This window comes from Triticum aestivum, chromosome 5B, assembly GCF_018294505.1.
Source record: "Triticum aestivum cultivar Chinese Spring chromosome 5B, IWGSC CS RefSeq v2.1, whole genome shotgun sequence".
NCBI classification, from domain to species: Eukaryota; Viridiplantae; Streptophyta; class Magnoliopsida; order Poales; family Poaceae; genus Triticum; species Triticum aestivum.
Window position 1 is genome coordinate 442,151,621 of NC_057807.1, and position 72,089 is coordinate 442,223,709.

General features: G+C 46.1%; 2 protein-coding genes across 2 annotated transcripts; both read left to right on the forward strand.

Annotated features, from left to right (window-relative positions):
- Nucleotides 1-17,010: 17,010 nt before the first annotated feature.
- Nucleotides 17,011-19,778, forward strand: LOC123112334 (protein LTV1 homolog). Its single transcript, XM_044533294.1, has 4 exons — nucleotides 17,011-17,467; nucleotides 17,534-17,878; nucleotides 18,498-19,106; nucleotides 19,647-19,778. The coding sequence occupies exons 1-4, from the start codon at nucleotides 17,099-17,101 to the stop codon at nucleotides 19,776-19,778; spliced, it is 1,455 nt and encodes a 484-aa protein (XP_044389229.1). The 5' UTR covers nucleotides 17,011-17,098.
- Nucleotides 19,779-26,485: 6,707 nt separating this feature from the next.
- On the forward strand, nucleotides 26,486-30,135 carry LOC123112333 (mechanosensitive ion channel protein 5). The gene is made up of 4 exons (XM_044533293.1): nucleotides 26,486-28,747; nucleotides 28,850-29,267; nucleotides 29,357-29,559; nucleotides 29,656-30,135. Exons 1-4 carry the CDS (start codon nucleotides 26,886-26,888, stop codon nucleotides 29,939-29,941), a joined length of 2,769 nt encoding a protein of 922 aa, XP_044389228.1. The 5' UTR covers nucleotides 26,486-26,885; the 3' UTR covers nucleotides 29,942-30,135.
- The last annotated feature ends 41,954 nt before the right edge of the window (nucleotides 30,136-72,089 follow it).

Consider the following 72,089-nt stretch of genomic DNA (forward strand, 5'->3'; position numbering starts at 1 on the left):
CCGTACTATCTACGCAGGGGCAGAAGCCGGCGAGTGGCCAACTCTCAGATTTAACAAAACGGCCGCACAGGAGGTAAAATTTTAAAATAACAGACATTATATTACATAACGGATCTATTTCATAGTACAGGACAAGATAACATGAGTATATTCATGGGAATATTGTATCCTTAGAACATTGCTCCGCCACAAGGCGGGATCCCTCTAGGACACTATCAAAATACAGTTGGGGTGTGCGGTGCTCCTTGCCCGCGGGCGGTCCCTCGGTCATCAGCTTCGTGGCATCCATCTTCGCCTAGTGCATCTTGGCGCGGGCGAAGGCCAGTCGCGCGCCTTCGATGCAGGCCGACCGCTTGATGGCATCAAGCCAAGGGCACGCACTGACAAGCCGCTTCACGAGTCTGAAGTAGCTGCTGGGAATGGCTTCGGCAGGCCATAGCCGGATTATTAAATCCTTCATGCCTAGTTCGGCTGCCCTATGCAGCTCGACCAGCTGTTTCAGCTGATCGCTAAAGGGCACTGGATGTTCTGGCATAAGGTATTGCGACCAGAACAGCTTCTCCATAGAGCTCCCCTCTTCGGCTCGATAAAATTCCACAGCATCTGACACACTGCACGGCAGATCCGCAAATGCCCCTGGAGAACTCCAAATCTGGGTCAGTAAGAGGAACCTTTCCTTCACATATCTGCTCTGCATAATAAAAGCCTTACCCGCCGTGATCTTCTTGGCCGCCTGGATTTCCTGGAGGGCGCCCTGGGCTTCGGCTCGGGCATCGTGTGCGCTCTGGCGGGCCTTGGCAAGTTCAGACTCTTGCTCCTTAAAGTCACGCTCCAAGGACTCACACTTTTTGACGGCGTCCTGGAGCTCTTGTTGGACCTCACTGACCCGAGCCTCATGCTTTTCGCGTGCGGCTTGTTCATTGGCCGCTATGTCCTTGGCCTCGGCCAGTGCCTTCTTGAGGGCCTCTACTTCGGTCGTTGCCCCTAATAAATTTCATGGCACTTTAGTCAGAAGGAATCATTCATCCTTCCTAAATATATACAAAGGTTACTGCATACCTTGAGTGTCCTCCAGCTGCTTCTTCACGTGGCCGAGCTCTTCCTCGGCCCGCTGTAGACTTTGCTTCAGTACGAAGACTTCCGCAATGTGAGAGGTCGCAGCCAGCAGCGACGCCTGCTTATTCACATAGACATTTTAGATTAGACTCCTACAAAAATTATTTGATCCTCTGTTCGGCTTTTCTTTCTGAACACCGGACAGAGTATCATGGGCTACTATCTATACTGTGATATTCTTTTTATAGTCGCGATGCTTACCTCAAAGCCTGTTAGAAGGCTCATGCACGCTTCAGTCAGTCCGCTCTTCGGGGACTAGATCCTCTCAATCATCGTACCCATAAGGGTACGGTGTTCTTCAACAATGGAAGTGCCTTGCAGCGCTTCCGGCAAATTATCCAGTGCCTATGGATGGATAAAGGCCACCGGTTGAATAGGTGCACCGCCTTCTTTTGGAAGGGGTGGCTAGCCTGGCTCCGGAGCCACATATGTCTCCGGAATTGTATTCGGTTGGGGGCCAAGTTGGATATGGCCCCCATCGTCAGTATCCATCGGGGTTTGCTCCCCCATGTGTCCGGCAGCCGAGGCTTCACCCTCCGGCGCCTCCCTGACGGCCTCCAGATTCTCTCCCGGGTCGGGGATCCTTCAGGACGACGCCTCGGCTCCATCCAGCCCCCTGGGAGAGGAGGCCGATGGAAGGGTCCCACTGTCCATCGCCGCCGGGTCCAGCGAATCCTCTGAAGATAAGGACCGCTCAAGGTTGGACTGAGCCGGACTGCAAATGCATAATTTAGCACATTAAAACAATGAAGTAAAGAGGCCGGATATATGAACATGTCCGGACACTTACGATTTGGCTAGGGACTTTTCCCTGGGCTCCCACTCCCAGCTGCTGTCGGTGGCCGCTGCGGAACTGTCTGGAAGGGAAGCTTTCCCCTTTTTGGACGCCTCGGCCTCCAGATGTGTGGAGGCCGTCCTCTTCTTTCTCCCCCCTGCAAGGGGGAGCGCCTTTCTTATTCCTCCTCCTCTTCCTTGTTGTCTTCAGCGGCGGAGGAGTGCGCCTCGGCGTCTTCGGACCTCACGTCTGAATTGCCCTTGCGGCAGAGACCACCTCTGGTCCCCTTCGCCTTCTTCTTGGCCTTCTTCTTCGGCACCTGATAAGGCGCCGGAACCAGCATCTTTGTCAGAAGCGGGATTTCTGGGCCTTCGGGCAGCGGAGCCGGACAGTTAATCCGCTCCGCCATCTTTGTCCAGTCCTAAAAAAATTGATAGGGAGGCTTAGATGCCTTCCTCGAGTGTGCAAGTAAAGGGCATACCTTGAAAACATGAAAGAACTTACTGGATTAGCAGGGTGAGTTAAGTCATGCCCACGATCCTCGTTCGTGGGTGGTGGCGTCTCGTTGGCCTTGAAGAGCACCTTCCATATGTCTTCGTGTGTCGTGCTGAAGAGCTCTAGTGGCGTCTGGTGCTTGGCTGGATCGAACTCCCACAGATAGCAAGTCCGGCGTTGGCACAGAAGGATCTGACAAATGAGCATCACCTAGATCACATTGACGAGCTTGATTCTCTTGTTTATCATGCTCTGAACACGTGTTTGGAGCGCTGTCAGCTCGTCCGAAGAAGACCAGGTCAGGCCCTTCTCTTGCCATGAGGTGAGTCGCATCGGGACTCCGGACCAGAATGCGGGAGCCGCCGCCCAGTTGGTGCCACGCGGCTCAATGATGTAGAACCACCCCGACTGTCATCTTTTGACAGTCTCCACAAAGGAGCCTTCGGGCCAGGTGACATTGGGCATCTTGCCCACCATGGCGCCTCCGCATTCTGCTTGTTGGTCGCTCACCACCTTCGGCTTCACATTGAAGGTTTTCAGCCATAGCCCGAAGTGAGGTAGGATGCGGAGGAAGGCCTCACACACGACAATAAATGTCGATATGTTGAGGGTAGAGTTGGGGGCCAGATCGTGGAAGTCCAGCCCGTAATAGAACATTAGTTCATGGACGAACGGGTGGAGAGGGAATCCCAGCCCGCGGACGAAGTGTGAGAGGAACACCACCCTCTCCTGGGGCTCCGGGGTGGGGACGATCTGTCCCTTGGCCGGAAGTTGGTGAGCGATTTCCAGGGCCAAGTACCCGGCCTCCCGGAGCTTCATGATGTCCTTCTCCTTGACGGAGGAGGTCATCCACTTGCCTCCTGCTCTGGATCCGGACATGATTGGAGTTGTTTTGGGCGGAGAAGGTGAGAGCTTGGGCGCTGGAGCTCGAGAATGGATTGGCAGAGGAAGGAGAAGGCGTCGGTGAAAAAGGGTGATCCTTATCCTTTGTAAAGGCAGTAAAAGTCATGCGCCTCCCCACTCGCCTTAAAATTCACCTATTCCCCAAAGGTCGTGCAGATGTCACGGTTGGGTTACCCATGCCCGTATTGATGAGAATCCTGTGATAAGGGGACACGATCTCTGCTTTGACAAGACGTGCCAATAAAACCGCACCTCGAAATATGGAGCGGCAGGTTAAAAAATGGTTCGAATAATAACCAAGTGGTGACATGATGTCACGTTGTAAAAAGTTGTCAGCGGATTGGACTTGTGGAATATTATACTCTCTACGATGGTGTGTGGAATTTGTTTTGTAGAGCCGGACACGATTCTTGTGTTCGAAATCTACTTAGTATTCAGAGAAGGAACCCGCCTTGCAATGCCGAAGACAATCTGCACGCCAGACTCATCGTCATTGAAGCCTGGTTCAGGGGCTACTGAGGGACTCCTGGATTAAGGGGTCCTCGTACAGCCGGACTGTATACATGGGCCGAACTGTTGGGCTATGAAGATACAAGATAGAAGACTTCTTCCCGTGTCCGGATGGGACTCTCCTTTGCGTGGAAGGCAAGCTTGGCGATTCGGATATGTAGATTCCTTTATCTGTAACCGAATTTGTGTAACCCTAGCCCCCTCCGATGTCTATATAAACCAGAGGGTTTAGTCCGTAGAGGGAACAACAATCATAATCTCATAGGCTAGGGTTATAGGGTTTAGCCATTACGATCTCGTGGTAGATCAACTCTTGTAATACTCATATTCATCAAGATCAATCAAGCAGGAAGTAGGGTATTACCTCCATAGAGAGGGCCCGAACCTGGGTAAACATCGTGCCCCTGTCTCCTGTTACCATCAACCTTAGACACACAGTTCGGGACCCCCTACCCGAGATCCGCCGGTTTTGACACCGACACCCGCCGAATGGAGCGCGGGGGGGAGTGGATGTAGGGGATGTTGCGGCCGCTGAATGGAGCGCAGGAGTAGCACACGAAGCAGTAGATGGTGCTCCTCCATAAGTCTCTATCTCTACTCTTATCTCTATCTCTACTGCTCTTCTTTGTTTTTTATAACAAATCGAATAGTACTGCACCGTCCGCTGCATGCCCGGCTGAACACGCCTCCTCACCTCCATCATCACCAACTAAGTCTTTTATAGGAGTAGGAGTAGAGAAAAAACCGAGTTCGTGATGATGGTGTGTCGTGCAATGCACATGCATCTTGCTAATTTTTTTGCATATAATTCCAAACACCACGTAGACACGGTCTTTGACCATTTTACAACTATGTTAGTATCATTGTTAGTGGTCAGCCGGTGCAAGTTATAGCCCCGGGTGTTTTAACCTTTTTTTAGTAATGATATCTGTCGATTGTTCGGCACGAGCTCAATCCTCGCGAATCCCACGTAACCTTCAGATTTCCATCCGACGGTGGCCTGTTTTTAAGCCATAGTATTTGACAAAACCGCCACCCTTACACACGTACTGTAACTGCATCACGGGCGTTTGCAACTACCATGTCTCCCAGCGAACATTTGCTCGGGATTGGAGTTAGCACCAATGGCGGTTCGTAGTCGTTTCACGCTCGGGCATTGAAGTTTGTAACTATTTAAGATTAGAATATATTCCTCCTCCGGTGCTAGTAGTAGAGCACAGTCCTACTCCACTACTACTCTACTCAAGCAAGTTAGGGCATAGTGGTAGGTACTGTAGGGAGTACCAGTACTGTGATCACTCAAGCAAGTTGTCTGACTTTGATGTGACCCTACGCTGCTAGTATGTGTCTCGTAAGTCAAGCGACATGTTGTAGTCATCATCACATGTCCACTTCCCGCAACACATATTTGCTTCTCCATCTTTGTCCGCACATAATCTCGTCCAATCTTCCATCCCCGCTAAGGCGCCTCCCCCCTCATCCGAAACCCAAGCACTAATAATGGCAGAACCGAGCAGCGGCCACCGAAAGAGTGGCTAGAATTTGCTCCCCACAGAGGTAATCAAGCTCATTATTTCGCGTGTGGACAATCTCAGTACCATGCCACTCACTGCGTGCTCATTGGGGTTGTACCGTTTACTCAAAGCCCTCAGGCCGGGGCTTTTTAAGCCAGCTCCTTGCTTGATGATGCCGCCTGATCTTCAGAAACAGCATGTCACACAGCATAACGATCGTAAGGTGGCGAGCATCAACCTCCTTGACTGCGATCCAATCCCTGTCACCCTCAACTACATTAACGGTATGTACTGGGTCGGCATGAACACGTCTTGGATGGTGCTCGTCGACGGTCGCGACAGCTGGATGCTCGTGGAGGTCTACACCCGGTGATCGATCCCCCTTCCTTCGATTAACACTACACTGCTTTGGCACCGCGGCCCAGAATACTTGGAATCTTACAGTAGCCAACATGATACCAAGTTTGATTTGCTTAAGGTTGTTATCTGCCAAGTGCCCACAAGATCTGCGAATTATAAAGACTTTAGGCTAATTGCATTCTTCAACTGTGGTCTCGCCTATCTTACAGGTCACTGCGGTAAGTGGATAAATCTGCACGTCCATCGCAGGATCATACATCCTCCATGGTTCTCTGATGCCATTGAACACAAGGGCTTCATTTATGTCGTCGACTCCTTCTATGGCTGGACGTATTGCTGGCCTATTCCAGTCATCGCTACAAACGGCTGTTACAGCAGTATGTTACTTTCCTATGATATCATGATGGCTTGCTTATGTTACTGTTAACATTTACTGAAAAAATATTCATGCTCATAACATGCTGTTCTTAAGATTGACTACATTAAGAGCCCTTTTTTATTTGACTCCAACTTGATATGATGTTGTAGGCCGCCTGGTGTCCCTACCCTTCCTAATCCCAGAACCTTCCAAAGAAAAGCGGCATGGCGGTTGCAGGTGGTTCCTGGCTTGATCAGACGATTGATGATCGTTCGCACGTACTGGACGTGTTGTTTCGCAGAATACAATCACAGTCACTGCAAGGTCTTTGAGCAGGATCCCAGCTTCTCTAGGCCTTCAAGAATTTTTGACTGGAGGCTGGTAAGTAGCCTTGGTACACGCTCTTTGTTTGTTGGACTGAATTATCTGATTAACCAGGAGATAACCGACGGCAAGGATCATGATGGCAGCACGGTTTCGTTCATCAGGCAAAATTGTGTGTACATAGCGTACTATGCGTCTCTGCATGCACCATACCCTGATATGTGCCACCACGCTCTGCAGCCCAAAGTAGGAGAGAGGGTCGCAAGTATCAGACTTTGAACTGCTGGCTGGAGTTTCCCCCGTCAGGCACCCATCTGGTTCAAGCCGTCAGCCAATCTCCACAGCTTAACAAATAGTAACGTCTAACTGAGCCAGTTAGTTAGATGCGTACACTTGGTGTAGTAGGATCTTTATTTAGTTTGATGCATACACTTATTCTTTTTTGGTAGCCCTTTTGTAATGATGGCTGATGTTTGGTTTGGAAGAGAGAGTTGCGTCTTTACTCTTCTGGCCTGCTTACTGCTTTTGTTGCACCCCAGCCCTGGTTGCTGGTGCTGCTGTTTTCAATGTACAATCAGTAGTATATTTTGTCTGTTGGTTGAATAAATGTGTTGTTAGAACGACAAACACAATGTTTTGGAAGTCGTTGCATGGTTCGATCCTTTAGTGCCCCGTACTGTATGTAGTGCATACTATTTTTCGTATGGAACACATTTTCCACTTGTTGATAACATGCAGCCCACTGATGAAGGCCCAATAGAGGAGCCCATAATTAACTGGAAGGGAGGCTCTCACATGAATCCGGCCCAGGTACATACTCATGGTCCCCTAAACATAAATAAGTAAATAAATAAATAAAGCTAAATGCTCATGCACCAGTTCTTTAAATTCACAATTTAACATGAGGATATTATTTCCTATGATAGTGTCGTTACATTCAGTCGATATTATTCTTAGGCAAAGATAGCGACCAGTCTTCTTTCTCCCAGCATTTTCTTCTAGCAACCAGCGGACCCATGCAAATCGTAGTCACTTCTATTTTTCAATAAGAATGTCAACCCAGCCCAGCACATTGGCGACAACACTTTATCCTCCGCCTTGGTGCGCTCGCCGCGGCACCGCCGTCCGGCCCTGTCAACATAGTTTTTTTGAAACGGTCCCTGTCAACATAGTGAATCGGGAGAGGACTGTAGTTGTGAGTATGACAGTACGGACCCACCAGGTCCACTCCCGAACACAAGTAAGCGCCTCTTTTACTACTCAGATGCACCCCTCATTTTTTTACTCTAATCCACCCTGCTGATATCTAGGACCCACATCATTTTCAATGTATAGTCAATTAACGATAGAATTGCACAACTTTTTTTGAGTAGTAATTCGGAGGAGCAGGCTATAAACTGGGTTGTGCGATCTCTGTGGCCCGTCTAACAACATGACCAGCCCAGCAGTTTTTTCTTTGGGAAAATAGGTAGCCCAGTATTTCCCTTTGAAGAATACCCAAGCTAGGCCTATTTGTTTTCTTCGACTTACTGGGCTGCAGATCTTTCAAGACGAGGAGGGATGCATTCCGGCCTGGCCAAAGGGTATGGTCAGTGTCTGTTAAAAGTAATATCAAAGGGGTTGAAAATTCCAAAAAAAATTATAGCAAATGGGATATTAGTTTCTTTTTTTGTTTTTGTTCTTCACTAATATTTTATACTCCCTCCGTCCCAAAATTCTTGTCCTAGAATAGTTTAGATACGGATGTATCTAATACCAAAACATGACTTGATACATCCGTATTTAGACAAATCTAAGACAAGAATTTTGGGACCGAGGGAGTATTTCATTGGATTTAACATGACATAGTACTAATTTATTTTTAAATTTGTTTTAGTATGGCTACTAATTTTTGGATTAAGAATATTTTGTTCCCAACAAAAATTTGCGAATTTTCAAAATTTCGCACATATTTAGTTAATTTTTTTAACCCTAGTACTGACCAGAAAATGGGCAGCAATTCTAAAAATGGAAAATGGGCTGCAATAAATTCCATATGAATTAGAAAATGAGTAAAAATAATAAAAATAATAGCAAATGGGCTGTACATGCCACATATTTCGAGGTTGACTTGTTTACGCAAGGCTTTGTCAGTCAACACACGATTCTAGCAGCAGTGATTGTTGGATGTCCATCCAACGGCCGACGTGCTTCTTCAATCTCTAATCTTCCTGCTCCAGCCGCCTAAACTAGCGCCAGCGGGACTGCCTGCTCCCTCCTCTTGTGGCCCGCTGTGATGCCGCACAGGCTTCACCGGCCCACCCTACTCCCTCCGGTGGCCTGGCCGCACGCAATCAACTGCCTTCTTATTACGCGAAAAAATGATTCCTCCCACTGACATCTGGGGCGCACCAGTTGGGAGGCTGACCTGTGGGCCTACTAAGTTGACGCGTATGCAGGGCTTGTCAACTTAGTCAACAAACGATTCTAGCAGCAGTAACCGTTGTATTTGAATCGAACGGTCCTGCTACTTCTTCAATCGCTGCTCCTCTTGCACCAGCCGCACAAACCAGCGCCGGTGAGACCGCCTGCTCCTGCCTCCAGTGGCCGGTTGTGCTGCCGTTGAGGCCTCACCGCCCCCTACTACTCCCACCGCTAGCGAGGCCCTGCGGTGACGGCAGCCTCACACCGCAGTCGAACCAGTGAACACTCGTAATCCTCTTCGCGTGGGCATCCACTGTCGCGTCTTCCCTGGCTCCGCGTCTTCCCCAGCTCTGCGTCGTCCCCTTCCTAGGCCTCGCTGTCGTCCACCGCCCTTGTGCTCTCGACGCGGCGTGGTCAACATGGTCAAGGAACGACTTCCATCAAACATGGATTATACGTGGAGAGGCTGACAGCTGGATCCACGGCTGCACATAAGGAAATGCCTCTTTATTATGCACAAAATAATGATTCCTCCAGCTGACATCTGGGACCCATCGGAAGGGCCTCTGTATTTCGCAAAAAAAACGTTCCCCCCGCTGACAGGTCGGACCCACCAGCTATATCTTTGCACGCAAGGAAGTGCCTCCTTATTACGCACAAAAAAATGAATACTCCCACTGCTAGCTAGGACACAGCATAGTGGGATGCTGACTTGTGGGCCTACTAAGTTGACAGGGACGGAGGGCTTTGTCAACTTAGTCAATATGAACGATTCTAGCTCCAGTGACCATACGATGTCCATCCAACGGCCGTAGTGCTTCTTCAACCTCTAGTCTTCTTGCTCCAGCCGCCCAAAGCAGCGCCGGTCGTGCCGCCTGCTCCTGCTTCCCGTGGCCGGCTGTGCTGCCACGGAGGCCTCACCGCCCCTACTACTCCCACCGCTGGATAGGCCATCCCTCCACTCACCCACACCCCCTATTATTCTGCGGCGACGACAACCTCACACCAAAACCGAACTAGTGAACCCTCGTACTCCTCTCCGCGTGGGCATCTATTGCCGCGTCTTCCTTGGCTCCGTGTCGTCCCCTTCCTAGGCCTCGCCGTCGTCCACCTCCCTGGTGCTCTCGGCACGGCATGGTCAACATGGTCAAGGAACGACTTCCATCGGATGTGGACTGTACGTGGAGAGGCTGACAGCTAGGTCCACGGCCGCAGCAAGGAAGTGCCTCCTTATTACGCGGAAAATAATGATTCCTCCACCTGACAGTAGGGACCCACCGGAGGGGCCACCATATTTCGTGAAAAAACATTCCCCCTTGACTGTTGGGACCTACTAGCTACATCTTCGCATGCAAGGAAGTGCGTCCATATTACGGGAAAAAATGATTCGCCCCCTGACTGCTGGGACCCACCAGCTACATATTCACACGTAAGGAAGTGCCTGATAGTCGGGACCCACTTGGTCGAAGCATACATAGTGTTCTCATTCTGGTCGCGAACGTGTACGTACATACTAGTCGATGTAGAGGCGCGCACGTGTCGTAGTAGAGGCTCGCACGTAGCATGTGCACGTACGTACAACGGCCAGTGTGCAAGAAAGAAAATACGGCCACATACGTACATACGGGCGGGGTCTCGAATGCCTACTTGCGCATACGTACGGCCAGGGCTCATGTACATGGCTGGATCAGAACAGAGAAACAACACCGTCGTCGTGTTCATGGGGAGCCAACCGGCTGGGTCGGAACGGAATGTGTCATCGTCTTTATCGGGAGGGCTTGGATGGAACAGCCGAGGGAAACAAGGCATGGCGTACCGTAGAACGGAGGAAACGACCTTGTGTTCGACCGGCCACGGTCGAAACGGGATCCTGTTCATCGAGAGGGGTCTGGCGTACCGCAAAACGGAGGAAACGGACTTTTGTTGGACCTCCTAAGGTCAAAACAGGGTCCCGTTGATCGGGAGGGGTGTGACGTACCGCTAAACGGAGGAAACAAACTTGTGTTGAAGCGCTACGGTCAAAATGGTGGTCCTGTTCATTGGGAGGGGTGTGGCTACTGCAAAACGGGACTCCATGGGATATTGTTCATCTCCGCCATCGACCTCCTCCAGCCTCCACGGGCTACTGTTCATCCACCGTCGACCTCCTCCAGCCTCCACCTGTGACTGTTCATCCACAGGCCCCTATTCATCCAGCCTCCACCGCGCGCTACTCCACCGGCTACTGTTCAACCAGTCCTCTCCACGGGCTCCTGTTCAACCACCCCTCCACGGGCTACTGTTCATCTAGCCCTCCACCATCTACTGTTCAACCAGCCCTCCACGAGGTCGTCCTGTTCATCCAGCCCTCCATGGGGTCCTGTTCATCCAGCCCCAACCGGCTCGATCTATCGGGGTCCTGTTCATCCAGCGGCAACACCACGGGGAACTGTTCGTCCAAACCCCCCAGCAACACTCACTGTTCATCCAACCCCCCAGCAACGCTCACAGTTCATCCAGAGGCAGCATCGATCGGCTTCAGTTAGCAGCAGTAGCGAAGGAATCGCTCGATCGCTCGGGTTCAGTAACGCGTAGCCTGGAGTGCAATCGCCCGTGTTCAGTTAGGCGACGCCTCGCTCGGGTTTAGTTAGAGCCCAACGCTCCGCACACACGCGCGTACGTGTACGATAGAAACGCGCATCGCTCGGCCCCCGACCACCCACCGTAATCGGGAACTCCCCGATATTTTCCTCACCCTCGCTTCTACCACGGTTTTTTCCGTCATGGATGGGCCAAAGAATGTCATGCAGCTGCGTCTCCGGCCCGCCTAGGACGAAAAGCCCATTTTCTTTCATGATTTTTTGTCATAGAAGTAGGAGCCCACCACATCTATGATGATACCGGGTTTTGTCACAATTATCGTCATAGAAGTGTCATAAGTATGACAGAAAAAATTTCGTTCGGCCCAAAATGTCACGGATGTGTCTTTTTTTGTAGTGCTTTTGGTTATCTTTGCTCATGTTGTCCGCTCCAGCGATCTAGACCAGTGCTCCCTCGCTTCCTGACACCATCAATTATGCGATCTATGATGACGCCAGTCAATGGCAATGGTTAGCCGATGACAAGCGGATGAGGATGGCCCCGGTTGAGGTAGTCAACAAGGGTGGCGTGGTCAACAAATTGTACATGAGGTGAGGAAGAACATGAGGTGAATTGGTTGAGAAGAAAAGGGGATTGGGAAGAGCATGAGCAAGAGGAAGATATACGATCAAGTTTTTTAGAACACCCTCAAGCTTTATTGCATAATGTCACTAGGGATACAAGCTATAAGGGGGTGACGTAAGCCACAATTGCTACCCACACCCACAAGCTTTATTGCATTATGTTTCTTGGAAATTCATGTTGCATGTATAGCAAACAAAACATCATAGAAGTATAACATCTCATCTTTTCTATAATCATGTTACATATAGATGAGCTACCTACAATGTTAATAAAACTCTCTCATTGTGGTGAACAAAACGAGATGATAAATTTCTGGTCCAACTTATATATACCCCACATATCCCAGTAGCTCATCTCAAAGCAAATTCCACTCCTACCATTTGTTCTATAAGAGCACTCCACCTCATTGTGTTGATTTCAAAGGGCAATCCACTTGAACTATCCGTCAACCCTTCGAGATCCAGTCCCGTTTCTGCTTTCCACTCCAAACCTTCTCCGAATGCATAGCCAAATCTTAAGAGTTTAAATGTTGAGAAGATTATCATTTGAAGCGCAAGAGGAAGGGATTGATTGTCAAGCAGCCTCGTCTTGCTACTTTTGGAGCGTGTGCGCCTCCTACATCGGCTAGGTGTGCTTGGAAGTCTTCAAGTTTCTGAAGAAGCCAAGAAGTTTGTATGGGCTTGAAGGTCGCCTACTTCGTGAAACCTACCCGGTTGGTCCTTCGTGGACGTCAGTCATGGCGGAATAGGTTGGTTGCTCCTAAGTGGACCCTTTGTGGGTGAGTGCCCTTTGTGGACTGCTCCTTTGTGGAATATCACAACCGGAATCCTTTTTGATTCTAGATCCTTCATCGATTAAAGCCTCATCAAGGTGGATGAAAGATTGCCCCAACTATCTGAACCATGGGAAAAATCTTCACCAAGCCTATTTATGTTTGTGATCTTCTCAACTCTACTCCTTTATCTTTCCACTTGCATGTTTTACATTCCGCTGCCTATTACTATAGATATAAATGTGTCATGTGCTCTATTGATTGCTCAAAAACCTTAAAGTCTGCGAAGAAATTAAAATTTGGGAAAAGAGTCCATTCTTGAGCTCAGTAGTCCATTCACCCCTCCCCTATAGACATACTTATCGATCCTACATATATTTTCTAAGATTTTCCCATGGATGAGTTCATGTTCGTGCAAATACTTATGTTGTGTTAGCTTGTACTAGATGGTGACATGGTGGTACCAGAGCCGGGGAATACTTCTAGGCTTTTAGCACTAAATGTCAGCTTCCTTTTCTAGTTTCAGCTAATAGTAGATCATGCTATTGCTTCAACGTTACTTTGTTTCTTAATAGAAGTTTCAACATTTTTGACTAGCTACAATCTCTTTTTGGAGACAGACTTATCTAGGTCTCCCTAAATAGGCTTTTGGTTATATGTTGTTACACAACAATTAGTTCCTTGGTCAAATTATTCTGCTAGGCTTTAACACTACATCAGTTCGATCAACACATGCTTTTGGTTATATGATGTTACCCAAGAATTATTCTGCCAGGCTTTAACACTAACTGACAGGAGTACCTTCTTGTAATAAAGCCCCTACAATTAGTTCCCTGATCAAATTATGATGTCGTTATGTTTACCTCTAGGTAATCCGTAATCTGTACGCTACATTTGCTGATCAAACTAATGTAGTGGAAATGATTGTAGCATTGTCTCGGAGTTTTGAATCATTATGCAAGACATATGTTTGTTATACATTTTTGTATCAGTAGCATCCTTGTTTCTTTTTTCAGCTTTCAGAGAATACATAAATTTAACTACTATTGTTTGTCATCTCTTTATGCGTGATTGTAGCATCTTTGATTTTCTATTTAACTTCCTAAAAATGTATAAATTTACATCTCCTCTATTTGAAAGTACTCTTCTAGTGCAGTGTCATTGAAGTGCATTTTAGTTTTTTTATGTGCAATAACAAAATAGTTACTCTCACAACTAGATTAAATTATACTGATATACCATGCTTGCACTTTATGATCCACATTCGGCACCTTATGTGCAAAATAACAACTCATAAGGTGTCAAATCTAGATCAGGAAGTGCAAGCATACACACACCAGCATAATTTAATCTAGTTGCGAGAGTAACTAATATGTTATTCCACATAAAAGACCCCGAAGGGCACTTTAGTGGCACTATACTAGAAGATTACTACCGGATAGAAGAGTTGTAAAATGTATGCATTCATGAAGCTAAAATAGAAAAGCAAAGATACTACAGACAAATAAAGGGATAACAAACATCATTGGTTAAATTTATGTCATCCCTGAAAGCTGAATAGAAAGCAAAGATGCTACATATACAAAAAAGGGATAACAAAGCTATGTCTTGTTTGATTCAAAACTCTGAGACAACGCTACAACCATTTTCACTACATCAACTTTATCAACAAATGTAGTGTCTAGATTACAGATTACCCGCAAGTAAACATAACGACATCACAATTTGACGAGGGAACTAATTGTAGGGGCCTTGTTCCAAGATAGTACAGTTGGCAGTTAGTGCAAAAGCCTAACAGAATAACTGCATTGTAACATCATGTAACCAAAATCATTTGTTGATCAAACTAATATAGGGAACTAACTTGACCAGGGAACTAATTGCAATGTAATATATCATATGACTAGAGCACATTTAAGGAAACCCAGACAAGACTATCGCCAAAAACAAATTGTAGTTTGCCCAAAATGTTGAAACTTCCCGTTAAGAAACAAGATAATGTTGAAGCAACACCATGATCTACTGTTAGTTGAAACTAGAGAAGCATGCTGACAGTTAATGCTAAAGCCTAGAAGTATTGCCTTGCCCTAGTACCACCATGTCACCATCTAGCACAAGCTAACGCAAACAGGAGTATTTGCAGAAACATGAAGTCATCCATGGAAATTCTGATAAAATACCCCATGCGGATCACCATTATATAATATATAAAAGTGTGAACAGATGCGTGATCATAGTGTTCGCATTTAAAGTTCAAAATAACCACAGAGATCATCTTATTCACAAAGAATACTATCATGTTGAATAGCTAGCCTAAACAAAAATGGTAATCTCACCCTTACCTCCTTCCTGTAAAGTGTAATCTCGCGCAAAAATTATTCACAGAGGTGTGTACAGAATGAGAGAAGGGAGGTGTACCTGCGCATGGAGGAAGATGGCTTGGTGGCTAATCTCACGCACGACGGTGATGCAGGCTCCCTTCGAAGACGCCCAACACCAGAGGTGTGAAGAGAAGGGCGAACCGGGTTGCAGAGAAGGACGGGGCTGACGTGGTGCATCGCGGAGCAGAGGAGGATGGTCCATGGCAGGTGCAGAGGAGGACATGCGCCATGACGAGTGATCCCAAGGTGAGATCGAGGCAAGGAACCCATGGCTAGCAAGATCCAAGAGGAAGACGCCATGGAGTAGCCCCACATGATGCTCCCGTTGAGCTCGTGCTGCCGACGACGAATCGACGACTCGATGTGTTGATGCCCCCATACAGATCAGGGACATGCATGGTGATGGCTGGGCAGTGGGACGCTAGAGGAGGAGGCTAGAGGGGAGGTCGAGACGGTTGGATCCTGGAGGTGGAGGGGCAGCGAAGGCGACTTCTCGCCTCGATCTGGATCGGATCAAGGGAAAAGAGAGAGTCGGGTGTGAGATTTTTTGGGGATGGATCAGAGAGAGCTCGGTGGGTGGCGTTTGGTGTGAGAGAAAGAAATAGGTGGGTGGAGTTTTATTTGGTGGGGTGCGGTTTGGGTGGGGTCCATTCCCTGTACGCCTGCACAAACTAATGTGACAATTTTTCTGATTCTCTCCCTATTTCTCTCACATGCATCGATCATGAGACATCCAATGTGTGGTATAATATGTATATGCGATTTCTTTTCATCATTTTGGTTTGCATTGGTAAAAATAATCCTATTTTCAATTGGCTACCATCGGACTATTACACTATTTTCTAACACAAGGTCTTATTGAACTTTTCAATGCAATCCCAACCCATGTTTCTTCTCTATCCCGATATAAAGTGCATTTAATATTCATATATGCAGAGTATTTGCTAGAGAAAATGCTTGCTATACTCTTGCCATCCCTTGCATAAAAGGAAATGACATGTTATCAATTGAGGTGACCATAAAGTAGTTGGTGAATGGGGTTCAGACCACGTAGAAATTTTAAAAGAACTGATGGAGATGAAAACAAGCGAACACAAACTAAACTGGCAACTCAAAATCCCCTCCAAATTCATGCAGGGCTAGCTACTTGGCTCCTCGGGCCCTCCCCACTCGAGCAATTCTCACCATTCGATCTTATTTTGGATTCATCTGGCTGTGTCGCTGATGAACTTTTAATTACCTTTGCATATATTATTCCTAACTACCATTGAAGACCACCAATTGAAGGCCAACAATTCAGTGAGATGGATGTCCCTCAATCGTCGGATAAAACTCCATTATCTTGTCACAAGCATATCTACCCATTGAAAATATGTAAAAAATCACTTCTCAAAACACAATAGACTAGTGGGAGCAGAGACGAGCGATAGAGTTACAAACTGATCAAGGAAAGGTTTAAATTTGAAATTGTCCACTACAAAAAAAACCCGCAGCTTCACCTTCTTCTTCCTCTCATTCTCCCAATTCCATCTGTATAACCAATTAAAGAAAAGCGCTCACACGGGCTCTCTCAGGCGCGGTGGCACCCGCCGCGTCTTTCCCCGCTAATATAGGAAAGGAAGGCACCGCCGTCGGACCTGCCCATCCGCTCTCCCATATACACACAAAGGCTCGTTGATGCAATCGTAGCATGTTTGTCTCGATCTTGATAGTCCAATTTCATCAAATTCGTTCAACTTATACTTCGAGCCCACACAGTTTGGTTTTTTGTTTTGTTTTTTCACTTTACATTATAACTAAAAGTGATATGTCAAAATTTAGAGTGGCATAGAGAAAATGGGCAAAACCTAGAGGGGTGACAACAAAATTTCTCCCCCCAAATTTCCTATTCGTCCGTTTCACGCTCCCACGGTCTCACTCTCACCTCCAAACCCAAATCCCCAAACCCTAACCACAGCACCTACCTCCTCCGCCGCCGCCGCCATGGCAGGAGCAGGAGTCGGCGGCCGCAAGGCTCGCAACTTTGCGACCTTTCGCCTATTCCCCCGCGACGGTGCCGCCGACCCCAACGACCGCGTCTTCGTCCGCGTCGACAACAACGCCTACACCATCCCCGGCTTCGGCGACGACGAAGACCCTTCCCTCTCGCCCACCGCCGCCGCCGACCAATTCCCTTCCTCCACCTCTGGGCCCCTCCCCGACCACGTCCGCCAGCAGATCCTTGAGCTCGGCCTCCCCGACGATGGCTACAACTACCTTCTCCATCTCCGCGAGCTGCGGCCCTCCGCTGTGGCCTCCTCCTTCGTACCCAGCCATACCGCCCGCCCAGAGCAACTTCCCCTGGACGTGAAGGTTGGTTATTCTCAAAAGCCCATCCAAGTCTGCCATTTGAGTGTCTAATGTTGGTTCTGTGTGCAGGCCTATGATGCAAGCAAGGTGCGGGTTGCTTCTGGCAAGGTCGAGGAAGAGTTGGACGAGGGGAGGACCATGTGTAAGGTGGCCGCAAAGACGGCACCGGTGAGGCGAGTTGAGAAGGCCGTCGACCCTGACGTTGCAAGGTTGCTCGATGAGAGCGAGGATGAGGGTTTGGAGGAGGATTTCGTCATAATGGCAAACCAAGCCGAAGGGGATGATATGGAGGATGAAGGTGAGGAAGAGGGGGGTGGTGTGTTCAGTGATGTGGAAAATGATGAGGAGTTCGAGGATGAAGAGGGTGAGCCCAAGCCGAGGGTGCCACGGCTGCTGGATGAACAATTTGATCTGGTGAGCTTCTTTCATTTGATAATTCTGCCAGTTTGCTTTGCAATATGGTGTGGAAAAACTGTTATCTTGTTCTTTAAAGTTTATGATTGATTGATTGCTAGCTTGTTTCTGAAAAGAAGATCACTAAGTTTTAGTAAATTTAACTGATACTATAACTTGCTTACAGTCAATGATGACTCTGCAGCTTTAGTATGTTACTGTCAGCGTTGAATACTTCCCTTTTGTTGCAACTGTACCCCCCTGCTGTTATGGAGAATTAAGTACAATATGATATGGAAATATCCGTTTTATATGGTATAACAGTCTTTGCTTGCGAGTTTGTCATTTGTCTTTAACCATTCAGTAGATTCAAAGTGTTCTCCATATAGAAGATTTGGTAGGACTGTGTTAGGCACTGTCCTGTTGTAGAGTAGGACTATGTGAAAAGTTAAATCGTTGGCCGTGTAACTATTCAAGTGAACATATAGGATGGAGTATCTTGTATTGCATGTATCATTAGCCCCCTGCTGTTTCTGAAATTAAAGCTGGAAATATTGTTCTATGCTTTGAACCTTCACCTTTTTATTTTATTTATAAAAAGCTATACTTCAGATCTTGACTTTCCTCGACCAATTTGCAGCTTGCTTTGGAAGAATATGGAGCTAGTGATGATGATGATGGAGCTGTTAGAGATGGGGAACATGAACTCCCGTCTGAGGTTATAGATGAACTGAAGTTGTTCCACAATCAAAATGTATGCGTTGATGAAGAATATAGAACACCAGCAGATTTTGTTCGTGGAAAACTTGACTCAACCACCGCCGAGGAGGTGGATGAATCTGCTAATGTGATCCAGAAGTGTGCTGAATATGCTGAAAGGTATTTAAATGAAACTGCAGAAGATGAAGAGGTCTTGCTTGTTTCGGAAAGCAGTGATGAATCTGAAGTTTGGGACTGTGAGACCATTGTTTCCACATACTCTAACTTGGACAATCACCCTGGCAAAATTCAAACTCCAGGAAATCCTAGAAATCGTCTTCCCAAAGTTTTTCCTGGGGAAACAGCTACAACGAAAGATATCATCAAGCTTCATGGTAAAGAGAAACTTCCTGTAGATTACCTGCCACAGAGGAAAAGAAAAGTTGAAAAGGAGAAGAAAGCAAAGCCCACAGAAGCTTCAGATGCTGAATATTATTTTGAAAAGGTTGTAGTTCAGAAGGAAACAAAAGATGAAAAGAAAGCTAGAAAGGTAAACATATATTTGGTTTTAGGTTCCTTGAGATGATATGATCATGTGTTCATTTGTGATGCAAAAATGGGAGAACATGTTAGTATCGTTGACTTGATGCTTAAAAATTGACCAGCTACACGTGATAAACTTATGTCGGTTTAGGGGAGATTTAATTTGTTAGTCTCTGAAATTAAACCTGGACTGTTAATTGTTTTACGACATATTTGTTCTGTTCATAGCTTTACCAAATCATGGTAATTCCAAATACACATCCGATGTAATCTGTCATCACAAAACCTATACACTGATGGACTACTTGTTTGTCAAGCATTACCAAATTCCAATCTTAGTAGGGACTGTCATGTTTCTTGCTTGTAATTCTGAACTGCATTGCATACCGATCCATAATATGGGTCAGTTGGCGGTGCTTTCATGATTGGTTGTTAATGAATCTGTAAAACCATATGTATATATAAACCATTTATCTTCTGCAACTGATTGAGATAGCATTTGCTTATTAATTTTGACAACCTTATCCAATGTGCCTTGTTTTTCTAGTCCGCGGTAAAAGAAGAGAAGAGAGAAGCCCGGAAAGCAAAGAAAGAGCTCAAAGAACTGTATAAATTTGAAACACAGAAGGCTCAGAAAGTTGCTGCTGTTACAGGACCATCTTCCATACGGCTAATGTAAGTGGCCATACTGATTCTCATGTTACATTGTATGAATTGGATAAGTTTATTGGTAATTGTCACAATGCATTACATCGAGAAAAAAGGAGTACTCTTTGATCGACATGTATGTAGATATGGAATTAACTATCATTCCTGTCCACTTAAATGTAGATGTAAATAGGTATCTCTATCCATATGACTTAAGTGACATATCTGTTGATACCTTCATATTAACTGGGATATCCATGTTTTGAAAAAAAATGAGTACTCTTTGATCGACATGTTTTGAAAAAATTCGGGTAAGACGGATAACGATTCAAGATATAGATGTTTGATAAAATAGTAACCTGGATATCCATCTTCCTAACATTTAATCTCCAACCAGTTAATAAAATTCTTCCGAAACAAATGAGTTGAAACTCTGTGGAGCTTGCATAATCTTTTAGCATTTTAAGTTAAATTCTGAAGGTCTCAAGAAAGATAAAATCGAGAATATCCTAATATTATTACTATTATTTCCTCTAGTTATTTATTCTTCAGAAACTATCTGAACATAATTTGTAGTATTAACTCTGAAGCTTTGCATGGAAGTATTTGAACCAAGAAATATTTGTTGCGTGGCCCAAAATGATTAGTATGATTCAACCACGCCATGATTTGCACTTGATTTTCCTGGCACTAAGTTGATAAAATATTCTGTGCATGCTAAAATGTCTTTTCACCGTTGCAGATAATTGTCCTGTGTCATATGTAACGTGTTTCCTACATCTGCTGAACTGTTGAAGCCTTGAAGACAGTAGTCCAGAGCAAGATAGGCATGTCATATGTAACTGCTGGTACCTACATTTCATGCCTTGCTTAAGGTTGTCCCATTCTCTGGACTGGAGGCAGTGAATGATTCTGCTTGGCATTACCTTTTTACTGCTGAATGTATGAGTTTTGTGTTACCTTAATGAGCACACCAAGTGAATCAAATGGGCGAATAGTTTTGTATGCCTACGCAGAAATTCGCAGGATCCAAATACCTCCCGAAATCCTCTCTCCAAAACAGAGATTACAAAGATTTATCAATTCCAGGTGTTCGAACCAAAGCAAAGTGCTCTTTCCGGTTGATGATAGTGCTATTTCTTTCTAGGTTTTGCAGTAATATCAGTATACGAGATTGTTTATGAGAGCGGCAATATGACAATCGAGCAGACGTGGTCCTGGTATTTTGTCGTTCGGGATCTGTGACAGTGGTTAGTTGGGTAAAATACCGGGCTGCAGCAATAGTAGCATACAGTCATATCGTATGTCAGATTGCCATGTGGCCTCGTGACATTTCAAATCGTTAGAGCATCTCTACCCTCTACCAGATTCCTCGAAAGTAAAAGTTATATCCGAGGCAATATTTTGTTTGGTTTTAAGGGATTAAACCCCATCTACCTAATCCTCTATGCCTTTAGTTTCTTAAAATTATAGCTTTGTCTTTATACTGTTGTCCTTCCTCAGGTTGGGCGTTCAGGTTTACCAGAAAACTTGCGTTTTTTTTTAATTTTTGAACAGAGTAGGGTCTCGAAGGACCCAGACTTTCATTAGATACTCCAGTGGAAAGAACGAGGACCATGTCCAGATGGAGCCGTCGTCTCTTCGTTGAGCTTATCCTCTCGTTACCTAGTTTGCGACGTGACTTTCCACCTCCAATGGAAAGCTTTGGCCGCCTACCTCCGTAAATCATGACCCTCTGGATATTAGTGTTCATTGTGTTGAAATCTTTAAAGCAAGATCAATCTTGGACACATTTGAAAAAGTTTTGAAATTCACAATTCAGACTTATAATGGAACATCTCTGAAACTATAATGAAACTTCTATTAAAATAATTTATCATGTTTGTCTTGTTTCATGTTAATGTGCGCATGGTTAGTATAAAAGAGGTTTCTTAAAGTTTCATTTTGTCTTTCGTTGGCATCAGATATATTTAGAACTAGAGAATACCCCGCGCGTTGCTGCGGGAATCGATTGCAATATATCCCAGTGATTTGATTGTATGAAGCTTCCATCGTTGAATTAATTATATAGGGACTAAAGCTAAAGATAAATATTATATATTGTACTTGATTATTGTGTAGTCAGAAAATATTTTGAAAAGAAGTGGCATAACGTAATGGAAAACTTTTTTTCATGCATGTTGAGTGGACCTTTGATGAGGTGGCATGTGCGGTGAGGTGAAAGGTGTGCATGAGATTAACTAATAATGAAAACCTTTTTCTCATGCATATAGTGGTGGCCTTTAATGAGGTGGTATGTGTGCATGTTGAGATAAATAAGATAGTGAGGAAATTATTGTAAAAAATAGATATGTATTAGACAAATGAAATATAAATATTTTGAATATACTTGTTAACCAAATCATCTCTCAAGCTAAATAAATCCATTTCGTTAGATTGAAAAATGCACGGCTGTCTAGAAAAATACAAAAGATGGTTAGTAAAAGAAATCTAAAAAAATTGCACAAAGCCAAACTTAAGGTGTAGGAAGAATTTCAATAGCAATTGGAGAATAACAATCTGTAATGATAATTACAGGACGGCATGTTCTTACTGCTATAGATAAGGTAATTAGCATTTGTGAGCACGACCACCAAATTGTCATTGTAGATAACAAATACAAAATCATACAAAAAATATTGAATATAGAGGTTAGAAAAATAAATAATGAGTGGTCACTACTCATGCTTATCCATTGGAGTTACGACAACTTTCGAACAGGTTTTATCTTGTTTCACAATACAACTTTTAGGTCCATCCAAGACTAATAAGAATGGACGAAAAAAATTATGTTGACATTCCTTCAAATGTTCGGACCTATACTTGTCAACATTCTCTGTTTCACATATATGCTAAAGTAACTCACGACATTATCATATATGATTGGAAGACAACAACAAACTTTAGGAAAAAGTAACCTGCAAACATCAAGATATTTTGATTATTCAGAAATACATTCAGCACACACCGATATTTTCAAATAGTAGATGAACAGCAAAGAATATTATGGGCGTCATACCATCAAAAGATCTTTGCGTATTTTTGTAAGGTAATTTCTTCAGATGTCTTTTTTAGCGATGCACGATGATACAATCTCTGAAAAAATGATACAACCCTACTAACAAATCAGATTAGTAGCAAATCTCCAATGAATTTACAATTCAAAACAGAGCAAAGTTGATAATTGAACTTTTAAGGAAACACTAAATAATTAGTCTGGGGAATCAACCTGCACGGAAGGATATACACGCACGCAAAGATTTGACAATTCAATACCCAAACATTACATGAACGGCATAATGTACTCTTACTCATGGCTTCAGGAGCAGCCACTTAGGTACTCCCTCCGTTCGGAATTACTTGTCGCAGAAATGAGTGTATCTAGACGTATTTTAGTTCTAGATACATTCATTTCCAAGACAAGTAATTCCGAACGGAGTGAGTAGTCAATTACTTGTGGGGAGTTGCAGCGTGAGTGCATGAGTTTCTTCCACTGCTCGTGGCGCCAATGGATTGTATCAATCTAACCACACATGTATCAGGTCCAGCCGGCCGCAGATGGACTGGCCATGGGGAACAGAGAACGATGATGATGAGCGGACAGTTGTCGAACACAGTCAGGTAGGAAAAGGAAGGCGACACCGCATGGCGGTGGTTGCGTGACAGAGGCAGTCGTCTCCTATCGACGACCAACTGGTCCTAGAAGCCTCCACACTCCGCCTCCTCCTTGAGATTTACCAGCAGGCGACAAGCACGGATCGTCGGGACTCAAAATTCGTCGTCTCCGGCATGGTAAGGGCGAAACCTGATTACCTAAGATTGATGTGCTGTGGACGGAAGCTTAAAGGGAAGAATAAATCTATGAAGATGGAAACTTAAAGGATGGAATCGCTCCATTTGTTACGTACTCGTGCAATTACGCGGGGAAGATGAATAGGATCTTGGAAATGAATGGGCAGGGGAGTTAACTGGGAGATGGGTGGGGGAGTTAATTGGGGAGGATTGGGTCGTATCAGCTACTCCTCCTTGTCATGCTGGGGGCAGCGGCAGAAAACATGAGGTGGCACGGTGATGACGTGGATACCCTGCATGTTGAGATAAATCCTATAATGAGGATGAATCTCTTAGGTATACATGATGTGTTCCATCATGTTTCATAGAGTTTCACACATGTATAAAGTTCTATCATGTTTTGGCTGTATCTCTTTGAAATCTATTTAATACTAGCTGAAAACGCAATGGCACACACATGAACACCGGAGTGAAAACTAGTAAAGAATATTTTGGAAAATCATAAAACATAATTAAACCAAATCATATGTATGTTTAATTAAAAAAATATAGCTCAATGAAGATCCGAATGAAATGGTTGATTTTTTAAATGAAGTTACAAACTACAATGGTGAAAATGTAAGAAGTCACAATCAAAACTGCGAAAATATTTTTGAAACCAAGATTAAATGTGTGTAAGGTAACAAAACCGAGATTTGAATGAGAAAATATATATCTTTTGAGACTAACTGAAAGTTTAATAAAACTGAAATCAAATAATATGAGTAGTATTATGCAAAATCTAGACAAGGATGAAGTTGGTACCCTAAATAGAGTCACATGGGTGGGTCTAGAGCTAGAAACAATATGGGGAATATACACAACAATGTGTTAACAGGTGTCAATCCCTGGTTGGCTAAGAGAACTCCGGTGAAACCAGCGATGCAAGAAAAGCATTTTGCTCAACCATGATTTCAGTGCTCTTAGGGGACACAAATCTTTCCCCAACCCCAACCCAATGGCCATCATATTCCTCATGTGTTCGCTCTAAACCATTCCAATAGTTGCAACAAATCCAAAAAGATACAGGAAAGGCACCACACAAACTAAGTCTTGTGGCGAGACCGACTCCGCACCGTGGATTTAGTTTGGACAAAACCAATGGTTGGTGACCTTGATGCAAGGGCATAAACCGAAGTCCGGTGTGCACGAACCATGATGCAAGGGCATAAACTGAAGTCAGATATATCAACCATGATTTTAGTACTCGGACACAAGTCTTTCCCCAACCCCAATCCAATGGCCGTCATATTCCTCATGTGTTCGCTCTAAACCATTCCACCAGTTGCAACAAGTCCAAAATGATACATGAAAGGTACAACACAAATTAAGTCTTGTGGCACGACCGACTCCACACCGTGGATTCAGTTTGAACAAAAACAGTGGTTGATGACCTTGATGCCAGGGCATAAACCGAAGTCAGATGTGCATGAACCATGATGCAAGGGCATAAACTGAAGTCAGATATATCAACCATGATTTTAGTGCTCTAATGGGACACAAGTCTTTCCCCAACCCCAACCCAATGGCCATCATATTCCTCATGTGTTCGCTCTAAACCATTCCACTAGTTGCAACAAATCCAAAAGGATAAATGAAAGGTACCACACAAACTAAGTCTTGTGGCATGACCGACTCCGCACCGTGGATTCTGTTCGAACAAAACCAGTGGTTAGTGACCTTGATGCATGGGCATAAACTGAAGTCAAGTGTGTATGAACGCTGCTACGGAGTCACTATCTAATGTGTCATAGCTAGACCCAAAAGTTAATAACCGATAACAATTACCAAAAAAAATAGAAGTGAAAATTTGGGCAAAAGTGATACTATAACAAATACAAAATAATAAAACACATAAAAAGCTAATGAAAAAGCCCAAGAAAGTGAGTGAAAACAAAAACAATAAAGCTTAAAAGGGCAGGCCAACCAGTGCGTAATTTTTTGGGAAACATTCTAAATCTACCGAATTATCGCACGCACAATGTCAGTCGGGTCTGCAGGCGCGATGTGCCCCATCGAAGGCCTGTGATGTACGTTGTGCCGTATAAGACACATAAACAAATGGAAAAGTAACAAAGACTTCATGAAACCCCCTAAAATGTTTAACATGGCGAGGAAAAACAAAAGCAACCATCGATTGAACAATTTTTGTTGTTGCCGTAACTTGATTGAGCGTGGAGTTTCTTCTTCCTTATCGCGTCGAGCTGCCCACTAGCCTAGCCTAACCGATGGCCCACACGCACCAGCGTCATACGACGTTACCGCGTGCGTCTCACCGCCCTCGCCGATGTGTTGTCGTCGCCCCGACCATCCCTCAACCCCCATCCTTATCCCCACCACTCATCTTCCTCGGAGCCAGCAGACTACCTGTCGCCTCTACCGCTCGCTCTTGCCAATTTTCAGGTGACTTACAAATCACAAACACGAAAAGAAAGTAAAATCATGCTACTAGCCGAGCTCAACTTGATTTCTTTCTTTCTTTCTTTGCTTTTTTAAAAATGTTTTCTTTGGCCATCGCGCACTATCTTTCACCTCAACGGTTTGGTCTCCTCTCTATGCACCTTTGTCATGCATGCATGGATTTTATGTTGAAAAGGGAAATACTACAACGGTTTGATGTGCGGGACAGAGGTGCATGCCCAACATTTTTGCACCCACCACCACCATTACCATCACCATCGGGGACATGCATGGGAGAAGCGCCAAGAGACGAGGAAAGGAATCAGCGAGACCATATCTTACCACCCCCGAAATAGGCCTCCGTCCGTAGCTCACCACCACCACTGAGCAGCTAGCGGCCTCCACGGCGGTCTGACAGTCCCAACTTGATTTCCTCGCCGCTGGTCGCGGGGAGCGTTCCCTTCCACTCCCGCGCAGCAGTCACGTCTTCCGTTGTATCGCATGCATGCGCCTCCCCCGACCCGATATATGCCACCCCACTCCGCCCCCGACAGCTTCCACTTTTCACTCGCCGGCCGGAGCAGATCGATCGATCGTCAGGTCAGGTGACAGACACTCCCGCCCGCTTCCCTCCGCGCACTGCCCGTCGCATCGCCTGAGCTGCCATAGGCGCCTCCCCGCTCCATCCGCCCGGGCGGGCCGCGCCTAGCTACGTACGTGCCTGATCGGAGGCGGCCTGACGTGCGTCCGGCGTCCTCTCCGGCGCGCGCGACCGATATCGAGCCTCCCTCCCTCCCTCCCTCTATACGTCGCCGGTCATTAGCTCGCCCCTGCTTGCTATCTGGGACTGACCTCAGGCGGAGGCGCGATGGATCTTCCGCGGAAGGGCAGCATCAAGTCGTACGGCTCGTCGCGCTCGGCGTCCTTCGACTTTGACCAGGACAAGAACCGCGGCCGCCGGGAGGTCGTCGTCAAGATCAACGACGACGTCTCCATCGCCGGCGTGGGCGCCAGCTCCTTCTCCCTCAAAGCGCCCACCGGGCCGGACTACACCGCCGTCCCCGTGACCGGCTCGGGCGGGTCGAGCGCGCCGGCCTCGCCCACCGGTGTGGGGAGCCGCTTCGCCGAGTCATTCAGCTTCAAGAACCGCCCGCCGCAGTCCCCTCCGTCGCCGGCGAGGGCCGAGGGGGAGTGCAGCGAGGACCCGCCCGGCCGCCTCATCGACAACTTCCTGCGGAAGCAGGCCGCTGCCGGCGGTGACCTAGCGATCGACCCCGAGCTCGAGATGGAGGAGATGCGGCGGCTCCTTAACGTCCCCTCCCCTTCCCGCGTCGCCTTCCAGCAGGATCCGCGCAAGCGCTTCTGCCCGTCGGGCTCCTCTTCCTCCTCGTCCGACGGCGGCGGCGCCAACGCCCGGAAGAAGGCCGCCGCCAAAGCGGGAGCAGGAGCCGACCAAGCCGAGGTGCTACGCTGCTCGTCGTCGTCCACTGGCAACGGTCTGCTGCCGCGCTGCAAGACGCGGTCCCGGCTAATGGACCCCCCACCGCCGTCGAGCGGGTCGACCACCGAGGGGGAGCAGCGCGACCGCAAGTCGTTCGTGATGCAGGGCGGCGTGCCGCCCAAGTCCGGGCAGCTCCGGTCGGGCCTCCTCAACAGGTCGGGCTTCCTCGGCAAGGCCGGCGGGCACGACGTGGAAGAGGACGACGACCCGTTCGTGGACGAGGACCTCGCCGCCGACTCCAAGCCCGACACGGTGGACTGCCTCATCATCCTGGAGTGGGTGGGCCTGGTGATCATCCTGGTCCTGCTGGTGTGCAGCGTCACCATCCCGACCCTGGCCACGAAGAAGGTCTCGGGGCTCCACCTGTGGAAGTGGGAGGTGCTCATCTGCGTGCTCATCTGCGGCCGCCTCATGTCCGGCTGGATCATCCGCATGGCCGTCTTCTTCGTGGAGCGCAACTTCCTGCTCCGGAAGAAGGTGCTCTACTTCGTGTACGGCGTGCGGCGCGCCGTGCGCAACGTGCTCTGGCTGGGCGTGGCGCTGGTGGCGTGGCACCTGCTGTTCGACAAGGACGCGCAGCGGGAGCAGGACACGCACGCGCTGGTGCTGCTCTACGTCACCAAGGTGCTCTGCTGCCTGCTGGTGGCCACCGCCATCCGGCTGGTGAAGACGCTGCTGCTCAAGGTGCTCGCCTCCTCCTTCCACGTCTCCACCTTCTTCGACCGGATCCAGGACGCGCTCTTCAACCAGTACGTCATCGAGACGCTCTCCGGCCCGCCCTTGGTCGACGAGAGCCGCATGCTCGCGGAGGTGCAGCGCCTGCAGAGCGCCGGGGCCAACATGCCCAGCGATCTCCAGGCGGCGGCCATGCCCAGCAAGGCCGCCGCCGCCGCTCCGGCGCCGCCCAAGGGCGCGCGGCTCACGGCAGCGGCGTCCCGGAGAGGGGCCAGCAAGCAGCTGCAGAGGCAGAAGAGCGAGCGGCACCTGGAGGAGAACTCCATCTCCATCGACCAGCTCCACAGGCTGAGCCAGAAGAACATCTCCGCGTGGAGCATGAAGAGGTTGATGAAGATCGTCCGCTACGGCGCGCTGACGACCATGGACGAGCAGATCAAGCACGCCACGGGGCCGGACCAGGAGGACGAGCTGGCCACGCAGATACACAGCGAGTACGAGGCCAAGGTCGCCGCCAAGAGGATCTTCCAGAACGTCGCCAAGCCTGGATCCAAGTCAGTAGCATTCCATTCCGCCATTACCGATCCTTGCTTGCAACAACTCATGCCAAGATCGATCGACACTGATCCGGTTGCGAATGGTGCATCATGATGCAGGCACATATACCTGTCGGACCTGATGCGCTTCATGAGGCAGGAGGAGGCCCTGAAGGCCATGGACCTCTTCGAGGGGGCGCAGGAGCAGAACAGGGTGAGCAAGCGGTCGCTCAAGAACTGGGTGGTGAACGCGTTCCGGGAGCGCAAGGCCCTCGCCCTCACGCTCAACGACACCAAGACGGCCGTCAACAAGCTCCACCACATGGCCAACGTCGTGGTGGCGCTCATCGTGTTCGCGCTCTGGCTCCTCATCCTCGGCTTCGCCACCACCAAGACCTTCGTCTTCCTCAGCTCGCAGCTCCTCGTCGCCGCCTTCATCTTCGGCAACACCCTCAAGACCATCTTCGAGGCCATCATCTTCCTCTTCGTCATGCACCCTTTCGACGTCGGCGATCGATGCGAGGTCGACGGGATGCAGGTTAAAATCCTTCCTGTTGATTCTACCTGATCTGGCCGCGTCCAAGGGTTGCACTGATTGACGTGGCTCCAGACTGTTGGGAATTTCAGGTGGTCGTAGAGGAGATGAACATCATGACCACCATCTTCCTACGCTACGACAACCTCAAGGTCTACTACCCCAACAGCAAGCTCGCCACCCTGCCCATCATGAACTACTACAGGAGCCCGGACATGGGAGACGCCGTCGACTTCTCTGTCAACGTCGCCACGCCGCCGGAGAAACTGGCCCTCATGAAGGAGAGGCTGATGCAGTACGTGTCCTTGCTCCTTGCTCAACTGAAATTTGCTGCCAAATTAAGCTCACTTTGTCATGAGCAATATTAAGCCCATGTCACTTCGAATTTCAGCTACCTTGACAACAAGAAAGAGCACTGGTACCCCGGCTCCATGGTCGTGCTCCGCGACATCGATGACACCAACAGGCTCAAAATATCCATCTGGTGCCGGCACACCATCAACTTCCAAGACATGGGGATGAGGTTCGACAGGAGGGAGCTCATTCTCCAAGAGATGATGAAGATCTTGAGAGATCTTGACATCGAGTACCGGATGCTGCCGCTCGACATAAATGTTCGCAATGCGCCTCCCATCAATTCCACTAGGATGCCCACGACATGGGCGTTGAATTTTTGAAATTCTCTATGAACACTTTGATAGTTAGATTGTGGAGTAAAGTTGCTATGTACTAGTTATTTAGTAGATTGAACTTTGAGCTACATGTTTGTTGCACTGTGATAGTTTGAACTATATTTGTATTTTTATGAGATGTTAAACCAGATTTACACAGAATTAGAATCAGCTCTAATTCTCACTCTAATACAAAAAGATTGGACAGACACGTTAACCAACGGGCACCGAGTAAGGCGTACATCATCCAACATGTGAGCCTCTGCCCGGTTCCCTCTATTTCTCTAGCTCACTAAACATGAATATATTTTTCCCGAGAATGGGACTTTTATTAACTCAAAACGTCGCATCGAGACAAAACAACCGCGAGAGTTCACAACCAACCTTTGCATACATATAAAAAGATATACACATTCCAAAATATCATGCTTCACACATTCTAGAAGAAAATCGACATGATTCAGGGAAAGGAAGAAAACATAAGGTACTGGAGCACTGATCTAAAGAGTACTAAACCAACATCCATATATGAGGGTAAAAATATCCTTGGCTGCCCGCCCTAGCTGGGTACATGCCGCGATAAGAAGCTCATTGTGCTCGGGCTGCTGAAGCAAAGACCACTGAAAGTGCATGTAGTCCCCATGTGTGGGTTTGGTAATTAATGATAATCACTATGGACTAATGTTTCATTGAGATGTATTTGAAGGAAAATTCCATAGGAAATGCATGAAGAATATTGGATAGATTGATGAAACCCGTCAAGATAAAGATATGCATCGAGTGTTGGTAATGAATAGCAATTCCTATGGAACAACCGTTGCATTGAGATATATTCCATATGTGAGGCATGAAGAATATTGGATGGATTAGGAATGAATGTAATTAACACCAAGATATGCATCAAGATCATTGAGTTCTAGTGATGAATATATTATGATCAAGAAAAGCAAAGAAATGAACTCCGAGGCATCAAGATTAAGTTCTATGATTGAATCTACTAAAATCAGTATGAAGTCAATGTGATGTAGAAGATGTGATTAAGATTATGTTTCCATCTTGAGCCAAGTGTGAACGTCAACATCAAGCTCAAGTGGAATGCTCAAGGCAAAGGTATACAATTGCTAGCTAGGTTTCCCTAGTTTTACCGGTCTCAAGTTGCTTGGTGGGAGATCAGATTATAGGGTTGATAGTTGTACTATTAAGTGGTTGTTCACGTCATGCATAGAATTTGCATGTACCGGTCCTCCTTTTAGGCTGATCTTGGGTGCTTCTCTATGTGAGGACCTTGGGATTGCCAATAGATTCAAAACGATCCCAATATCATCAAGATCGGAGTTCGTATAAGAAAGTTATGAAAGTTTTCATGTTGTTGTCCTCTCTGTTTTGTGCAGACCGGAATTTATTCCGGCACTTCCAGAATTGTCTGTAGCTTCTCTTTTAGACCGGGATCCTATTTTTGATTCCGTGGTAGTCCGAAAATTGGTCTGGAACTTCATGGAGAGGTACATAGGCAGCCTGGAGGCCGCAACATGCAGATTTGGTTCACCCCTATTTAAGAGGCATTTTCCCCCAAGGGGGAGGTAGCTTTTAGATTTGAGATTTTCCCATTCTTTTGAGCCCTCTCCTCCTTACCCAAGTGTCAAAACTCCAATCCATTTTGGGGAAAACTATTTCATGGATCTAGGAGTCATTTGTTGACCTCCTCCATTGTTCCTCTCATCTCCCATCTCTCCATAGCATTAGTTGTTTTGGCTTAGATTTGAGAGAGAATGATTTGAGCACTCTTGTGTTCTTGCTTTGCATTTGTTGCATCAGTTTGAGTCTCTGCCTTGATTTGCTTGAGTGAGAGTATGTGATCTTATTACCCTTTGAGACCATCGCTTCCAAGAAGATTTCATGGTTGTTGCCTCGGTGACCTCATCGTGGATACAGTAACAAGTAATAAGTAGATAATGTATTGTACTTTTTTTGAAATAAATAAAAGATGAAACTAAAAGCGCAAGTAAGTGAGATTTTGGAGGATTTCTTAAGGAGGAAATGTGATAAAGTTCATAGGTTAACTAGTAGTATCTCTCATAAACTTGGTGAAACATAATAAAAAACACAGTGGCACTACCGGTAACTTACATATACTATTTGATATCAATAATTTTGTCACACCCCATGATCTTATTTACATACATGACCCTTTCACCAATGATGAGATTGAACAGGTTATAAAGGATATCCCATGTGACAAAGCACCTGGCCTAATGGTTTCAATGGCCTATTATTGAAGAAAAATGCGCACGTACTCAAGGAAGATTTTTTCAAAATGATTCATGATTTTTATTTTGGTAATACAACCTGATACGTCTCCGTCATATCTATAATTTTTTATCATTTCATCTCAATATTACACAACTTTCACATACTTTTGGCAACAATTTATATGATTTATTAGACTAACATATTGATCCAGTGGCCAGCGCCAGTTCCTGTTTGTTCCATGTTTTTTGCTTCGCAGAATATCCATATCAAACAAACTCGAAATGCGATAAAAATTTACGGTGAATTATTTTGGAATATATGTGATTTTTTGGAGGTGGAATACGCAAACGGAGGCCCGCGACCTCCACTACCCACCAGGGCGCGCCTGGTCCCCCCTAACACATGGTGGTGCCTTGTGGGCACCCTGTAAGTCAGTTGGGGATCTTCTTTGGGCGCAAGAAAGATAATTTATGGAAAAAATCGTGTAAAAAATTCAGCGCAATCAAGAGTTACGGATCTCCAGGAATTTAAGAAACTGTGAAGGGTCAGAAAATAGAAACGCGAAACAGAAGATTATATATATATATATATATATATATATATATATATATATATATATATATATATATATAGAGAGAGAGAGAGAGAGAGAGATCCAATCTCGGAGGGGCTCTCGCCTTCCACCGGCATGGAGGCCATGGACTAGAGGGGAAACCCTCCTCCCATCTAGGGGAGACCAAGGAAGAAGAAGAAGGAGGGGGGCTCTCTCCCCCTCTCCCGATGGCGCCGGAGCGCCGCCAGGGCAAGGATCGTGACGACGATCTACATCAACAACCTTGCTAACATCAACACCAACTTTCTCCCCTTCTATGCAGTGGTGTAACCTCTCTATTCCCGCTGCAATTCTCTACTTAAACATGGTGCTCAACACTACATATTATTATCCAATGATATGTTGTTATCCTATGATGGTTGAGTAGATCCGTTTTGTCCTATGGGTTGATTGATGATCCTGATTGGTTTGAGTTGTATATTTTATTTTGGTGTTGTCCTACAGTGCCCTCCGTGTCACGCAAACATGAGGGATCCCCGCTGTAGGGTGTTGCAATACGTTCATGATTTGCTTATGGTGGGTGGCTAGAATGAAAAAAGCTTATGCCCGAGTAAGGGGGTTGTTGCATATGGGATAAAGAGGACTTGATACTTAATGCTATGGTTTTACCTTAATGATCTTTGGTATTTGTGGATGCTTGCTAGAGTTCCAATCATAAGTGCATATGATCCAAGTATGAAAAATATGTTAGCTCATGCCTCTCCCTCTTATATAATTGCAATAATGGTTACCGGTTTAGTTACTGATCACCTAGGGACAAATAATTTATTGTGTGACAAATCTATCTACTAAACTACTAAACTTATCATTTTCGCAATGTACTTCTAGTTTTATTCTTGTTCTAGGTAAAGCAAACGTTAAGTGTGCGTAGAGTTGTATTGGTGGTCGAGAGAACTTGAGGGAACATTTGTTCTACCTTTAGCTCCTTGTTGGGTTCGACACTCTTATTTATCAAAAAAGGCTACAAACGACCCCTATACTTGTGGGTTATCAAGACCTTTTTCTCGCACTGTTGGGAGCAATAGCGTGGGGTGAATATTATCGTGTGTGCTTGTTTGCTTTATCACTAAGTAGTTATTATGTTGTGCTCTTGTTTTCTATGTTTAGTTATGGGTAGGACACATAAAATACCAAAAAAATAGTTGTAACAACTAAACCAATGGTTGAAGAACCGCCCAAAATCTATCATACTGCTGAAGCTTTCTGCTTGGATCATCTTTGATCCCTATGTGCTCGTGCTGAATCCCCAACTAGCTTAGTTGAGGGAAAATCATTAATGAGCATGCTTATTATGTGCGATACGACTCATCTCAAAAAGGGAAACTTTTATGGCATCAAATTAATACTATGCATTGCTATGCTTGGAATTTATGTGAAATACATGATTTTACTTGTTGTTCCGAAGACCCTAAGAAACACCTTCCCTACCAATGTGAGTTTAGTGATAATGGAATCGTATCTTCTTATGCTAAGGGTGTTTATAATTACTATGATGTTGAACAAATTCAAGAATTTGTTGCTTTTAAGGGTGCTTATGAAATTGCTTCTTTTATTGAAAAGCATGATGCTACTATTTACAAATCCTAAAATTTAGCTATGCTTGAATATTGCTATGAAAATTATGCCTCTAATGCTTATGTTAAATCATATATTGAGGACTCCTCCGCTGTCCAGGAAGAGATTAATATTTTGCAGGAAACTATGGAGGAAAAAATTGATGAAATTGGGATCTCATTAGATGAAAAAGATGAAGATGAGAGCGAAGAACAAAATGAGGAAGAGCGGATTAGCTACCTGTCATGGAATTGTCACGCCAGATGTCCTCGTGAAAGGACTTAGTGGTGGAGCCATCGCAACTAGGAAGCTTGAAGGGGTTAATCGGGACAAGGAACACGAGAGATTTATACTAGTTCGGCCCCTTATGATGAAGGTAAGGCCTACGTCTAGTTGGGTTGGTATTGATGTTTCGATGACCAGGGAGCGAGATACGCTATGCCCGGCTCTCGATCAATTGTTTCTTGCCCTAAGCCGCCAGCAGGTCGTCCCCTTATATACAGGGTTGACGCCCTCTGGCTTACAGAGTCCCGGCCGGCTTATAAACAGTGTCCGGCTCGGTGACTAATTAAATCTACCTTACGATACAAGTCATGCCATTGTGGCGGTTTGCTACAACGGGCCTTAAGTCGCCTGTGGGCCCTAAGCCCTTTATTGAACCGCCATCTTCATGCTTGACCTTGGGCTTCTTTCTGGTGATTCCTCTTTGCATAACCCGGCCCCTCCTGGGCGGCTTACACAAATAGTTATATCCCCAACATTAGGCCCCAGATTGACTTGAACCTGTTCATGTCAATCTTAAAATACTTTAAGAAATAAATCTTCAGTCTTCTGACTGAGCAAAGGCTTTCTTTAACCCGCCATGACGTCATCTTTTGGATCCGTGTTAACCCGCCATGACATCATCTTTACTTAAATTCTTTTTTTATTCCACCGTATCCTCCAACGGATCTTTGTCTTGGCTGACTGTTCCGAAAACCAAGGCGTCGGGGCCGCTGGATAATAACTCTTATCTCCTCGTTTCTCGTGCCGTCTCAGTTATCCCTCCCTTATAAATAAGCGTGACCTAGGTCTTACCATTCTCCTCCTTCCAGTCATCTTCTTCCTCTCGCTGCTTCTCTGTCGCCCGAGCTCCGCCGCCGCCGCCATCACAGATCTCCTCATCTTCACCAACTTAGGCCGCTGCATCAACCTGGTTGGACCAAAAAAAACGCGACGGCGAACCTCCGCAGCCAGTCTGCATCCATAAGTTCCTTTCCTTCCTATCTCAGATCTGCATTACAGTTTCTCGAGTTCATCGGTGTTCGTCGCCGCCCATTGCAAATCCTTGATAGGTTTCACCTCCGATACCCTTTTCTGATTATCAGATAACACCGAACATTTGCGGTGGTTGTTTCGCACCTGTTTCCAACTGTAGACAGATTCCTTTCATGTACAGCAGCCTTGATTCGCACTGATGAACTCATCTGCACTAGTTTTAGGTCACAAATTTTTTCTTTCTATACACCTGTTTGATCCAAAATAATACCTGTCAACTGCGAGACCTGTTTCTGTTAAGCCCTTTTAACTCTGGCAACTCTTCCTTCCGGCTTAAGATAAACAACATTAATTGATAGCCTTGTCAGCTCCTTGCTACTTTTACATGTCTTTTAACTGTTACTGATTCTCACAGCGGCTTTAGGCAACCAGATATAGTTATCCATATGTCATTAGGACCCTTCTTAAGCCACTTGTTTAAACTTAACATGCTTCCTTCCGGGTTAAATTTAAACCGGAACCTCTTATTTCGTCATAGGCTTCAATTTACGTAATGGCACCCAAAGCTCGTGTGACCTGCAACTGGGTTAAGTCCACTGTCACAGAGAGTATCTTGGCTGACTTCGTGAAATCCGGCCATCTGCCCAAGAAAGAAATCATGTCTTACCAGGCTCCTAACCCGTCAGAGGAGAAGCTCTACCCAAAAAAGGGGAGGTAATCGTGTTGACAAATCACATGACCCGGGGCTTTGCTCCGCCCGGTTCAAAATTCTTCAGGGATGTTTTGCATTTCTTTGATCTCAGACCCCAAGACTCCGGGCCCAATTCTGTGTCAAATATCTGCAACCTCCAAGTCTTCTGCGAGGTGTATCTTGAGAAGAACCCAATATACTATTATTCAAAGAACTGTTCTACTTAAACAGGCAGAATGAACATGCCAACGGGCCCAGTCTTGAACTCGGTGGCATCTCAATTCAGCTGAACTGCCGAGTCATCCAAAGGATTGGAACAAGACGTGGTTCTACTGCCAGGACACTTCTCCGGCTGAGGAGAACCCTTTGCCCGGCTTCCACGCGCCGCGCCTTGAGTCCAACCACCCGCTGCCGGATAAATTAACTGCTGTTGAACGTCTGCCACTTTCTCCCACCATTGGAAGAATCAAAGCTCTTCTGGGAAATGGCTTGGACGACATCGACTTAGTCCGAGTCTGGGTTACCTGGCGAATACTTAAGTTAAGCCGCCGACCCGGTTTAATGTGCACTTACTCCGGCGAGAAGGATGACCCAATGCGTCATAGCCCCGACGACTTACCGAAAGATGTGGTTGAGGCCACGACCCAATCATTGTTGAAAGAAGGCACGGTGATAAGTAATGCCTTTGGTTTACTTCCCTTCTGCAAGAAGAACCCGACCCCTGCTGTGAGTCACCAACCTCTGATTAATATTTTTTACTATATTATATATTGCCTTTACTCATAACCTCTTATCATTTTTCACAGGCTGATGATAACTTCTGGAAGGCCAAATATAACCTTGAAGCAGCCAAACAAGCCAGAGCGGCCAAAAGAGCTGAAAGAAAAGCCGCCAACGCAGGAACTTCAAGAAAGAAGAAACCAAGCGCTTCCGATTTACTCAAATTGGACGGCACTTCCGATGAAGAAGAGGTAATACTTTAACTCTCCTGACTCCTTTGTCATTACTTTATTGACACTCTATCTTTTCAAGAAGACACAGGGAACAGCCGAGCTACCGTGGAAGAGGTAACTATAATTTCCTTCAACTCCGAGCCTCTGCCGCGTCAGAAAATTCTAAGAGTAACCCGGAAAGTAAGATTTTCACATCCTTTGGCTTACCAAGATCCTCAATTTCTTTTGAAGCAACAGCAGTTTGAAAGCTGGAGGCAGACCCGAAACAGCAAGGATGTAGAGCTTTCCTCCGGTTTACCTGACATAACCAGGAAGCGTCGGACTGAGGTTATCTCCGATTTACGTTGTCATTTTCCTTTGGCGGGTTACTTTCGCAAACCTCTCAATTCCTTTGACTCCAATTATCAGGATACCTCTCCTTCTTCTGGCGAGTCTATGCAATCTAACATGTCGGCCTTCAAAACTGCCCCCGGGTAATGTGACTTTTGCTTTCCTTAGGCTTTACCTTACTCATACTTTTGTATTCATCCTTCTACCTTTGTTGGCAGTATGCAAGTGAAGCCCAGTAAGAGGGCAAAGAAGAATAAGCCGTCCCAAGAACCGGTCGTGGCTGAGCCGGAGCTTGGTACAGCTGCTCCTGACAGTTCTACCCATCAGCCGCCGCCTGAACCGGCTTCTGATATTCTAGTGCCAACCTCTGATCCGCCCGCCGAAGATATTCTCAACAGTTCTGATAACCCGGAAGCTCTTAGCCCGGTCAAGACAAATGACCCGGAAGTTGAGATTTTGAGGTCTCAGTTTGTTGAACCAGGGCGGCCTACTGTCCTTGCCAAATGCATTACCAAGGAAGAACTTGCCGAACGCCGAAAAGCCAAGCAGGACATTACTGATTATACTCACTTAAGCATTGGTGATATAGTCTTGGGCTATCTGAATCAAGTGCATAATAGCCGTGACCTGGAAATTGACATGGTAAAACAAATACAGCATAAATCTGAGGTATAACTTATGCTATTTTCCTGAATCTTACTTATTGTACTAGCCCCCAAGTCTACTGCTTATGAATAAATATGCTGTAGACTTAGAAAGCTGTTTTATTGTTAATTTGTCCGGTTTAAAGAAGATATATTAACCCGGCTATAACATAATAGTTTTGAATTTGCAATACACATTAGCCCCCAAGTGCCAAGTATCTTTACTTGTAAAATGCTTGGGACTTAATATGCATGATCCGGATTTATAGGCTTAAAAAATTCTTTAACATACATTAGCCCCCAAGTGTCAAGAAGCTTTGCTTGCAAAGTACTTGGGACTTTAATGTTACCTTACCATGATCCTTACCATAACCTGGTATAAATGCAGGCCACCATAAGTCAATTTGAGTCGGAGCTTGCTGTCCTGAAGAGCCGGCTGGAAACTCAAGAACTTGAAACTCAAAAGGCCAACTCCAAATTTGAATTCAGTGTCTCTGAACAAGAAAAATTGAAGAAGAATTTTGAGTCAGAGAAGAAAATCTGGGCTGATGAGAAGGCTTCACTAGTGACCCGGGCCGGACGGCAAAGCATCGCTTGCAGAAGCAACAACCGAGCTGTCCGACTTAAAACGCCAGATATCTCAAATGGTCTCAGCCATCTTCGGTAAGTTATTGTATATAACCTTAAACATTATAATCTTTTCCTTGATGATTATTGTAATTTTTATTTCTGGCTCACTTTATGTTTGTGAACATAGGCCCCAGGAGCACCAACCTCAAGCAGAACATGCTGATTAAGCTTAAGGCGGTTTATACTCTAACGGAGCAGCTGTACACCGTGTCACAACGTGCCTTGGCCGTTGTAGCCTTATCAAATACCACTCCCCACCTTCTGCAAGACGTGTTGAAGTGCCTCGTTGTACTGCCTCAGCGGATCCAAGATTTAAGGCGGGCGTCCTCAAGAGCCGGGGCCGTAGCCCATTGAGCCGGGCTAAAGTATGGCTCCCAGAACTAGACCCGACCGACCTTGCCCTTGGATACCCAAGTCTGAAGGAGGACGGTACTGTATTTGACGACCATGATTTCACCGCCTGTGTCAAAGCCATACGTCCTGTGGCGACCCTTATTGGAAACGACACTGACCTTACCAAGTATTCGCCGGGTTATGACAGTGAGAACCGAAGAATTCCAAACACTCCATATGATCAAATCAGCCTGATCCCTCCAATTCGTAAGCATACTTTTGCCCCTGAAGTGGACCCAGCCGGTTTAATAGATGATGAAGCTGAGTTTGAAGCTTTGAGCGGCATTGACTGGGCCTCGTCAACTTTCCAGGACAAAATAGCCGACGGAGAAGCGGAGAAGGATAACCCGGAGTCTTCAAGCCCGCCGAAGGAGTGAATCGCCAGGTGTTTTGCAAAAAACAATGCTTCATTTATTCAGACTCGGGGAGTCTTGTAATAGGGTAGAAAAAAACTTCCCAATGTTCGTCATGCCTTCGCGCATGTTCCTAGCGCTTAACACTTTCGTAAGCCGCTATTGCTATATATTTCTGGCTTTGTATTCCTTGGCGTTTTAAATTTGCTTGCCTTATTCTGCACATAAAACAAGCAAAATTCCCTTGGCATTTTATCGCGTCAGGGGTCACAGAAAGTATTGATAACCCAGAACACAAACCAAAAAAACATCATATACAGGCTGGTTTATGACTTTACTTGCTAAACATAAACATAATAGCATACCTGCGATCCTTTGATAATCTTTCCTGCTCATATGATGTTCACCCGGCACTTAACAACCTGGGGTGGTAAATATTAAACCGGAAGAATCAAAAACCATCTCATAACACCTTTCAAGATAGTCAAAGTAATTATACTTACGATGGATAATAAACAACATTCACAGGCTTCTGATTCGAATACGATCAGTAAACCGTCCCAAAGTGGTTAAGCTAAGATTCAGATACGATCATATAGCCCCCAGTTGCTCTGGCGATGCCGATCAAGTGGGTATCGACAACTATGTTCTCTTTGCTTCGAATACGACCTATGTTTGAACAGGAAGCCCCCAAGTGACCATAAGAGTTGTTTAATGATGCTGATTCGAATATGATCCACGTCAGACCCAAAGGGGTTAAGCTGTGATTCAAATATGATCAAGAAGCCCCTAAGTGGGTTTGGCAGTATGCGGATCAAGTGGGTATCGACAACTATGTTCTCTTTGGTTCGAATACGACCTATGTTTGAACAGGAAGCCCCCAAGTGATCATGGCTAGGTTCAGATATGACCATAAGCCGGACCAAAGGAAAAGCCGGATTCAGATATGATCTGCTCCCTGTTGGTTGTTTCCACCATCTGACAAAAAAGACATATAGAATCTTGAGGGTAAAGGAAAAAGGACAGAGGTCCTGCTTTATTACTTTATAATATATACATCGTCAAAATATATACATCTTGAGAGCCGGTGGCTTAAGTATAGTAAGGCCGAAGATGGGCTATGTTCCACGGCCGGCGAGTCTCCTCTTCCGACTTACGTGAGTCTTTGTGCTCTCGAATATCAATGAGGTAATACGACCCATTGTTCAGATTCTTGCTGACCACAAAGGGTCCTTCCCAAGGAGGGGATAGCTTGTGCATATCAGACTGATCCTGGATGAGCCGGAGCACTAAGTCGCCTTCCTGAAAGGTTTTGCTTTTGACCCGGCGGCTGTGACAACGATGAAGGTCTTGCTGGTAAATCGCTGAGCGGGCTATTGCCAAGTCTCATTCCTCATCCAACAAGTCCAGTGCCTCCTGACGAGCTTTCTCATTATTAGCCTCAACATAAGCCGCCACACGGGGCGAATCATGCCGGATATCACTTCGCAGAACTGCCTCTGCTCCATAAACCATGAAAAAAGGTGTATAACCCGTGGATCTGTTAGGCGTAGTGTTGATGCTCCACAGCACAGAGGGTAACTCTTCCACCCAACAACCCGGAGTCCGCTGTAAGGGGACCAAGAGCCTTGGTTTGATACCCCTCAAGATCTCCTGATTTGCTCTTTCTGCTTGACAATTGGATTGAGGATGAGCAACAGCCGAAACATCAAGCCCGATATGCTCTCGTTGACAGAACTCTTCCATGGCACCCTTGGAGAGATTAGTGCCATTATCAGTTATGATGCTATGTGGAAACCAAAACAAAAGATCACCTTTTTGATGAACTGAACCGCTGTGGCTACATCACACTGACTGACCGGCTCTGCCTCAATCCACTTTGTAAATTTATCCACTGCCACCAGGAGGTGTGTCTTTTTATCCTTAGACCTCTTGAAAGGTCCCACCATGTCAAGCCCCCAGACTGCGAACGGCCAAGTAATTGGAATCATCCTCAATTCTTGAGCCGGCACATGAGCTCGTCGTGAGAATTTTTGACATCCGTCACATTTGCTAATAAGATCCTCTGCATCAGCATGAGCCGTCAGCCAATAAAAACCATGACGGAAAGCCTTGGCCACAAGAGATTTTGAGCCGGCATGATGACCACAATCTCCTTCATGGATCTCGCGAAGTATCTCTTGACCCTCCACAGGCGACACACAATGCTGGAATGCCCCTGTGACACTGAGGTGATGTAACTCGCCATTAACAATAGTCATGGATTTGGACTGCCTGACAATTTGTCTCGCCAAGGTCTAATCCTCAGGCAGCTCTCCCCGGGTCATATAAGCTAAGCATGGCAATGTCCGATCTGGGATGACGTGAAGCGCAGCCACCAACTGTGCCTCCGGGTCTGGCACTGCTAGCTCTTCCTCTGTAGGTACCTTGACAGAAGGATTATGCAAAACGTCAAGAAAGGTGTTAGGCGGCACCGGCTTACGCTGAGATCCCAACCGGCTTAACGCATCAGCCGCCTCATTCTTCCTTCTATCAATGTGCTCCACATGATACCCTTTGAAGTGCCCAGCTACAACATCTACTTCACGGCGGTAAGCCGCCATAAGGGGATCCTTAGAATCCCACTTGCCTGAGACCTGTTGAGCCACGAGATCTGAGTCGCCCAAGCACCTTACCCGGCTCAAATTCATCTCCTTGGCCATCCGGAGACCATGGAGCAAGGCCTCGTATTCAGCTGCATTGTTAGTACAGGGAAACATGAGCTGGAGCACATAACAAAATTTGTCACCTCGAGGGGAAGTTAAAACAACTCCAGCCCCTGAGCCTTCTAACTGCCTGGACCCATCAAAGTGAATAGTCCAATATGTATTATCCGGCCTCTCCTCAGGTGCCTGCAACTCTGTCCAATCATTGATAAAGTCCACCAAGGCTTGAGATTTGATAGCAGTACGGGGCATATACTTCAAACCATAGGGCCCAAGCTCAATAGCCCACTTGGCGATTCGTCCTGTGGCCTCCCTGTTCTGAATGATGTCTCCCAGAGGGGCTGAACTCACCACCGTATAGGATGACTTTGGAAGTACTGCTTCAGCTTCCGGTTTGCCATGAACACACCATGAACAAGTTTCTGCCAATATGGATATCTTTGCTTAGACTCAATGAGCACCTCGCTGACGTAGTAAACTGGCCGTTGAACTGGGTGCTTCTTGCCTGCCTCCTTATGCTCCACCACGATGGCAACACTGACGGCCCGCGAGTTAGTAGCCACATATGACAACAGCGGCTCTCTATCAATGGGAGCCACAAGAACCGGTGGCTCAGACAACTGTCTCTTTAAATCTTCAAAGGCAGTGTTAGCAGCATCACTCCAGACAAAGGTGTCTGTTTTCTTCATCATCTGATACAACGGTAAGGCCTTCTCCCCTAACCGGCTTATGAACCGGCTTAAAGCAGCAACACGACCCGCCAATCGCTGAACATCATTGATGCACGCCGGTTTATCCAAAGAGGTAATTGCCTTGATCTTCTCCGGATTGGCTTCAATGCCTCTATTGGAAACCAAGAAACCCAAGAGCTTGCCTGCAGGTACACCAAATACACACTTTTCTGGGTTAAGCATCATTTTATAAACCCAGAGATTATCAAAGGTCTTCTTCAGGTCAGATATCAAGGTTTCTTTCTCCCTGGACTTCACCACGATATCATCCACATAAGCATGAACATTGCGCCCAATTTGATCATGGAGACAGTTCTGCACACATCACTGAGAAGTCGCCTGAGCACTCTTGAGCCCAAACGGCATAGATACATAACAGAAGGCTCCAAACGGAGTAATGAAAGCTGTCTTTTCCTGGTCCTTAACTGCCATCTTGATCTGATGATAACCAGAGTAAGCATTCAAAAAGCTTAAACGCTCACAACCTGCCGTAGCATCAATGATCTGATCAATACGGGGGAGAGCGAAGGGATCAGCCGGACAAGCTTTATTTAAATCTGTGTAATCCACACACATCTGCCAGGTGCTATTCTTCTTGAGCACGAGCACCGGGTTAGCCAACCACTCCGGGTGAAAAACTTCAACAATAAACCCGGCGGCCAAAAGCCAGGCGACTTCCTCTCCAATAGCTTGCCGCCTCTCTTCGTTGAATCATCGAAGAAACTGCCTGACTGATTTATACTTTGGATCAATATTAAGGGTGTGCTCAGCGAGTTCTCTCGGTACACCTGGCATGTCAGAGGGTTTCCATGCAAAGATGTCCCAGTTCTCACAGATGAACTCGATGAGCGGGCTTTCCTATTTCGGATCCAAATTGGCACTGATGCTGAACTGTTTAGACGAATCACCCGGGTTGAAATCCACAAGCTTGGTTTCAGCAGCGGATTTAAACTTCATCGCCGGGTCATGCTCGGTGGTTGGCTTTTTCAGAGAGGTCATATCTGCAGGGTCAACGTTGCTTTGATAAAACTTCAGTTCCTCCGCTGCACAAACAGACTCTGCATAAGCCGTGTCACCCTCCTCACATTCCAGAGCTACCTTCCGGCTTCCATGCACGGTGATGGTACCTTTGTGACCCAGCATCTTAAGCTGTAAGTAAACATAACACGGCCGTGCCATGAACTTGGCATAAGCCGGCCGTCCAAACAGAGCATGATATGGACTCCTGATTTTGACCACATCAAAGGTTAGTTTTTCAGCTCTAGAGTCATACTCATCTCCAAAAGCCACTTCTAGTTCAATCTTGCCAACTGGGTATGCCGACTTGCCAGGGACCACTCATGGAAAACAGTGTTGGAAGTCTTCAAATTCTTGTCAGTTAACCCCATGCGTTGAAAGGTCTCATAATAGAGGATATTGATGCTGCTACCCCCATCCATGAGTACCTTAGTGAATTTATAGCCAGCAACCTGAGGTGCTACCACCAAGGCTAACTGACCCGGATTGTCAACCCGGATGGGGTGATCTTCCCTACTCCACACAATGGGCTGTTCTGACCATCTCAAATAACGGGGAACCACCGGCTCAATAGAATTTACAGCCCTCTTATGAACCTTCTAGTCACGTTTGCACAAGCTTGTGGTGAACACATGATACTGCCCACTATTCAGCTGCTTCGAATGGCTTTGCTAACCCGATTGCTGCTACTGTTGATTATGACCGCCCTGATGTCCTTGAAAGCCGGAACTTGAACCGCCACTCGGGCCATGAAAACCGCCAGCTCCTGAGCCGCCGCCCGACCCATGATTGCCACCAAACGTGTTAGAATTCTTAAAAGCCTTCATGATCGCACAATCCTTCCATAAGTGGGTGGCGGGTCGTTCCCGGGTGCCGTGTTTCGGGCATGGCTCATTGAGTAGCTGCTCAAGAGATGGGCCTGACCCGCCATATCGGGGCGGCTTGCCCTTACGTCTCTTATTGCTATCATGTGCATTGGCATTGGCTACAAACTCCGGGTTACCCTCGGCCTTGCGCTTGTTGCCCCCTTGAGTCATCGGGTTATGCTGCTGTCCTTTTCCTTTGCCGTTCTTCTTTCCCTCCCCTGTCCTTTCCTCGTCAGACGCGGGGTCCTTGGTACTATCAGAATCGGCGTATTTAACTAAAGCGGCCATCAACATACCCATATCGTTGCAATCACGATTAAGGCACCCCAGCTTCTGCCTTAGTGGCTCAAAGCGACAATTCTTCTCCAACATGAGGACTACAGAACCAACATCCATCTTGTCAGATGAAAGTATTATCTCCTTAACCCGGCGCACCCAATGAGTCGTGGACTCACCCTCCTCCTGCTTGCAATTTGTTAAATCCACAATCGACATGGATTGCTTGCAAGTGTCCTTGAAGTTTTGGATGAAATGGGCTTTTAGCTCTGCCCACGAATCAATGGAATTGGGGGGCAAACCCTTTAACCAGGACCGGGCCGTTCCATCTAACATCATGGTGAAGTACTTAGCCATTGCTGCATCGCTAACCTCTAACAGTTCCATGGCCATCTCATAGCTCTCGATCCACGCTCCAGGCTGTAAGTCGGCCGTATAATTCGGCACCTTCCGAGGTCCCTTGAAGTCCTTGGGAAGGCGTACATTATGCAGAGCCGGCAGCAAACAAGGAACGCCACCGGTTCTAGTGGCCACTCCCGTCTCAACGGAAGCCATCAGATACTCTGGGAAATCTTGATGAGCCGTCTGTTGAGCTGCTATCTGAGCCGCCCGCTCGTTCTCCTGACGTACTGATCTTGTACCGGGTTATAGCCACCGGGCTGGTTCCGGCGCTGGGTGTTGCTTGACAAAGCTTCTGACTCCATGTGCCTGCTGTAACTCGGACTTCGGTTTTGGCGAGGCGGTGCTAACCACGACGGAGGAGTTGAATGAATCCTATCCCGGCTATAAGAGTAGGTCTCTTGCTGAGCCAGGGCCGTCTGGACAAGTTCCCTGATTCTTCGGGTCTCCACCACTATTGGATCATCATCGTCTACTAGTAGAGCCGCCAAACACGCTGATGTTGCGATTAGGTTCTCCATGGGGTTGGAAAAGTGACCAGGCGGTATCGGCACATAATGAGGCGACGCCATGTTCCCATGAGGAGGTACCATCTCCCGAGGCTGGGCCAGTCCTCTAGTTCCGGTTGTCATAAACTGATTTGCATCTGGAGGGTTACTTGGGCCGGCTCCGGGTGTAGCAAACAGAACCCGAGGGTCATAAGTTGGAGGCAAACAGGACTGAGTTTTCTGGTGCCTTCTCCTCATTACCTCATTGGACGCGTTCAGGCTCATCGTAAGCTGGAAAGCCTCTGACTGGAGCTGCTGCGCCCGTGCACCCAAAGCCGCCCGTTCCGTGGCTAATCTGGCATCCTCAGCTGCTAAGGTCTCCTTGGCCTGAGCTATTTCCTCGCGCACCCGCGCCACCTCTGCGTCATGCTCATCTTTATTTGTGGGGATAACCGTGGTGGTTAACAGGCGTGTAAGCTTATCCATGAGATCTATCAGCACTTGAGCCGGCGGGCGCCCAGGGCCTCCTCCCCCGGCCGCTCCTATCCCGGACGTAATTGCAGCAGCGGCTGTAGAGTTTTGGACGGGTTGAGTCCCAACCATGAAGACTCCTGCCCAATTCGGCGACTCACAAGGGTCCGGAATACTGAAGCCATCAGAACAGCCCCCGAGCGCGCCATCTTGCACTTGATATAGCGAACCTGTTGAACCAGCAGACGAATCACCGTCAGAGAGGACGGCCGTCTCATCACCATCTTCAGGTCCTTCAGAAAGCTCTTCTCCGTGGATGCAGCCCACAAAGACACGCTTCATGCCGAGTTGAGCTCGGGCGGGTTTTGCACGCTGAGCCGTCTCGACGAGGTCGGTGCAGTTGTCCGGCTCAGGTCCCGGCTCACCAATCCGGCCGATGAAGACGTGGATCCCTTCGAAGGGGACCCGGTACTCGTACTCAATTGAGCCGGCCTCAGGGCCCTAGCCTTCATCGTCGATGTAGATCTTGCCGCGACGACTCTTGGTCATCCGGCCCACTGCGTATCCCTTGAGCCCTTCGAAGTTGCCCTTCAAGAACTCAAATCCACCGTGCGCTGGCCCCACAGTGGGCGCCAACTGTCGTGGAATTGTCACGGCAGATGTCCTCGTGAAAGGACTTAGTGGTGGAGCCATCACAACTAGGAAGCTTGAAGGGGTTAATCGGGACAAGGAACACGAGAGATTTATACTAGTTCGGCCCCTTACGATGAAGGTAAGGCCTACATCTAGTTGGGTTGGTATTGATGTTTCGATGACCAGGGAGCGAGATACGCTATGCCCGGCTCTCGATCAGTTGTTTCTTGCCCTAAGCCGCCAGCAGGTCGTCCCCTTATATACACGGGTTGACGCCCTCTGGCTTACAGAGTCCCGACCGGCTTATAAACAGTGTCCAGCTCGGTGACTAATTAAATCTACCTTACGATACAAGTCATGCCATTGTGGCGGTTTGCTACAACGGGGCTTAAGTCGCCTATGGGCCCTAAGCCCTTTATTGAACCGCCATCTTCATGCTTGACCTTGGGCTTCTTTCTGGTGATTCCTCTTTGCATAACCCGGCTCCTCCTGGGCAGCTTACACAAATAGTTATATCCCCAACACTACCCGTGCCCACCTTCTAATGAGAGTAACTCTCCAACGCATACATTGTTTAATGGCCCTTCATTCTTACCAAAGGATGAATGCTATGATAATTGCCATGATCCCTTGGGTTCTTTTGAAATATCCCTTTTTGATGAACTTGATGCTTGCTATGCTTGTGGCCAAGATGCCAATATGAATGATGCTTATGGATATGAACTTGCTATAGTTCCTTATGTTAAACATCAAATTGTTGATATTGCACCCACACATGATAGTCCTAGTATCTTTTTGAATTCTCCCAATTACACCATACCAGAGAAGTTTGCTCTTATTAAGGATTATATTGATGGGTTGCGTTTTACCACTACACAGGATGATTTTGATGAATATAATATGCATGTGCTTTCTGCTCCTAGTTACAATTATTATGACAGAGGAACTACATCTCTACCTCTCTATGCTTCCAACATGATAAAATTGCAAGAAACTGTTTATGCTATGTATTGGCCTTTACTTGATGTGCATGAATTATTATTTTATGACATGCCGACGCATGGGAAGAGAGTTAGACTTCGTTGTTGCATGATATATATTACTCTGTGCTCACTACTAAATTACAAATCATTGTTAATTCAATTGGCTTTGATATACCTTGGGATCCGGGTGGATCCATTACTTGAGCACTTTATGCCTAACTTAATGGCTTTAAAGAAAGCGCTGCCAGGGAGACAACCCAAAAGTATTCGAGAGTCATTTACTTCTGTTGTGTGCTTTTATAAAGTTTAAAAACAAAAAATATAGAGGGAAACTTAAAACTTTTCAAAAATAAAAGTGAAGGTAAGAAAGACGAGCACAGTTGAAGTGGGGGGGCTCCTTGAACTTTGTTCATGCCCATGGAAATTTTGCAAATCTTGAATTACAGAAACTTTTCAACAAAAATAATTATCCCCTTGTACAAATCCATTGTATTATAAAATAATGTGGCAATATTTGCCTTTAGGATGATTATATTGCTTGTTGGTATGTGCAGTGAAAAAATAGAAACTTTTGCTGTAGTGCGTGAATTTACGTTTTTTACTAGAGCATGCAAAAATTCTGAACTTTTTACACAATATTTCTATGAAAATTGTCTATTTTCATAATTTTTGGAGTTACAGAACTTTGGTCAATCTTCATATTACTACAGAATGTCATGTTTTTGACAGATTCTGTTTTTGATGCATTGTTTTGCTTGTTTTGACGAAACTATCAATTGTATCGGTGGTATAAGCCATGGAGAAGTTATAATACAGTAGCTATAATGCAAAAACAAAATATGAATGGGTTTCAAACAATACTTAAATTAGTGATTTGCATTATTATACTAACAGATCTCACCAAGTTTTCTGTTAAGTTTTGTGTGGATGAAGTGTTCGAAGATCGAGGAGGTCTCGATATGAGGAGGAGGAGAGGCAAGAGTTCAAGCTTGGGGATTCCCAAGGCACCCCAAGTAAATATTCAAGGAGACTCAAGCGTCTAAGCTTGGGGATGCCCTGGAAGGCATCCCATCTTTTTTCAACAAGTATCAGTATGTTTTTTTGTTTTGTTCACGTGATATGCGTAAATCTTGGAGCGACGTGTGTTTTTATTTTTATTTTAATGCACCATGCTGGTATGAGATAGTTCTTGTTTGATTTATAGAATGCTCATTGAGCTTCACTTATATCTTTTGAGTATGGCTTTATAGAATACTTCATGTGCTTTACTTATATCATTTGAAGTCGGATTGCCTATTTCTCTTCACATAGAAAACTGTTATTTGTAGAATGCTTTTTTGCTTCACTTATATTTATTGGAGCATGGTATTTTTTAGAAAGAATTAAACCTCTGATGCTTCACTTATATCTATTTAGAGAGTCAACAAGAATTGATCATTTGCATGGTTAGTCATAGAATCCTACATAAAACTTGTGGATCACTAAATATGATATGTTTGATTCCTTGCAATAGTTTTGTGATATAGAGATGCAATATGTGGGAGATACTAGTGAACGGTTGTAGTTAGTAATAATATTGGTGTTAAGGTTTGTGATTCCCAAAGCATGCACGTATAGTCTCTCGTTATGCTATGAAACTGGACATGATTTATTATTGATTATCTTCCTTATGATCGGCGGTCGGGGGAGAGTGATGGTCTTTTCCTACCAATCTATCCCCCTAGGGGCATATGCTAGAACTCCCTCCGTTTCTAAATATAAGTCTTTGTAGAAATTCCACTAGGTTGACTACATACGGAGCAAAATGAATGAATCTAAACTTAAAATGCATCTATATACATCCGTATGTGGTTGATAGTGGAATCTCTATAAAGACTTACATTTAGGAATAGAGCGAGTAGTACTTTGCTTCGAGGGATAATAATTTTTTGCAATAAGTTTGTGAGTTCTTTATGACTAACACTACAGGAATCAGGCACTTTGCTGTCAGCCATGGCTGACAGCAAAGGCATGGATGGCTGATGGCAAAGACCTTTGCCGTCAGCCAGCAAACGGCAACAGGTCCGGCTGAATAGGCTACGGCAAAGATGAAAAGGGCTTTGCCGTCCGCTGACAGACGACAAAGAGTCTGGACGGCACACGTGGCAGTTCAGGTCCATTAAGTGGTTAATGACATGCTTTGCCATCAGCCAGCGGATGACAAAGATTGAAAGGCCTTTGCCGTCTGCTGGCTGACGACAAATCTGCCAAATAGGCCAGCCCCCATAAACCCAGGTTGCACAGGTAGCTGCGATGTGGCAGCTTTGCCGTTTGCTGGCGGATGGCAAAGCTCTTTGCCATCTGCTAGCAGACGGCAAAGTGTTTGTATAGCCCCTATTTTTCTGTTTTTTCTTAAATTCATTCAATTTTGACAGAATTTCACACACACACACACACATACACACACACACACACATTTCAAAATAATTTCAACAATCATACCAACAATAAATTTCCAACAACATATACACGTTTGCAACAACAAGAACGTATACAAGTTTCCAACAACATTTCCATATATACAAGTTTGCAACAAGATATCCAACAAGTTTGCAACAAGTTTCCATAAATAAGAAGGAAGCACAAGCACAAGTAAAAGTTTGCAACAAGTTTCCATCAATGCTAGCTTCCTCATCTCAAGCAAATCTGAAAATTAGGAAATATGAAAGTTAGAAGAAGAAGAAGAAGACTAGCTAGAAGAAAAATAAGAAGAAGAAGAAGAAGAAGAAGAAGAAGAAGAAGAAGAAGAAGAAGAAGAAGAAGAAGAAGAAGAAGATTCTTCTTCTTCTTCTTCTTCTTCTAGCTATAATCTGGGAGATGAAGGGCCGGTCGGGGTTGTGCCACCGTGAGACGGAGAAGGATCGGTCGATCCTTTGTGGGAGGCGTGCTGCACGAAAGATCATTTGCAATGTTTAGTTAGCATGATGCAACTGAAATGTGAATACTAGTAACTAATGACAATTCAAATGAAACTCACTGTGTCCGCTATAGCAATCTGGGGCATCGGCGGAGGGGTCTGGCCGGTTTTCTCGCACACGGACTGCACATTTTGTTTTCACGAGTCAGTCATATTAGTTAGTAATGAAACAAACATGCGTGCATGATTTGTATAGTATGTGGGAGAAACTTACCATGAGGATCTCATATAGGGCCCGGTGACTCGCGTCGTTCCCGGTTCCTCTCCGCCTCCAACAGATTAGCCGTCCTCTAGTCCATGTCCCTCACCTTCTCCTCCGCCTGCCTGGTTACCTCCGCCACAAGCTCTCAGGCCCTAGCCTCGATAGAGATCCATTGGCCGTGGTCGAGGCCCCATCTCGAGAAGAGACTTCGTCTGCCGCTTCTTGATCTCTGGGAGACTTTAGGACAACGTATGAGTCCATCCCCAATGGCTACGTGGCCATGTTTCCTCCCATCACCAGATAGCATCATGAGCTCAGGATCAAAAGGCTCTAGCTTGGGTTGAAGTCCTCGCCTTTCATCTGCTTCCCCTAGTCTCTGTACCTCACAAGCTTGTCGTGGGAGGAGATGTTGGTGAAGCTATCTGGATGATTGAGGTCATCCTCCAAGAATGCCTTGGCCTTCTTGTATGAGGCACTATGGCCCATGGCATGGAGGTCGTACAGCGGCAGCACCTCCTTCTTGTTGTGTCGCGCCTGAAAGAGAGGAACATGGTAAATTAGTAATCAAAGCTAGCATGAAGAATGAAATTGCATGAATCGAACCATATACCCAGTGATCCCCATACTCAAACAGGTTGGAGCTCCCCTGATGGTGCGGCACACCTCGCATCTGGGCACACTTGTCCCTGGCCTTGTTGTGGACGGCTAGCCATTGGGGAGAGCACCACTCATCCACCAACCTCTCCCAACAGTCCATCTTATCCGCACACCATCTCGGGGGCACCTAAGTTAGACAAAGAGAAATTTCAGCGCTACGCCTACGAATCAAATCAAGGAAACTAGTACAAGGCCTTAAGAATAGGTAATTACCTTCATGTACTTGTCCTTACTCGGATACTTGAGGCGACACTTCTTCTTCTGCCTCCTGATGTTAGTCGAGGCGTAGTAGTCTCGGACAGCCTGCACCCGAGCCTCGTGCCATGTGTTCTAAAGTAGGCACTTGCACTCGGCTTCGAGAACCATAGCCGCGTCCGCCTTGTGTTCCTCAAGACACCTGTAGAAGGTCTGCAATCAAACAAGACAACACTGATCATTAGTACAATCACTAGGTACTGTTGATTTTTAATTCTGTAAAGGAGAAATTACTCAAAACTGCCGTCTCACAATGTCGGCCACCGTCTCGCACACGACACCATCGACCATCTCCCCCGGCGGGGCCGGGGCAGCCTCATACAACTTCGAGGTCAGTGCTAGCTGTGGAAGCTCACCCTCACCGGGCAACGTGACCCACCCCGGGAAGTGGTGCCCGACTAGAGTACCAAGGACCTGGTTGGGCCTGCGGACACCCTCTGCGTGTATCCACCCCCTACATTATGACAAGGCCAACACATTAGATATTAATTTGAACAAACATGAAGGAAAAAGGTTAAAAAAGAGTAAATTAATGCACTTACTTCTCCCCGTTAGGCTGAATCAACCACCTCTGGTCGTGGGTCGCCAACACAGACAATAGCTTAGTACCACCACGCTGGTAGACCTTCTTTCCCTCCTCAACCCACTTGCTCTCGCTGAAGCTATCCTCAGATAAGGTCTCCTCGACATCATCATCATGGTCGCTAGTCTCCGGAGTCACGTGTGACGAAGACTCTGGGACCCTAGTCTCCTGGAAGGAAGACTGTGGGACCCGAGTCTCTTGGGAGGAAGACATTGGGACCCGAGGCTCGGCGACTAGAGGCTCGTCGACCCGAGGCTCGTGGACCGGAGTCCAACACGGGTCTAGGTCAGATGGGTCCACCTGAGACGGAGCACTCCGGTGGTCCGAAGACTCAGCAGGGGTGGCGGCGAGGAAGGCAGAACAACCTTCCTACCTCTCCCAGCGCCCCGTCCACCTCTAACTGCACCCCTCTTCTTCCCCTGACCTCCTCTCCCGATCAAAGAAGAAGCGCCCGCCGAAGGTGCTGGGGGTGTCTGCATGCTGTCTACCAGCGCCCTCCGAAGGTTCTGGGGGTGCAATAACAACACCCATAAGACGCGCCGAGGTAGGAGGCTCGGAGCACTCTCGACCAAAGCCCACCATCTGTCAATACCTACAATGACAAAGAGTAAACGAAATTAGTACAACATAAACATAATAATTTTTTTAGTGTGTATCATCATCATGAACATAATAAAAAATTGAATACCTAATAACATAAACTAATTAATATTGGGGTGTCAGTGTCGGGGGTGCCATGTCAGGATCTCGGGGTGTCGTGTCGGGGGTCGGGGTGTCGGTGGTGTCGTGTCGGGGTGCTGTGTCAGGGTCGGGGTGTCCCTCGGCAACCCTCAACCATTGGCAACCCTCGAGGGTCGGGGTGTCATGTCGGGGGTCAGGGTGTCATGTCAGGGGTTGGGGTGTCGGTGATGTCGTTTCGAGGGTCGAGGGGTCGGGGTGTCATGTCGAGAGTCGAGGGGTCGGGGTGTTGGGGGTCAGGGGGTCGGGGTGTCGTGGTCGGGATGGCAAATCCTCGACCCCCTGACCCTCGTGACACCCCGACCCCTCAAACCTCGACACGACACCCTGACACCCCGACCCCTCGACCCTCGACACAACACCCTAACACCCCGACCCCTCGACCCTCGACCCTCGAAAAGACACCCCGAACACCCCGATCCCTTAACCCTCGACACGACACCCCGACCCCTCGACCCTCAACACGACACCCCGACACCTCTTCTTATTCCTCCTCTTCTTCTTTTACTTTTCTTTTCATCTTTCTTGTTTATTCTTAAAAAACAGGAAAAAACTACCTAAACTAATTAAACTAAAAAACCTAAACTAACTAAACTAAAAAACCTAAACTAATTAAACTAAAAAACCTAGACCAATTAAACCTAAACTAACTAAACTAGAAAACCTAAACCAATTAAACCTAAACTAACTAAACTAAACAACCTAAACTAATTAAACCTAAGATAATTAAACTAAATAACCTAAACTAATTAAGCTAAATAACCTAAACTAATTAAACCAAAACTAACTAAACTAAAAAACCTAAACTAATTAAACTAAATAGCCTAAACAAATTAAACATAAACCTTAACTAAAAACCTTAATTAATTGAACCTAAAAACTAACTAAACTAAAAAACAGGGTGGCAGGGGCTCACCGTGGGGGCGGCGACGGGTCGGGGAGGGGGCGGCGACGGGGTGCGGTGGCGACGGGGTGGGGAGGGGCGGTGTCGGTGTCAAAACCGGCGGATCTCAGGTAGGGGGTCCCGAACTGTGCGTCTAAGGCTAATGGTAACAGGAGGCTGGGGACACGATGTTTACCCAGGTTCGGGCCCTCTCGATGGAGGTAATACCCTACTTCCTGCTTGATTGATCTTGATGATATGAGTACTACAAGAGTTGATCTACCACGAGATCAGAGTGGCTAAACCCTAGAAGCTAGCCTATGGTATGGTTGTTGTTGTGTCCTACGGACTAAACCCTCCGGTTTATATAGACACCGGAGGGGGCTAGGGTTACATGGAGTCGGTTTACAGAGGAGGAGATCTACATCCGAATCACCAAGCTTGTCTTCCACGCCAAGGAGAGTCCCATCCGGACACGGGACGAAGTCTTCTATCTTGTATCTTCATAGTCCAATAGTCCGGCCAAAGTATATAGTCCGGTTGTCCGGATATCCCCTTATCCAGGACTCCCTCAGTAGCCCCTGAACCAGGCTTCAATGACGATGAGTCCGGTGTGTAGATTGTCTTCGGCATTGCGAGGCGGGTTCCATCTCCGAATACTCTAAGATAAATTCCGAACACAAGGACCATGTCCGGCTCTGCAAGATAAATTCCATATACCACCGTAGAGAGAATAATAACCCACGAATCTAATCTGCTGACAACTCTTCATGGTGTGACATCACGCCATGGTTCGGCAATTATTCTAACCGTTTTGTACAACCTGCTTCCGCACATATTGCGAGGCGGTTTCTTTTGCACGTCTTGTCAAAGCAGAGATCGTGTCCCCTTAACGTAGGATCCTCTTCAATACGGGCGTGGGTAACCCAACCGTACCATCAATTACGGTAAGTGGGGAACGAGCAGGCTCCGTTAGGCAAGCGGGGAGGCATAAAGTTTCATCGCCTTTATAAAGGGGAAGAGCCTCCTCCTTTCTACCCACGCCTTCTTCTGCTTCTGCTCGCCCCTTTCCTTTCGCCCGAGCCCTAGCACCCAAGCATTCATCTTCCCCACCAACAAAGGTCCTCCGAAAATGTCCGGATCTGGAGCAGGAGGTAAGTGGATGGCCTCCTCCGTCCAGGAGAAGGATATTAAAAAGCTGCGGGCGGCCGGATATCTGGCCAAGAAAATCAGCCACTGTCTTCCAATGGCGGGACAGATTGTCCCTACTCCGGAGCCCCATGAGAGAGTCGTTTTCCTCCCCCATTTCATCCGCGGGCTCGGGTTCCCCCTCCACCCTTTTGTTCGCGGCATCATGTATTACTACGGGATTGATTTTCACGATCTATCCTCCAATTCTTTCCTCAACATCTCGATGTTTATCGTCGTGTGCGAGGCCTTTCTCCGTATCTCGCCGCACTTCGGCTATGGCTCAAGATCTTCAACGTGAAGCCCAAAGTGGTGAATGGCGAACATGCTGAGTGCGGAGGTGCCATGGTGAGCAGGATGCCCAAGGTCACATGGACGACGTGTACTTTCAATGACTCCGTCAAGGAGTGGCAGCAACAATGGTTCTATATCACTGAGCCACGCGGCAAAAAGTGGGCCGCAACTCCTGAGTTTCGATCTGGAGCCCCTTTGCGGCTCACGTCCTGGCCCAAGAAAGGCGTGAACTGGTCGTCGTCCGACGAACTGTCAGTGATCCAGGCGCGCATCAAAGGTATGGAGGACAAGGCCATCAGGCTTGTTGACGTGGTCTAGGTGATGCTGGTCCGCCCGATCCTTCCTTGCCAGCACAGAGGCTATGATTTGTGGGAGTATGACCCGGCCGAGCACCAGACCCTGCAGGAGGTTTTTGGCTCCTTGCACAAGGACATCTGGAAGGTGCTCTTTAAGTCCGGCAAACCATGGCCGGACTCTACCGCAGACCGCGGGTACCAATTGTCCCACCCTGCCAGTCCGGTAAGTTGTCATCATATCTTGGCTATTCGCATGTTTCATTAATATGTCCTGAAGGAGATGTTTTTAAGGTGTCTTTCCATGATTGCCTTAGGGATGGACGAAGGTGGCGGAGCAGATTCATTGTCCGACCCCGCTGTCGGAAGAACCGGCGGGACCTCTTCTGATGAAGATGCTGGTCCCATCGCCTTACAAGGTGCTGAAAAAAGAGGCCAAGGAGACCAGGAGCGGTCTCCGTTGTCGCGGTGCTTCGGACACGAAGTCCGAAGACTCCAGTGACCCTCCCTCCTCTAGAGAGAACGAGGAGGGGGAAGAGGATGAGGAGGAGGAAGAGGATGAGGAGGAAGAAGGGCTTGAGTCCCCTACGAGGGGGAGTAAGAAAAGGACAGCCTCCTCATCCTTAAAGGCAGATTCGCCTAAGAGGGGAAGAACATCCATCCCCGAGGCGTCCAACACGGCTACCGATAGCATCCCGGAGTGGGATCCCAGGGCCCAGCCCCTGGTAAAATCGTAAGTGCACGAAATCTGAACATATTCATGCATCCAGAATTTACTAGAATGTAGTATTTTAACTCGCACCGTACTTTTTACAGTCCGGCGAGGTCTCCGGCCCAACATGCCTCATTAGAGGACTCGTTGAGTTCCGATGCCTTGGAGAGCGAGACACCTCCCAGGGCCCCTTCCCCAAAGCCTAGCTGTGACACCGAGGTGTCGTCCAAAAAGGACCTGAGCCAGGGGGGCGTACCTCAGGGGCCGGACGCGCGGGAGCGGTGGTTCCCATGAATGTCGACGGCGGGGGCGATCATGGATACGACCCGCGGCCGGACACCGTACCAGAGACCCTTAAGGCTCCGGGTCAGGCAGGCAACCCCTTTGACCGGAGGGGGTGATCCTACTCCGCCTGCGACCTCCGTCCAACCAAAGGTGTCAGGCGGCCTAGTGACAACACTAGAGAGTGCGTCCATCATTGATGAACATCGTGCCCTTATGGGCGTGGTGATAGAAAAGATTCAGGCCACCGAAAGGGGACTGAATGAATCCCGCGTCAGCCTTATAGAAGGCTTGGAGGTATGTGTAGAAGACTGCCATAGTATAGATAGTAGCCCCTGATACACTGTTCGGAGAGGACATGAACCAGATAGGGGATCAATTTCCCATCCACAGGAGACTTAGCTAGTGACATTTTTTTATGAATCGGACGTCTACGACGACTGCCTCCTCTCATACTGTGGAAGTGTCCGGACTCAAGTAGAGTCTGGAGCGGGCCGAAGAGGAGCTCGACTGAGTGAAGAAGCAGCTGGAGGATAAACAAGGTATGTTTTGAAACTTTTAGTAAGTTTTAGCACAAGTAAGTAGTTGTGTCTATATTAAAGCATATATATTGCGCACTCCTGGGGCAAATGCCGAAATTGAGGCGCTCAAGAAGGCTGTTGCCCTGGCCGAGAAGAAAGCGGCCGCGGAGCAGGCGCTCCGCAAGAAACACGAGGCGAGGGTCGTGGAAGCTGAACGAGAGCTTCAGGAGGCCATAAAGAGAAGCGAGAGCTTGGAGCAGAGTCTATTGTTGAAAGAATCCGAACTCGCCCAAGCTCTCCGGACTGCGGATGAGGCTCGGGAGGAAGCCCAGGCTGCACTGAAGGATATTCAGGAGGCGCGGAAGATTGCGGCTGGTAAGATTTTTTGTTCAAAGCGCTTTACACCTTCACTGGGAGGATTCATGGTGACCCATTGAATCCTAATTTTTCCAGGGGAATTTGCGGATCTGCCGCGCAGCATATCTGATGCTGCCCAATTCTGGCGAGCTGAGAAGAAGGAAACCGCGGAGAAGCTCTTCTGGTCACAGTATTTGGCGCCGAATTATCCGATGCCGTTTGTCGACCAGCTGAAGCAGCTGATCAAACTGAACCAAGACATGATTCGGAGCTGATGCATATAATGCTATAAGTTCGCGGTGCCAAACGACCGAGAAGGTGTTCAGACTTTAGTCGCCGTAGTACGGGTGCGAGGAAGCCCCTGGCGTTTAAAGGCATAACATGATGTTCGGATGCCGTTATGACAAAATGTCGTTGATAAATAATAGTAGATAAGCGGCAAATGACTCTACATGCTGTATTTAAGTAATACGTTTACGCGTATGAGTACAGTGCATGTTATAAAAGAGAGGCATGACGGCAGAACCTGTTGGGGCCGGGCGGTGGTTGGCTGTGCGCGAGTCCGGAGGAATATCCGGATTGTATTCAGATGGGGTGGAGATTTCCCCTGTGTGCGTCCGAGCTGATTTCAAGTCGCCGGTCCAGTTATGCGCGAGGGTGAACCTGCAAATAATGCTTAAAAGGCGTGTGTGAGCAGTGGCTGAGCCGTGGGAGTGACCCGTCCAGCTTATGCTGAAGGATCTGTATGAGCTATGATCAGGCTGGGGTATCATGAAGTAGTTCGGACTCCTTTGTCAGTGTCTGGGAGTTCAGTTGTCGAATCTAAGTTCGATTAAAAAAGCCGTGACTCGCTGCTTCTGTTAATAAAGTAGCTGAATATTCTTCGGTGCCGAGGCGAAGCTCGGTCGTGCCCACAACTGTGACTACATCACGTGGGTCTTGGGTGATAATGCGTCGAGTCACAGTGTATCCTAGCGGTGCGGAATAGCTACTGCCTAGAGGTGTAAGACCGAAAGTTGGTATGGCAATTTTTGGCGATCCGAAGACCATCTCCATGGTGGCAGGGCCTAGGTGGTCTTCACGCCTATTTGTGATGCTCTAAAATGAGTTTTTTATAGGGTCTGGTCCTCGAGTGGTCGATCCCTAGACTTGACAATCTGGGCTTCTTGCCCTGAGACCTCTACATGCTCCTTCCGACGTCGGCCTGCCGATTTGTTTAAAGACCCATCATTCTCTATTGGTATGATTGGCTGCCGCTCCTGGGGTACCATGAATTTGACATGGGCGGTCGACTATGCGGTTCAAACTGAGGGGCCCGAATTAAGATGTTGAAGTCTCTTCTCCCGCTCAACGGGTTGAGGACTATGGTCTCCTGTGTTGATCGCCGTTTCCTGGGCACCATTCTTTGTCTTGGGATGCTTGTATTTGTTGCACCAAGGTTTGTAGACTCTGTTTTTGTCCGCTGATGCGCCCAGGGTGTTTGCTATGTTGCTGTTTGGTATGCAATGCTGGTCTTGTGCGCAGCCCCTTGCCGCAGTGTGCTGTCGGCGGGGCGTAGGCCTGTGTTTGATTTTTAGTGTCGCTTCCTCGAATTGAGGTAGTAGCCTGTGCTTTGGGTAGTATTTTGTTCGGCGCTTGAGTCCGTATTCTTCGGCTGCCCGGGCCTTAGTCCGTCTGTTTGTGGGCAGATTCTTATCAGCTTGAGGCTGCTGATGTTTCTTTTTCAGGCTTATTGCAGTGGCTATAAGCCGGCACTTGAAGCGCTCCTGCTTTATGGAATCCTCTGGTACGCCAAATTCATCATCACCGAGGCTCACCTCGTCTTCGGAGGGAGGCATATAGTTATCGTCCTCCAAGTATCCGTCCGTCACCTGTTCGTCTGGGCTGGCCTGCCCGTGTTTCTGTTCGGCTTGCTCAAAGGTTGGATGATTAGGATTGTATTCCTCTTCGGCATCATCTGGATTTTCTTCTCCAGTGCCGGTGTTATTGTGGCGGGGCTTGGGGCGGCGCCGATGACGCCCATATTTTGATTTCTTCCCCGAGGGGTTATCTCCCATTGCCTCATCGCCATTGGTTTCTTTGGGAGTATCCACCATATATATATATATATATCATATGAAGAGGTGGTAGTCCAGCTTCCTGTGGGCGGTGGTTCCTGTTCTTATCCCGCATCATCGTCTGTACCGTAGATGTCTTCAGAATCGAAGTGAAGCACATTGGTCAAGTCATCGACCGTGGCTATCAAGCGGGTGGTGGGTGGGTAATGAATTTCTTCGTCGCCAGCTTCCCACTCGAGCCGGACATAGTTCGGCCAGGAGTCTCCTGACAGAGAGAGAGACCTTAATGAATCTAGCACATCTCCAAAGGGTGAGTGCTGAAAGATATCTGCAGCGGCGAACTCCATAACTGGAGCCCAGTTAGATTCGATGGGCACGGATGCGCTCGGTCCGGAACACATGATCGGAGATGAGTCCCGGGGTCCAGAGATACAGATCTATTTCGGAGAGGAGTCTATGTTCGGCTCCAACGCCGAGGAGTGTGCGGCCTCTGGGGCGGGGTCCATCCGCCCGTCCTCGGAAGGCCCGACCTGCTCTGGAACGAAGTCCGGAGCTGTAGCAGGTGCGATGTTCCGAATACTATCCGACTGCAGATCTAGGTCATGCACGTCGTGATCGTTCGGCGCTCCTGACACGGGCCTGAATCCATCGAAGATCAAGTCTCCGCGGATGTCGGCAGTGTAGTTTAGGTTTCCAAACCTGATCTGATGGCCAGGGGCGTAGCTATCGATCTGCTCTAGATGGCCAAGCAAGTTGGCCCGCAGTGCGAAGCCGCCGAACACGAAGATCTGTCCGAGGAGAAAAGTCTCACCTAGGATGGCGTCATTGAAGGTTGGAGAAGCCATCTAGCCTTACAACGACGACATACATGATCTCTCAATGAAAGGACCAATATCGGTGTCAAAACCGGCGGATCTAGGGTAGGGGGTCCCGAACTGTGCATCTAAGGCTAATGGTAACAGGAGGCTGGGGACACGATGTTTACCCAGGTTCGGGCCCTCTCCATGGAGGTAATACCCTACTTCCTTCTTGATTGATCTTCATGATATGAGTATTACAAGAGTTGATCTACCACGAGATCAGAGAGGCTAAACCCTAGAAGCTAGCCTATGGTATAATTGTTGTTGTGTCCTACGGACTAAACCCTCCGGTTTATATAGACACCGGAGGGGGCTAGGGTTACATGGAGTCGGTTTACAGAGGAGGAGATCTACATCTGAATCACCAAGCTTGCCTTCCACACCAAGGAGAGTCCCATCCGGACACGGGACGAAGTCTTCTATCTTGTATCTTCATAGTCCAACAGTCCGGCCAAAGTATATAGTCCGGCTATCCGGATACCCCCTTATCCAGGACTCCCTCAGGCGGTCCACCGGCAGCAGCGGCGGGGAGGCAGCGGCGGGGAGGATCGGGAGGGGGGTAGGGAGGCAGGGAGGGGGCGACGACCGGGGGAGGGGGCGACCGGGTAGGAGAGGGACGACGATGGGGCGGTGATGGAGAGGTGGTGGGCCGGTGGGGGCGGCGGGGCGACGGGGCGGTGACGGTGCTCATCGGGAGGAGAGGAGAAAGAGAGAGGCGATGGCGGGGGCACGATCTGCTATCTTATTTTGAAGCTTTGTCGTTCGTGTCGCCATTGCCGTCCGCAAGCTGAGGGCAACAGAATCTTTGCCGTCTGCTGGCGAACGGCAAAGAGGGGGTCGTTAGGGCGTAACAGCCAGTGGGCTAAACACCCTCTTTGCCGTCACCTAGCGGATGATGAAATATTGGCTGATGGCAAAGCATTCCTTTGCCGTCCACTACCTCTTTGCTGTCTGCTTTCTCATGGCTGATGGCAAAGACATTCTTTGTCGTCTGCTAGCATACCGTAAAGAGGGGGCAGACGGAAAATCTTCTGATCCAGTAGTGTAATGTGAGCCCATGAATTATACACACTCTTACCTTTCCGCAATTTGCTAGACTCCATGGGTACCATAGAGGCTAGCGATGACAGAAATGTGAGAGTGCGTATAATCCATGGACTCAGCATTAGTCATAAAGAACTCATATACTTACTGTGAAATTTTATTAGCTGCTACGTCTTGAGCTTGCGTTGGTTTTCCTTGAAGAGGAAAGGGTGATGCAGCACAATAGCGTAAGTATTTCCCTAAGTTTTTGGGAACCAAGGTATCAATCCAGTAGGAGGCTCCTCACAAGTCCCACACACCTACACAAACAAACAAAGAACTCGCAACCAACACGATAAAGGGGTTGTCAATCCCTTCATGGCCACTTGCGAAAGTGAGATCTGATAGAGATAATATGATAAGATAAATATATTTTTGGTATTTTATGATATAGATTGGAAAAGTAGAGATGCAAATAAAAGTAGATTGCAAGCTTATATGATAAGATACAGACCCGGGGGCCATAGGTTACACTAGTGGCTTCTCTCAAGATAGCATAAGTATTACGGTGGGTGAACAAATTACTGTCGAGCAATTGATAGAAAAGCGAATAATTATGAGATTATCTAGGCATGATCATGTATATAGGCATCACGTCCATGACAAGTAGACCGACTCTTGCCTGCATCTTCTACTATTACTCCACACATCGGCCGCTATCCAGCATGCATCTAGAGTATTAAGTTCATAAGAACAGAGTAATGCTTTAAGAAAGATGACATGATGTAGAGGGATAAACTCATGCAATATGATATAAACCCCATCTTTTTATCCTCGATGGCAACAATACAATACGTGCCTTGCTGCCCCTGCTGCCACTGGGAAAGGACACCGCAAGATTGAACCCAAAGCTAAGCACTTCTCCCATGGCAAGAAAGATCAATCTAGCATGCCAAACCAAACCGATAATTCGAAGAGACTTGCAAAGATAACTTAATCATACATAAAAGAATTCAGAGGAGATTCAAATATTTCTCATAGATAAACTTGATCATAAACTCACAATTCATCGAATCTCGACAAACACACCGCAAAAACAGTTACATCGAATAGATCTCCAAGAAGAGGAAGGGGAACATGGTATTGAGATCCAAAAAGAGAGAAGAAGCCATCTAGATAATAACTACGGACCCGCAGGTCTGAGGTAAACTACTCACATCTCATCGGAGAGGCTATGGTGTTGATGTAGAAGCCCTCCGTGGTCAATTCCCCCTCCGGCGGAGCGCCGACGAAGGCTCCAAGATGGGATCTCGCGGATACAGAAGGTTATGGTGGTGGAAATAGTTTTTCATCGTCTCCCCTGGTGTTTTCGGGGTACATGGGTATATATAGGAGGAAGAAGTACGTCGGTGGACGCCCGAGGGGCCCACGAGATAGGGGGCGTGCCCAGTAGGGGGGGGGCGCCCTCCACCCTCGTGGCCGCCTCGGGAGCTTCTTGACTTGCACTCCAAGTCCTCTTGAGCATGTTCGCTCCAAAAATCACGCTCCCGAAGGTTTCATTCTGTTTGGACTCCATTTGATATTCTTTTTCTTCAAAACACCGAAATAGGCAAACAGCAATACGGGCTGGGCCTCTGGTTAGTAGGTTAGTCCCAAAAATGATAGAAAAGTGTAAATTAAAGCCCATAAACATCCAAAACAGGTAATATAATAGCATGTAACAATCAAAAATTATAGATACATTGGAGACGTATCAAGCATCCCCAAGCTTAATTCCTGCTCGTCCTCGAGTAGGTAAGTGATAAAAACAGAATTTTTGATTTGGAATGCTACCTAGCATATTTCTCAATGTATTTCTCTTTATTGTGGCATGAATGTTCAAATCCAAATGATTCAAAATAAAAGTTCATATTGACATAACGAATAATAATACTTCAAGCATACTAATGAAAGCAATCATGTCTTCTCAAAATAACATGGCTAAAGAAAGTTCATCCCTACAAAATCATATAGTTAGGCCAGGCTTCATTTTCATCACACAAAATACTCCCATCAAGTACAACTCCAGTTTCAGCCAAGCAATTGTTTCATCCTTTAGAAATCTCAAACTTTTTTCAACTTTCACGCAATACATGAGCGTGAGCCATGGATATAGCACTATGGGTGGAATAGAATATAATGATGGGGATTGTGTGGATAAGACAAAAAAGGAGAAAGTCTCACATTGACGTGGATAATCAACGGGCTATGGAGATGCCCATCAATTGATGTCAACATGAGGAGTAGGGATTGCCATGCAACAGATGCACTAGAGCTAAAAATGTATGAAAGCTCAACAAAAGAAACTAGTGGGTGTGCATCCAACTTGCTTGCTCATGAAGACCTAGGGCATTTGAGGAATCCCATCGTAGGAATATACAAGCCAAGTTCTATAATGAAAAATTCCCACTTGTATATGAAAGTGACAACATATGAGACTCGCTATATGAAGAACATGGTGCTACTTTGAAGCACAAGTGTGGAAAAAGATAGTAACATTGCCCCCTTTTTTCTTTTTCCTTTTTTCCCTTTTTTCTTTGGCCTTTCTTTTTTTCTTTTTTTCTTTTTGGCCTTTCTTTTTTTCTTTTTTCTTTGGCCTATTTTTTTCTTTTTCGCCTTTTTTTTCTTTAGGGACAATGCTCTAATAATGATGATCATCACACTTCTATATATTTACAACTCATGAATTACAACTTGAAACTAGAACAATATATGACTCTATATGAATGCCTCCGGCGGTGTACTGGGATGGGCAATGAATCAAGAGTGACATGTATGAAAAAATTATGCATGGTGGCTTTGCCACAAATACGATGTCAACTACATGATCATGCAAGGCAATATGACAATAGTAATGTATGTCATGATGATGAACGAGACGGTGAAAATTTGCATGGCATTATATCTCAGAATGGCTATGGAAATGCTATAATAGGTAGGTATGGTGGCTGTTTTGAGGAAGATATAAGGAGATTTATGAGTGATAGAGCGTATCGTATCACGGGGTTTGGATGCACCGACGAAGTTTGCACCAACGCTCAAGGTGAGAAAGGGCAATGCACGGTACCGAAGAGGCTAGCAATGATCGAAGGATAAAAGTGCGTATAATCCATGGACTCAACATTAGTCATAAAGAACTCACATACTTATTGAAAAAATCTACAAGTCATCAAAAACCAAGCACTACGCGCATGCGCCTAGGGGGGAGGTTGGTAGGAGTTAACCATCGCGCGCCCCCGACCTCCACACAAGGGAAGGCAATCAAAAGAGCACCTCATGCAATAAATTTGTTACACAACTTTTACTGTACGTGCATGCTACAGGACTTGCTAACTTCAACACAAGCATTCTTTAATTTTATAATCACCCAACTAGCATGACTCTAATATCATTACCTCCATATCTCAAAACAATTATCAAGCATCAAATTGAACATAGCATCCAATTCACTTCTATGATAGTTTTTATTATACCCAACTTGGATGCCTACCATTCTAGGACCAATTTTATAACCATAGCAAATACCATGCTGTTCTAAAAGACTATCAAAATAATATAAGTGAAGCATGAGAGACCAACAATTTCTTCAAAATTAAGCCACCGCCGTGCTCTAAAAGATATAAGTGAAGCACTAGAGCAAAAATTTCTAGCTCAAAAGATATAAGTGAAGCACATAGAGTATTCTAATAAATTCCAATAAAGTGGGCTTTTCCCAAAAGGTGTGTACAGCAAGGATTATTGTGGTAAACTAAAAAGCAAAGACTAATATAATACACAACGCTCCAAGCAAAACACATATCATGTGGCAAATAAAAATATAGCTCCAAGTAAAGTTACCAATGAACGAAGACGAAAGAGAGGATGCCTTCCGGGGGCCTCCCCAAGCTTAGGCTCTTGCCACTCCTTATTCCATAGTCCAACAAATCTTTACCCAAAACTTGAAAACTTCACAACACAAAACTCAACAGGAAATCTCATAAGCTCCGTTAGTGAAAGAAAGAAAAACCACCACATAAGGTACTGCAATGAACGCATTCTTTATTTATATTGGTGTTAAACCTACTGTATTACAAGTTCTCCATGGTTCATACCCTTACATACTAGCCATAGATGCATCAAAATAAGCAAACAACACATGAAAGGCAAAATCTGTCAAAAACAGAACAGTCTGTAGCAATATGTAACTTTAGGTTACTTCTGGAACTCTAAAATTCCTACCAAAATAGAACGTCTTAGGCAATTTCTCTATTGATCTACAACAAAAATAATCAACGCAAAAGCACGTTCCTGTGATTTATTGAACTTTTCCTTGTGAGCGCAAAGTTTCTGTTTTTCAGCAGAATCAAATTAACTATAACCATAGGTTATCCTATAGGTTCTACTTGGCACAAACACTAAATAAAACATGAAAACACATCTAAACAGAAAGTATATGCAAAATTTATTACTAAACAGGAACAAAAACAAAGAACACAAATAAAATTGGGTTGCCTCCCAACTAGTTCTATTGTTTAACGCCCCAAGCTAGGCATAAAAGCGAGGATAGATCTAACTAGTGCCGTCTTTGGTACTTGATTCATAGGTAGCTCGCATGATGGACTCATAAGGTAATTTGATTTTCTTTCTTGGAAAGTGCTCCATGCCTTTCCTTAATGGAAATTGGAATCTAATGTTCCCTTCCTTCATATCAATTATCGCGCCAATCGTTCTAAGGAAATGTCTACCAAGAATAATAGGACAAGAAAGATTGCAATCTATATCAAGAACGATAAAATCTACGGGCACCAAATTTCTATTTGCAATAATGAGAACATCATTGATCCTTCCCATTGGCTTTTAATGGTGGAATCTGCAAGGTGCAAATTTAAAGAGCAATCATCAAGATCATGGAAACCTAGAATATCACATAAAGTTTTCGGAATCGTGGAAACACTAGCACCCAAATGACATAAAGCAAAACACTCATGATCTTTAATTTTAATCTTTATATTAGGTTCCCACTCATCATTAAGTTTTCTTGTTATAGAAACTTCCAAATTAAGTTTTTCATCAAAGGATTGCATCAAGGCATCAACAATATGTTTGGTAAAGGCTTTATTTTGACTATAAGCATGAGGAGAATTCACAACGGATTGCAACAAGGAAATACAACTTTCTAAAGAACAATTATCATAATTAAATTCCTTGAAATCCAAGATAGTGGGTTCAATGCTATTTAAAGTCTTGACCTGTCCAATCCCACTTTTACCAAATTTAGCATCAAGATCTAAAAACTCCGAATTATTGGGACGCCTTTTAACTAAAGTTGACTCATCTCCAGTCCCATCATTATTAAGATTCATATTGCCAAACAAAGATCTAATAGGAGACACATCAATAACTTTAATATCTTCATCATTATTTTCATGGAAACTGGAAGAACACGCTTTAACAAAGCAATCTTTCTTAGCACGCAATCTAGTGGTTCTTTCTTTGCACTCGTCAATGGAACTTCTCATAGCTTTGAGAGACTCATTGATATCATGCTTAGGAGGAGTAGATCTAAGTTTTAAAGAATCAACTTCAAGAGAAAGTCTATCAAAGTTCCTAGCCAAATCATCAACTTTAAGCAATTTTTCTTCAAGCAAGGCATTAAAATTCTTTTGAGATATCATAAATTCTTTCACACTATTTTCAAAATCAGAGGGAATCTTATTAAAATTACCATATGAATTATTGTAGGAATTTCCATAATCATTAGAGGAATTACTAGGAAATGGTCTAGAATTAAAGTTTCCTCTATAAGCATTGTTACCAAAATTATTCCTACCAACAAAATTCACATCCATAGATTCATTATTATTCTCAATCAAAGTAGACAAAGGCATATCATTGGGATCAATAGGAGAACTCTTAGTAGCAAACAATTTCATAAGCTCATCCATCTTTCCACTCAAAACATTAATTTCTTCTATAGCATGCACTTTTTTGCTAGTAGATCGTTCGGTGTGCCATTGAGAATAATTAGCCATGATATTATCAAGGAGTTTTGTAGCTTCTCCTAGGGTGATTTCCATAAACGTGCCTCCCGCGGCCGAATCTAAAAGATTTCTAGAAGCAAAATTCAATCCGGCATAACATTTTTGTATGATCATCCATAAATTCATACCATGAGTAGGGCAATTGCGAATCATCAATTTCATTCTTTACCAAGATTGGGCAACATGCTCATGCTCAAGTTGTTTAAAATTCATAATATCGTTCCTAAGAGTGATGATCTTAGCGGGAGGAAAATACTTAGAGATAAAATCATCTTTGCACCTGTTCCAAGAATCAATACTATTTTTAGGCAAAGACGAAAACCAAACTTTAGCATGATCTCTAAGTGAAAATGGAAATAACTTCAATTTAAGAATATCATTATCCATATCTTTTTTCTTTTGCATCTCACACAAATCAACAAAGTTGTTTAGATGCGTAGCGACATCTTCACTAGGAAGGCTAGAGAATTGATCTTTCATAACAAGATTCAGCAAAGCAACATTGATTTCACAAGACTCAACATCATTAAGAGGGGCAATCGGAGTACAAAGGAAATCATTATTATTGGTATTGGAGAAATCACACAATTTGGCATTATCTTGCGCCATGGCAACAAGTAATCCAACACACAAGCAAACATAAAAAGGCAAGCCAAAGAGAGAGAAGGAAGAAGATAGAGATTAGGAAAGAGAGGGCGAAGAAAACGGCAAGGGTGAAGTGGGAGAGGAAAATGAGAGGCAAATGGCAAATAATGAAAATGCGAGGGAGATGAGTTTGTGATGGGTACTTGGTATGTCTTGACTTGAGCGAAGACCTCCCCGGCAATGGCGCCAGAAATCCTTCTTGCTACATCTTAAGCTTGCGTTGGTTTTCCTTGAAGAGGAAAGGGTGATGCAACACAGTAGCGTAAGTATTTCCCTCAGTTTTTGAGAACCAAGGTATCAATCCAGTAGGAGGCTCCTCACAAGTCCCACACACCTACACAAACAAACAACGAACTCGCAACCAACGCGATAAAGGGGTTGTCAATCCCTTCACGGCCACTTGCGAAAGTGAGATCTGATAGAGATAATATGATAAGATAAATATATTTTTGGTATTTTATGATATAGATTGGAAAAGTAAAGATGCAAATAAAAGTAGATTGAAAGCTTATATGATAAGAGATAGACCCGGGGGCCATAGGTTTCACTAGTGGCTTCTCTCAAGGTAGCATAAGTATTACGGTGGGTGAACAAATTACTGTTGAGCAATTGATAGAAAAGCAAATAATTATGAGATTATCTAGGCATGATCATGTATATAGGCATCACGTCCGTGACAAGTAGACCGACTCCTGCCTGCATCTACTACTATTACTCCACACATCGACCGCTATCCAGCATGCATTTAGAGTATTTAGTTCATAAGAACAGAGTAACGATTTAAGAAAGATGACATGATGTAGAGGGATAAACTCATGCAATATGATATAAACCCCATCTTTCTATCCTCGATGGCAACAATACAATACGTGCCTTGCTGCCCCTGCTGTCACTGAGAAAGGACACCGCAAGAGTGAACCCAAAGCTAAGCACTTCTCCCATGGCAAGAATGATCAATCTAGTAGGCCAAACCAAACCTATAATTCGAAGAGACTTGCAAAGATAACTTAATCATACATAAAAGAATTCAGAGGAGATTCAAATATTTCTCATAGATAAACTTGATCATAAACCCACAATTCATCGGATCTCGACAAACACACCGCAAAAAGAGTTACATCAAATAGATCTCCAAGAAGCACTACAAAAAAATACACTTCCATGATGATACGTGGTTGTAACAGTAGGTCACGTTTTTTTGTCATGCATGTACATCCATGACAAATTTATGACAGAATCAAGATAGTCATACCTGTGCTGTCGTAGAAGTGTTCCATGACATTACCAAAATTATCATCACGGAAGTGTCCACTTCCATGACGATAAATCACGGGTCACAGAAGTGCTTTCGTCAAGGGTGACCGACACGTGGCATCCACCGTAACGGAACGCCGTTAAGCTATCGGGTCGGGTTTTGGATTCGATAACCCATTAACAACCCCGACCGATGGGGATTTTCCACGTGTAAAATCATCGTTGGCTAGGGGAAACATGTGTCGGCTCATCGTTTGGACAGATGTCATCCACTCATTGGACAGAAGGCGCCTATGATACGTTGACACGTGGCACGGCCCATCAAGTTTAAATGGACCGGCCCAACTAAAGGCCCACAAGATTTTGTGGACCATAATGGGCCGGCCTAGCTAAAGGCCCACGAGATTTTGCGGACCATAATGGGCTGGCCCAGGTAAAGGCCCACAACATTCTTGCGGATCATAATGGACCAACCCGGCTAAAGGCCCACGAGATTTCGCCGACACTAATGGGCCGGCCCAGCTGTAGGCCCACAAGATTTTGAGGACCCTAGTAGGCCGACCCATTAACTCGCTGCCATGTTTTGGGCCAAATGCCGGCCCATATTTGATCCGGTCCATTAATGGCCTACCATGTTCCGGGCCTAATAATGGCCCATATGAGATCCAGCCCGTTAAAAGCCTCCCACGTTCTGGGCCAAATCACGGCCCAGATCAGGTCCGGCCCTTTAAGAGGCTTTAGCCTCAATTATGGCCCATATCAGATTCGGCCCGTTAACTGAACGCAATGCTTTTGGGCCCACTTGAAAAAGGCCCATTAAGTAATTCGGCCTGATATTAGTTTTGGCCTGTTAAGGGCCCGTTTAGCATTTTGGCCCTATATTAATTTCGGCCTGTTAAAAGCCCGTCATATAGTTGGGCCTAACTACGGCCCGGTTTGCATCCGGCCTGCTCGCAGCCGACATCTGATTGGGCCAAACAAGGACCGAGACAATTTTGGCTTGTTAAAAGCCCGTGATTTGATTTGCACAATCATGGGCCAGGGTCCATTTCGGGCTGCTGCCGGCCCGTGACCTGTTCGGCACGTTTCAGGCCCAACCTACTTCTCTGCCTCCTAAAAGCCCATTGAGTTTTCTTGCGAAAAGAAGGCCGGGGGTTACTCGGCCTATTAAAGGCCCGAATCTACTAGTGGTCCAGTTTGACGGGGCCCATCATGCGGATCATACATCGTGATTGCATGACGGCCCGATTATGTACCGTAATTTTACGATTTGGCCGCTTTACTGCGAAGACATGATATATATATATATATATATATATATATATATATATATATATACAGATATATATATAGTAAAATAACTGCAGCATCGTGAATAAGAAAAAACCTAGACTATACAATAAAGAAATTATGGCATATTACATCCACTGGGCATCAAAGTTCGCCACTATGATAATAAAGCACTAGCAGACAACAGATTACATACACTGGGCATCAAAGATCGACACCAGTGCAAATAAACACGCCGACAAAATAATATACAAAACCGACAACACTTCAATAGAGTTCAAGAAAGGTTAGCCCTGCTGGCGAGCTGCAGCGCAAGCACCTGAGCAAGATGATGAGACTGCACTTGTTCAAAACTTATATCTTCCTCACTCTGAAAGATAAACAAGCAGACAAATGACATGTTTTGCACATAAAAGTAGCAGTGCTGACAATTCATCACATTTCTTACTGACGAATAAAGTGACACAGTTTAAAAATGCATTAACACAATATGGTATTGTCCAGGTCAAGACATGGCAGGAAATGACATTGTGAAGGAGTTGGCAGGTTCACGACACCACTGGATTACAGATCAAGAACTCATAAGTATCAATGGTTAGTGTGCTGTCAATTTATCCCATTTCAGATTGGCAAATAAAGAGACGGTTTAAATAATAGTAGAATGATATGACATTGTTCATAGTTAAGACATTGCAAAACATGACATTGTGCTATATGTTGGAAATATGCCCTAGAGGCAATAATAAAAGTGTTATTATTATATTTCTTAGTTCATGATAATAGTCTTTTATTCATGCTATAACTGTAT

What these genes read in the sequence shown, in the direction of transcription:
- LOC123112334 (XM_044533294.1), top strand. Translation starts at nt 17,099, where the DNA reads ATGGCAGGAGCAGGAGTCGGCGGCCGCAAGGCTCGCAACTTTGCGACC. An exon ending in TGGATGAACAATTTGATCTG is followed by an intron (nt 17,879 to 18,497) that starts GTGAGCTTCTTT and finishes ACCAATTTGCAG; the next exon opens with CTTGCTTTGGAAGAATATGG. An exon ending in ATGAAAAGAAAGCTAGAAAG is followed by an intron (nt 19,107 to 19,646) that starts GTAAACATATAT and finishes TTGTTTTTCTAG; the next exon opens with TCCGCGGTAAAAGAAGAGAA.
- LOC123112333 (XM_044533293.1), top strand. Translation starts at nt 26,886, where the DNA reads ATGGATCTTCCGCGGAAGGGCAGCATCAAGTCGTACGGCTCGTCGCGC. An exon ending in GTCGCCAAGCCTGGATCCAA is followed by an intron (nt 28,748 to 28,849) that starts GTCAGTAGCATT and finishes ATCATGATGCAG; the next exon opens with GCACATATACCTGTCGGACC. An exon ending in ATGAAGGAGAGGCTGATGCA is followed by an intron (nt 29,560 to 29,655) that starts GTACGTGTCCTT and finishes TTCGAATTTCAG; the next exon opens with CTACCTTGACAACAAGAAAG.